Source organism: Akebia trifoliata, chromosome 12, assembly GCF_017979445.1.
Source record: "Akebia trifoliata isolate Shusen 1 chromosome 12, ASM1797944v1, whole genome shotgun sequence".
Classification (NCBI taxonomy): Eukaryota; Viridiplantae; Streptophyta; class Magnoliopsida; order Ranunculales; family Lardizabalaceae; genus Akebia; species Akebia trifoliata.
The window spans coordinates 11,692,737-11,764,825 of NC_141386.1; the positions used below are offsets into that span (position 1 = coordinate 11,692,737).

General features: G+C 35.2%; 1 pseudogene; it reads left to right on the top strand.

Annotated features, from left to right (window-relative positions):
- The first annotated feature begins 1,669 nt into the window (after window positions 1–1,669).
- LOC147388895 (protein RER1A pseudogene) lies at window positions 1,670–21,535 on the top strand (annotated as a pseudogene).
- The last annotated feature ends 50,554 nt before the right edge of the window (window positions 21,536–72,089 follow it).

Sequence of the window (72,089 nt, forward strand, 5' to 3'; positions counted from 1 at the left end):
GGGATTCTCTTGGGAGTGGACGTAGGCACAGTTGCTGAACCACTATAATTGCATGTCTTATGTTTCTCTCTAATTTCCTTATCTTCATGCAAATATGAACGTATATCATGATTGATTATTGCATGCATAAATCTTTTGTTCCATGGATGATTTGGTGAATGCTTCAATAGAACGAATTCATTAAAAATTCAGCCACACTTAAGTGTTCACATTTAGAAAAAATTTTAATTAGTCCTATTCACCCCCCTCTAGGTCTATACATTGTCAAAGCCTGTAATTTCATAATGTGAATTGATTTATCAAATCAACTCTCGCAATTCCTTCAACTCATTTGATTACCTCCAAGCTTCTTGTATTATGGTTACTAATCGTATCTGCTTATATTCTTTCTATGTATTATCATTTATGCTCCAATTGGATTTTGCTAGACTTTGTTTATTTAAGTTTCAATTTTATTTATTTGATTATTCATTTATTTAAAATATTATATTTTTACAGGTATTTAGGATGATAAAGTTTTACGTCGTTTTTGTTGGAAGTAGACCTGGGATTTACACAGCGTGGGAAGAATGTTACAAGTATACAAATGGATATAGGGGTAATTATTTTAAAGCGTTTGCGACATTTGAAGAAGCCGAGAGACATTTTTTGGCTTACAATCAACTTCACTATGGAAACCCAACACAATTACCTGAAGAAAGTCAAGGGCAAAAGAAGAAGTCACAAATTCTTGAAGAAAGTCAAGGGCCAACAAAAGATCGTATAACTGCAAATGTCCGTTGTTTTATGTAATTTTTCTTTTTACTGTATTTATGGTTGTGTTAATGATGTATAAGTTTATCGAATAGAAGTTCATCTGATGTATAAATTTAGACTTGTAGATTTTTGAGCGACTACTTAATTTATTTTTGTGATATTTTTATTTCTCATATTATTTATTTGTAGCGTTTGGACTTGATGGCAGGTGATTGATAACATGACTATGATAAAATTTATCTCGTGGCTGAATTCCAATGGGATAACAAACTTGTTGATCTACTAAATTTTTTGCTGAACAATATGCTCCATATGAAGCAAGGCACGTCGTTGGTTTGTCCTTCATTGATTAATTAACACTTAAGTAGTGATAAAAAACTAATTGGTTACTTTTATTCCTTTTCACTTTCTGACCCTAAAGCAATTGAACACAACACCTCCTTTTATAAGGATTGAAAGTACCAAATTTTGAAAGTACTTCACTATATTTATAGAGAGATTTTGTAAGCTTCTAATTTTATATATTATAAACGAATCAATTATATTCCATTCAGATCAAGAAATACTTTTAACTATTTTGCATTTCCATCCAATCACCAAAATGATATAACAAGACATTTTTAAAATTCATGTATTCTCAATGAAGAAAAGATACAGAAAAAAGTAAAATATACAAGCTATCCAACTTTCTTTATCAACATTATTACACGATGGTTTTGGTTATAGTGTTATATTACATTGTATGTTTCCTGACTCCTCATAGGGCGACTGATCATGCTCCATGCACTTGTCTCAAAATCTTTTAAATACATCAACCTTGCCTTTTGGGAAGAGACAGCACCCATCAGGAGTTGACAGAGCCCATAATCCAAATGATTTCCAAAATAAAAATAACAATTCCAGTGCATGCTAAATGGAACTTGTGCTTGCAAGTCTTGCAAGCAAGTCGAGGAAGGCTGTTGTTAGTAGTGTGGATGGGGCACTCTTCAACACCCTCAAATTCCTTATCAAAGTTGTTTTTCCATGTTTGTATAGCTTCAACTAAGGCTCCATTCTGCAATTCACATTAGCAAATCACTGTTGTTAGTAGTGTGGATGGGGCATTTTTTTGAGATGATGATGATAGTATATGTCCTTAGGAAAAATGATTTTTCTTGTATCCAGTACAATAAAGAAACACAATTCACATACAAGAGTGTCATTCATGACCATCATACGTACATGGCAACCACCAAAAGCTTTTTCACACCCAAGTTTCAAAAATATAGAACTTCAATCACATATTGGTTTTGGCCTAGAAATTGAAAGCAATCTAAAGCTACTCAAACTGATCTCTCAAAACCATTAAAGAGGTTGTTTCAAAAGAATAGGATATCCTTATCTGTGGCTTTTTATTCCAACTATGTAATGAAAGAAAGCTGATGATTGACTAAAAAAGAAAAATAGTGATGACCCTGAATGCAGCTTGTAGTTGATATAAGATAAGTAGATAATGTACTGATAATATGCTCAAGATAGATTTTTCTTAAATTTGAACGTCGACACTACATTTTGAGAGAGAGAGAGAGAGCTTAATTTTATTGATGCAATTCAAATGGAAGTATCTTAAAGCAAATGTAGAAGACATATCTAATGCCAAATGAAAATAATGACACAAAAGGTAGCCATCACACATAAAAAGCTGTCATTCATCATTAAGATTCTACCTCACTAAGATGAATTTGATCCATCATCTGAACTGTTTTATGAGCAGAAGAAAAAAAAATGTTGTTTATCAGCACAAATGTATAGAAAATCTGAAATGATTATAAGTCTAAAGAAAAAATCACATACTATGATATTCAAACGCCTGTATAACAAAGTACCAGTGCCAGTGGGACACAATATGTCAGCAGGGATACAAGAAGGATACAGCTTGAATACTTTGTCAAAAGTAACAAAAATTATACATCAATGTCAAATTAATGTTCTAGCCTTATAAGAAGAAAAATAAAAAAGAGTTACTTTATGATAACCAGCAAGGTTTGCACCAACAAATGCCCTCAGTGATAACCACAAACTATCTGTCATAACATCTCTATGAAAATCTCATAACCATTCGTTTCTGCTGCAATCAAAATCAACAAGCCTTAAGTCATATTTAACGAAGTGTAAGCTACATCGTTAGGTGTAAAGCTTAGACCCAAAGCTCACCACAACAATAGAGTTCCAAGAAACATATTTGCTACTTGTAAAAACATGTAGTACATAAGGTATGAGTTGCAATGCACATACTATGGAGATCATTCACATGCACAGTCCTAACTACCATAGAAGTCTACTTGAAATTGAAAAGCAAGACCATTCAAATAACCATCCCTTCAAGTCAACTTCCACCAGTGTAATCATTCAACACAGTTTCTAGGTGGGCTCACAAGCAGGAATACAAGTGGGGAGGAAGTGTAGAATGCCTTGTTAAAAAAAACTTGGTTTTGTTACATCTAGGTAGTATAGTCTTTTAATACATTTATTTTTAGTATAGGTCATAATTCCACATCTAGTATAAGAAAATGTCCAATTGTCTAAAAGAATATAGTAAAGGCACAAAACTTAAGTGCATTACTGAAACCTTACAAAATTCCAAATAGTGGAAGAATTATATATCAAAACATACTTGATCCTTATCTCCTTCAATGTCCATCCATTGGCACTGTTGCAGCCCCTTCAATTTCTTGGTCTAAATCTTGTACTTCTTCGTTAACTGAAAATAATAAATAAAGAAAAAAAATCTTATGTCATATTTCAATAGATATAAATGCATATTATCTTACAAACATTAATTTAATTACCTTCGATACATCCAATCCGCCTTCTGTTTGGATTTTCAGGACAAATTCGCTTGTCATGCCCAAGTTTTTGACATAATGCACACTTCCTTTTTTTTCTGTTGGGCCAACTCGACACTGGTTTTCAATCTACCAACATACTGAACCTTTTCTTTTTTCTTCTCATCCTTCTTCCTACTTTTTGTTTGTGAGACATTTGGATCCAAAAGTAACAAATCCATTTGGTCATTACTGCTTTTCTTATCTCTATTATCAGATGTATCAACTGTAAGTTTCATTTCTCCAATTTTTTTGGATGTTTCATTTAAGTCATCCAAAAAGATTTTGTATCCCTCAATTGAAGTTCCTGCAATACAAGTCAATCTAGTAGCCTGTTGACATAAATAGCTAATTCTCATTGCATTTGACTATTCATTCTCATTGTCCATTGTATGTGAACCCGTGATTCTGAATTTACGATTGACTTCTTGTCTCCATCTTTCGAGAATATAGTGGGATGGTATAATATCAATGTCATGACGAGCAAAAACCTTTAACAAATGTCGACAAAGTATTCCAAGAAATTCAAATTTTTTGCATTCATAGATACCTTCGCATGTTTTCAAATTAAACTCGACTATGAACTCCTCAGGTACATCATATTTACTTTTCACCACATACAATTTATATCCATTCTCGATTTCTCGTTCTTCTTCAATTCTAAATTGAATCACTTTGACCCATTCTTGCTTAAATTTCTCAAATACATTTTTGGTGTATGATTTTGCTGTGTGCTTTAAAAGTAACTCATCCTTATTAACACGTTGAAACTTATGTTCTGAAATAAAATCTTCTTTACTCTTTGTATTACATTCCTTTGCAATGCTTACTCATGCTTAACAATAAATTCGGTGAGATTTGACCTTGAAGTAACGAACCCATCAAAAAAGGCATTAATACTTTCACTACGACTAGTGGTATTCATACCAACAAAAAACGTTTGACGATTATAGACTGGCACCCACGACTCTCTTATTTCAAATAATTATTGAAGCCATTCGTTGTGCTCAAATCTATTTTCCACGATTACTGACTTCCATTACTTTTCAAAGTCCTTAACCGTATATGTCGACCATATACAATTTCTCATTTTACCTTTGAAGTTAGTATCTTGAGAGTATATATGAGATAATTTCTCAGCAAACTTCTTCTCGATATGCCAAATACAAAGACGATGATAGGTGTTAGGAAATACTTTGACAATTACATTCCACATTGCTAAATCTTGATCTATGATTATAGATATTGGATGACGTCCTCCCATTACTTTTAACCAGGTCTCAAACAACCATATGAATGTTACCTTTGTCTCATCTTGTAGAACAACACCCCCAAATTATATTGACTGAAGGTGATGATTTACTCCAGTAAATGGGGCAAACGACATATTATACTTGTTTGTCCGATAAGTTGTGTCAAATGATACCACATCCCCAAAATATTCATATGCCATTCGTGATTGAGAATCAACCCAAAAAAAGTTAACTGCCCTACATTCATCATCGCATTGTATCGCATAAATAAATTATGGATTTTCGGCTTACTTCTTCTTAAAATAGTTCAATATTGATTGTGCATCACCCCATTCTAGCTTCATGTGTCTAACATCTCTCAAATGATTGTAACAATCTCTGTTATCGAAACCGATCGTGTCCCCACCCAAAATTGAAGACACTTTCCCAACTGACATATTTTCTCTATGGAATGCTTCGACTAAATTCTTAGTTACTTTTGGCATGGTTCGGTTTGACCTCATTTTCATTCTCCTAGCTAGTGTAACTACCTTGTGATTATGGTCATCCTTAAAAATTGATACTTTCTATCTAGTGGTCCATCTATCATTTAAAATACACATAGTTGCGTTACAATCACATTTAACAGTGGAACAACTTCTTTTTTTCTCGATTTCATTTTCTTCTTCTACCTTCTTTGGTTGAAATTTACCTTCATGTGAGCAAACGTATGTTATTCTAGTTGGCTCATCTGAATCCCGTCATGACTTAGTAGTGGTTCGAGTTCAAATCTAAAATCCTATCGACGTCCATAATCTTCATAATACTTTTGAGCTTTTTCACTTGAGTCAGACAACATCCCTACATAAGGTGCTTTTATATCTTCAATGTCTTTGTTAGGACTCTGATAATCAATATATTCATCACTATCTACTTCGACCATCGACGATCCCACAATGTCATCAATAGGTATTCCTTCATCTTTGTCAGTACTAATCTTATCCATGATAGATTGCAATAATTGATAAAAAACTAATAAACTTCAAATGATTCAATTTTAACATTTTACTATTTCTTACAATAGTCAGTCGTATATGTTACCTACAAATTCTTCCAATTCACGATCAATTATAACATAAACTATCTTTAGAGAAACCAAGGATCATAAACAACATCACCTATTTTACTACCAAACATTCATTTACTCAATATATCTAACATCCAATTATTTTCTTAAGAATCGATAAAAAATCAAGAAGGCTTAACATTATCTTTCAAGTTAAGTCAAACAAATGAATTCCTTCAGGTCCAATTATTTTCCTAAGAATCGAGAAAAAATCAAGAGAGTGGAATTCATTTGTTTCTTTATCTATGACTTTTATTTTCGATTTTATTGCACTGAAATGTTTATGAATAGAAACTATAAAAGTAACCTTAAGGGTTTAGATTTTTGCCAGACCATTTCGTGATTACATTCTTACCAGATAAGCTAATTGGACAATTTTAAAAAAAAATTCATTTGTTGTTCAATGTGAAAGTTTATGATAGTATGTTCGGTTTGAGGACATAACTCTACACTCTTAGTAGATGAAACAGTCTTGTCTCATCACCATATCAGACGAGTCAACTTGGCTTCTACAATAGACGAGATGAGATACCAGATTTTAAAACCATACATGAACATGAAAGATGGCATCCAAATACAGATCAACAAATAATTTTCTAAGAAAAGAGATCAAATAATTGGTCCATCACCATCACTGGCTTCAGATGAACACAAGGTTCTATCCCTTAGACATAGTTTTCCATATCTTCCATTACAATCTTGATAGAAAAAATATATAAGGCCTCATTTACTATTGATAAAAAAAATGTGTTACAGGTACAACCACTGGACAAGAACTTATTCAACGAAAAAAAAATCCAATTATATTCCTAACAATCGAGAAAAACCCAGTTATATGCCACTCGAACAACTCGTTTAAGTTTAAAAAAAAAAAACCCAAATCATTTAAGTTTCAAGTTCAACAACTACAAAAAATTAAAAATAAAAAAACCAATCGATTTTTGTAAGACTCGAGAGTGAAAGAATTACCCTTTCGATCGAACTTGAGAGATATTGACGACGACGACAACGAGAGAGGGTTGAGAGAGATTGATGGCGACGGCAACGGCGAGAGAACTGGTCGATCATTCTCTCTGACGAAGGTTCCAAAACTTTTGAACAGACAGTCATTCAAATTAGATCTTGAGAGAGAGAGAGAAAGCTATTTAGGTTACAGGGAGCTTTCGAAGAAGAGAAGGTGTTTAGGTTATAGGGAGCCTTCGAAAAGGAGAGGGCTTTGTTTAATGAAAAGGGATTTAAAACAAAAAAAACAAATTTTGAGGGAGCCGGTTGTAATTAAATGCATTTTTCTTTTAAAACCGTAAAAATTCCGTTGAACCGTTGGATGCGTGGAGATCTAACGGTTGGAAAAACTTGGCACGGAACTTGTTAAACTTTAGGGCTGCTGAACCGCTCCCATATATATATATTGACAATAAAAAAATTAATATTTCGGCCCTTAAAGGGCCGAATTTATTTTATATTATAATATTTTAATTTTCAGCCCTCTAAGGACCAAAATTTTGTGCACCAAATTTTTTTAATTTAAAATCAAACTTTCAACTTTTTAAGGGTCAAATTTTTAGTTTTTAATTTAAATTATATTTTTATCTTTTTGACCATTATTTAATCATTTTTTCCCACTATTATTTAGTCGATGAATTATGTATATATATACATATCTCATACTCTTATTCTTTCACAATTCTCACTATTTTGATTTTCTCATAATTCTCATTATTTTATTCTCTCACAGTTACATCGAAGATGTCTTCAAGAGCAATTATTTGTTGATATGGAGATTATGTTAAATGTATCACATATATTGGTAGAAATACACGACTTTTATTAATTTCATAAAAAATTACACATGCAGAATTAAAAACTCTTATTATTTCAATGTATGATATTCAACGACAATTTTCAATAAGGTCAATTATCAATTTAGATAATGAAAAAATTTTAATTAATATTTTTTATCAAATAACTTTGGAATATATATTAAATTATAATCAAAATTCTCAAAGTATAATTATTTTTGTGATACAACATGAAAATTTTGTAACATATTAATCAAATTATGGTCAAGGTGACTTAACTCATTAAATCAATATCAAAATACTGATATAAACCATATTATCGCATACAGTACAACTCAACATAATGCTGTAACACAAAATAGTTCTGATAGGGTTGTAGATGAATTTGTTGATTACAATTTAAGTTCGTCATCCAACGATAATAAAAATATATTCAATATTTATATTAATAAAAATTTTAATTATGTAATTGAATTAAAGAAAAATATAATTTCTTTAGCTATTATAAATAATTTTAAAATAAAATATGTTAATAATAATAATAATAATAATAATAATAAGTTATAATTAAATGCAATGTTCCAAACTGTTATTGGCGTATATATGTAAAAATATTTGTAAATGGTGATTTATTTACTATACATAAATTTAACACAACATTCACATGTATGGGTATTGTAGATACGTGATTCTCGATTACGAATACTACTTCTATTAAGGTTGGAGTTGCCACCATTCATATTTGTAAAAGGGTATGAATGGTCACCCGATGTTCATTTTTAAAAAAAGTGTCATTTTTTGCATTTAGTGACTTTGAATGGATAAAGTACCAATCAACTTGAGAATGGGATAAGCAGCTCGATTGGAGAAAAGAGAAGGTGTTAGGCACCCTTTTCTCCCCATCAAGTGGTGGTAACCTCAACTCAACTCTATCATTTTTGGATAAAAAAATGTAAAATAAAATAAAGTGTCACGTGTCGATAACTTGTACCATAAGTAGGAATTTACTATCAACTTTAGCTTATAAGGATCATCTCATCGAAGGAGATGATCCTAATGGGCATTAGTCTTGGAAATAACACATATTTGAAAAGTGTTGGCTTTGGTTACGGGTCCATTCTTATGAGTCGAGAAAAACCTGAATATTGGCTATCACAAAACGTTGTGAAGGATTAAAATTGTTTGATTTTGAAAGTGGTTACAACCCTATACTTTCAACCGAACTAAAGTCTGATCTACCAGAGATAGGAGATGGAGAACATCACATCTTAGAAGCTTTCTAAAATAAAATAAAAAGAAGGAGAGAGGGAATTAGAAGAGGGTATGGAGAGGGGAGTGAGAGGGGGTGTATTCCTTTGACCCACCTTGAGACCATAACTTGATCTTCTTTTATTTCCTTCTTCTTATTCATCTATGTCTTTTTCTTTGAGTCCTTAGTAAAATATGAGATCTTATATTTTTAGAAGATTAATGTAAGAGAATGAGAGTGAAGTAGAAGACAGCTGAGAGAGGATTTTTTTAGTCTAATGCTTTGTTTGGAAAAGTTGTTTGTACAATTGCTGATGCTGAATTAAGTTGTTGAAGCTGAGAGAAAGTTGTTGTTGCTGTTGCTGAAGCAACTTGTTAAATTGAGTAGATTATTTGGTAACATACTGTCTAATTGTGCTGTTAAGATGTTGAACTGTTTGGTAACCTACTGTCTAGAAATTGCTTGATGAAATTAAAAATAATATTAAAAAATAGATTATTTATCTGATATAAGTAATAATATGTTAACAATAAGTATAAATATAGAATTTAATATTAAAAATAAAAAATAAAAATTCAATTTCATTTTTTATGTACTGACATATTTAATGTCTATCAAATAAATAATAAATAATTAAATAAAATTTTACATCATGTATATATAGCATTATAAATTTGTTGAGTAATCTCATCTCGTACAATATTCATATCAGCAACCAATTCATCATCAACTTCATTTGGTGTCATATTAGATGTGCCTCCTCTATCAATGTCAACATTTTCATCCTCATATTATATAAACCAACTATCAGTAACTGATAGTTGTCGGATGAAATTATATAAGGCCATGCACACACATACAATACGTATCTGAGTCACAAAAGAGTATGAAGCTTTCATTTTCAAAATTGAGAATCGTTTCTTCAATATACCAAAACAACGCTCAATAACGTTTCTACAAGAAGAGTGATAATAATTGGACCACTCCTCCTTCGTTCTTGGCCGATTTCCTCTACAAAAATCATGAATATGATACCATGTATTACGATATAGTGCTAGATATGTTCGCATATTTTGATAACCTACATCAACCATGTAATATTTTCCTAAGACAATTAAAATATTTTTTTCAATAAATTTAAATTACTTTAATAAATTTAAAAAATATCAAAAATAAGAAAATAAAATAACGTTTCATTACCAGTAGGAGGATGTAGGAAATTCAAACTCGGATCGCTAAGTGCAAATTAAAAGACTCATCAATCGTGTGTCGAACCTTTCCATCCAACCAAAACAAAAGTGAACTGCATGTCAAATAAACAAATAACCAATATATTTTGTGTATATTCAGTCTTTTTTCCTGATTGAAATGGTATTTGTTTGTCAAATGGTATAACTGCAGGTATATAAGTCCCATCAATTGCACCCACGCAATCTTATTTCATTTAAAAATAAACATTAAACAATTATTATGTTATTAATTATATTAATTCAAATATTAAATAATTAATTACCTTAAACCATAAAAAATATCGTCGATCTGCTAATATTTTTGGTAGTGTGACGCTCAAGTCAAGTACTTTTATTAAGTCATGGGCAAAACTATATAATGCTTGCAACACGTGATGAAAATATTAGCTTATCGTTCTACTAGAATGTTGGAATCTATCCTGATTATTTCTATTCCTAACTTTATACCCAATTATATATAAAAAAATTACAATTTGTTCTTCAACTCTCACCGTTCTACTATTTTGAAGTAATCCTTTATCTCTCATAAAATAACATAATCTATTGAAGACATACTTATCCATACAAAAATTGTTTTAATAAGGTACTGGATTGTCTGAATTAAGTATTTCTCTGACATATGAATCACTAGAAAGTAGTGAAGTTCGACATGGTTGCTTCATGCGTCGATTCCTTGTACGGTAGTAATGCCACATTAAAATAAAAAAGAAAATTTTCTTCTTTGTGTTATCATCCATCTGTTATTACATATATGCAAATCACATGATTATAAACATATAACAATTCATAATCATCTAATCATATAGAGTTTAAATGAAAAATAAAAAAAAGTTAAACACAAATATTTCTACCAATCATAACGTAAAATTATTAAGTAAAAAATGAATTTAACAATTTAATAAACTAAAATAATATATTCTAACAATTATGATAATAAAAATAAATAAATAAATAATATCACTATTCTATTGTAGCATTTAATAAAAGTTGTAATCATAAATCTACCCTATCATCAGAAGATTGTTTATCACGAAATCCCATAAGCCTCTTCAAACTTCATTTTAACCCATTCTGATGCAGACATGTGATCAATATCCATCAATCCAAAAAAAATCTTCTTGTTAGAAGACTCTTTGAATAATTTATCAACTAAAAACATACATACTAGTCTACACCGATCCATATCATAGAAAGTACTCAACAGATTGATGCATGAGATAATAGAAGTGTCTTTCTTTCCGTTTTACGTCATTCCTTATTTTTTTTAAATCTGCCTTTATACTATCAGCCATCACACAAAGTATTCTATGGACTTCAACATCGTTTATTTTTGCATTTCTTTTCACATTCACACTTGTGGTAAAAGAGGGGTCAAACTCACTCGGTCTCTAAACATCTTCTAGGTATCTCTTCAATAGATTTTTCAACTGGATCAATTGAAGTATTTGGTGTTGACCCTTCATTCACATCATCAATATCTACATTCAAATCATCGAGAGAAACACGACTATCTTGCATGATTGAAGAAGATGTCTCGATTGGGGTCATACAATATTTTTCAGTTGCAACGGTCCTACCAAATATTTGGTCTAGTTCATCTTTGTACTTTAATGCCTTATATCGAAATTAATTGGAATGTTTATTTAACTGATAAAAGATATAAAACATAATCAGAAAAAAAATTAACTAACTCATTTAACTTCAATTATCATATGAAAAAAAAATTACCAAAACATATGACTTCCATTGTTCATCAATTGCTTCAAAGGATCTCGTATTTACATCCCATCATAATCTAGATTTCATCATAAGATTCTTCCATGCTTTCCATATATCCTTCATGTAATCCCAACGATGCTTGTATTGAACTTTAGTGTAAGATTTTTTTGACTTTTCTTCAAAGATAGTTATAAAATAATCATGTCCTTTTGAGGTTATACCCTCTCCTTCTTTACCATACTTTTGAACTATTTTAACATAACATTTCACCCAAATTTTTTGTATTACCGAATCCCAATATGCCTTTACTGATGGTTGACTAGACATTATCTTGATAAAAATTACAAAAGTAAAATTTAAATTTAAAAAAAAAATTAAAAAAAAGTAATATATTAATCTACACACAAATTTGTCTATGCATCAACATGACTAAGTTTTTGTTCAACTTACTTGTAGACATGTCACCAAGCACTCTAATTAAAAAACTACTACAACTCAATAGTATTATTTAAACACCAAGTTCTTTATTTATTACTAAGGTTTGCCTCAAATTACAATCTCAATAGAATAAAATATTATAACACTCATTCAAACAATTTCAATAGGTTTTTACAATTAAAAATAAAAGACTCGTATAAAATCTTAAACCTAAAACAAAAGAATCTGAGAAAAAAAATGAGGGCTTCTATTAGCACCCCAACTTTTACTTATTCTCAACCATTCACCTATTTTCTTTATTTATTACTAAGGTTTGTTTCTAATTACAATCTCAACATAATAAAATATTATAGCAATTATTCAAACGATTTTAATAATTTTTTACAATTAAAAAAAAGGTTCATATAAAATCTTAAACCTACAAAAAGGATTCTAAGAAAAAATAAATTGAGATAATAAAAACATGAGTCTTGTTAACATGCACACGATAACAAAATCCTAAAAACATATATGAACACACTTAGATTTCTTAGGGAATATCTTCACATCTCAATGGTTCGTTAGACACTACAATTTTTCAAGGAAAATTAAAGAACACAAAAGTGTTCACTTTTAAAAATAGAGAGCTTCTATTGCCACACCAACTTTTATTAAGAAAAATACAAGATGGGTGTTAATTCCTTATTGATATCATAGGAATGGTGGTGTTTTTAGTAAAAGTTGTCGAGACAATAGAGTTTTTTTAAAAATAACATTATTATTAGTCTTAAAGGTACTTTGATAATTTCCATTAAACAAATGGTTGAGATGAGTGAATAGTCCTAAGGATTTTCAAAAAATTGTAGATCTAAACTAATTCCTAAAAAATAAGAACTCAACTTTGGAAAATTTTAATTTCTCCACTTGTCTCAATCACACTTTAACAGAAATAATATTGTTTTTCAATACCCAATTTGATTCGATAAATATCTAAACCGTCATGTAAGATCTTTCTCGATTTAACGGTTGTGATGTCAAGAAAAAAAATATGCATAGTACATATCAGCCATGTCTAATCCAACCACTATCACTCTCTCATGTAGAAAAGTTCATTCACTCTCTCATTTAGAAAAGTTCATTTATTTATTTATTTCCATCCAACTACTTACTCTCTCTCATTCAAAAAAGTTTATTTATTTATTTATTTCCAGCCCACTCACTCTCTTTCATTTAGAAAAGTTAAAGTTAATTAATTAATTTATTTCCATCCAACCACTCACTCTCTGTCATTCAGAAAAGTTAAACTCTCATTGATTAAAGAAGTGTCAGATCCCAGAGATCTTGTCTCACTAACAATAATGAGCCAAATTGAAATGCACTTACACAATGAAAGCAATCATACGAAGGAAATGTTGAATAACGAGGTAATTGGAGTCATAGTATTATTGACATCAAATGATGTAAGTGCTCTATTAAATCTTATTTGAAATTATTTTTTAGAGTTTGAAAAGTTTGAGCCTCGTTTATCGGACTCAAGCTTATCGTAGCTATACTTTTCGAGTTGGGATGTAACACCTCGTGTTTTTAACTCGTATCTCGAAGAGATCAGATATTATTTATTCGAGGAATATTCTAAAAAGAAAACTTAGAGTAAAGTGTCCAGATTATGCTATGTTCATTTTTATTGAAAATCGACTACGCCATTAGTTTCAAAACGATCGAAATATATACTATAGCCTATAAGCAAGTTTGAATTCAAGTTCAGATGAAAAAATTTACAAATCCTTGAATTTTGTGTTGAGCGGGACCTAAAATAGAAAATTTTCGTTAGAGGGAGAATCATCAAGATTCGACCACACCATTAGGATCGTAAGAAAAAATTATTCAAAATGGTATAGTCGTTTGTCATTTTTCGAGTCCGAATAGTTAAGTTATGATCGAAACTAGAAATGATGGAAAAATTATAAATATGCCTTCAAATTTTTATAAAAGAAAGCAAACTTTCTTTCATTCTCATTTGTTTCCCTCTTCTTTAAAGAACCCAAATATCAATTTTTTCTCAAACCTAGGATTCTCCTCTCTTCACCTCAAGATTCGTTGAGAAGGAAGGACCGTTGAACCTCGACAAAGAAGACAAAGTTGTCGGCTACGACGATAGCTATAACCTTACCCTACTTGTTAACCCATTTACGTTCCTTTTTCTCACCCTCCATAAAAAATCAGCGAGTAAATTAGGGTATCATCAAACTAGGAGCTTTACCTTGTTAGTAGAGACTCATATTCTAGTGTAGAAGTAAAGGAGAGTGCCGTTGTCGAGGGAGTTGCAAACCCTAGCATACTTTGCATCAAACTCAACCCAAGATCGACTCTTTTACCACCAACCTTGATTATTGTGCGAGTTTATCATGTTCGACGTCCACAAACCAAGTAAGGGACTTCCAATTCCTATTAGTAACTTTAGATTTCTAAAATATGCATTTAGGGATTTTGTTAAAAATGGGTTGTAGTTGTAAATCGTAGAAAGTTTTGGTTTAATTTTTAAATTCATGGTAGAAGTAGTTATTTTGATGTGTTTTATCAAGTTTTAACAACAAACTCGTGAGTGGGTCGAATGATTCGAAGAGTGGAAGAAAAATTCGAAAGAAGGATCAAAAACTCGAAAGTTCAAGTGATGATTTAGTGCTGTCGGTGGGAAGGGTCGGTGCCACTGACAGAATGAGGCTTCTACCACCGATGAAATCAAGAATCGCGAGAAAATTTTATACTGTCGGCAAGAGGCATCGTTCCCACCGACAGAATCCTGGTTTTGCCACTGACAGTCACCGATAGAAACATTTCTCATCAGAATTGACTTCTGTCTTTTGCCTTGACCTCCCCATTGCCTATATTTTATTTCCCACCCTTCATTTCATTAAAAACATATAAGTAAATGTCACTTTAAGTTCTTTAATGAAATTAAGGTTTTACCCCCCATTTCGGAATAATGGGGATGATTTCAAGATCCAATCCTCAAAGGATCAAAATATGAATTTTAGTTTCAAGAACAAAACGTAAGTTTCGACGTTTTTGACAAATTTTCAAAAGTTAATATCTTTCATGTTATTTTGAATTAGACTATAAAAAATTATATGTTGTCGAATCTCGTGCTCAAGAATTTTATTTTTAAAAACCTGTTTTCAATTTCAAGAACTTTAAAAATTTGAGGTTCAGACACTTAGCCAAATTTTCACCAGCTTTTACCATTTTGGCTAGCTTAGGTGCCGTGAAATCACGGGACCTCGTTTTGAATAAACCTTGATGATTTTCGATGGAAAGACCAAAAATGACTTTGAAATATTGAAAATGAATGGTTTGATTTGAAAAGATGAAAAGTGAAAATGTCGAGAGAATGGAAAATGGATGAATCGGTAAAATGTCAGAGTCACACCCGATGGGTGATGTCTGCATCTTACATTGTATGTTGCATGTAGGTTGGTGAAAGGATATCCAGATTATTAATAAAAGGGTTGCATGTTTCTTTACGATTATGTTAGCGCATGCGCTGAGTACTATTATTTATTTTTAGGCCGAGGGGGCCACAGTTGCATGATAAGAACTGGATATCCATTCTCAACCCTGTTCTGTTAATTTCTATTTTATTTTTAAATGAAATATATATATATATGTAGCTATTTTGTGAGCTGTTAAAGGGTCTGTGAATGCCTGAAGGGATAGTGCGTCACATCATCCGGAGGGGTGCACTATCCTGGGATGTACGGTAGGGACCACCAAGCTCATACGTGGTATGAGACGCGTATGAGAGTGGAGTCACAACTGGAATTTAGGTCCATTTCTTTCTTATCTTTACTAGTGAACGTGTATTGTAAAGGTGGTCGTATACGAGTGGAGTGTTATTTTGGGAATCACATGCACGCCTGATAGGCATAGACGAAGATGATTAGTCAGTGATCACTGACAATCTAGTAGTAGTCGAACGTTCTGACACATCAAAAAGAGACCCATTGCTTATGGTCATGTCAAACGGTCCGCCTGAACTGAATAAATGGTCATCAGTGTGGTAAGTGCAGCGACCGACCACAAAATCAAGAACTAAAAGCTAGATTTACGTTATAACATCATGTCCCGACTGAGAGCGTTCCAGTCGTGAATCCCAAAGCTCAAATTCCATTACTCCACCACTTGTATTATGTAACTGTTGTTATATTTCGAATTATAAACTGAAAAACATGTCTATTATTTCAATGTTGTCAACTGTATTTGCATAAAATTGAAAATGTATAATGGGTATGGATGATTGATGCTATGGGTAACTTTTGAACTGTTTAGTTGCTCATCCCTGATTATATGTACCAGTTAATCGTAGTTTCAATTGTAAAACTTGCATGTTTTGAAATAATGCAGTATGATTATTCGATCACGTTAGGTGAGGTTATTAGTAGGAATTGTTCATGGACTTACTGAGTAACGATTGTTACTCACCCATTCCTTCCATTTTTTTTTAGTTGCAGAGCTTGTGCTTGGTGAGGCGAGGGTTGAGCCACCAATCGAGGAGCATCTGGTTGGTTAGATCGACGACCAGTGTCCATTACCCGGTGAGCATTGGGATTACTTCCCTTAGGAGTTTGTTCGTCCTAGGAGGTGTACATAGTGTTTTGGGACGAGTGATAGGGCTATGTTAGAGTGAGGATAAATTTTTGTAATCCTATAAATTTTACCATTTTGCGCCACTCTGATCTCATCTTATGCCGTTCGTAACTCATTCTCTTCCATACCTTGTATGTTTTTGTCACATGTTATATACATGATTTGCTTGGTTATTATTTTATCAGGTCTGAGTTCCGTGGAACGTTAACATAAACAGAAGAGACCATGTCGAAATTTTGAGGTGTCACCTAGTGCCTCGATGTGACCTTGGGATTTGTGTTAGCGTTCGGTGGGGCACTACATGGGATTTGTAGGAACTTATTAAAATCCTACTTGAACTATTATTCTATGGTCCACAAAGTTGGAGTTTCATTTCTCAGACTAGAACTTACTAGAGCCACGTTTATCAGGTTTGGGTTTGTAGGAACTTATTAAAATCCTACTTTAACTCGCATTTTATGATTCAAAAGTTGGAGTCTTGTTTCTCATACTCAAACTTGCCGGAGCCACGTTTCTTGGGCTTGGGTTTGCAGGAACTTATTTAAAACTTACTTTAACTTGCATTCAATGATTCAAAAAGTTGGAGTCTCATTTATCGGACTCGAACTTACTAGAGTCATGCTTGTCGGGTTAAGGTTTGAAAAAACTTATTAAAACCCTACTTTAAATCACATTCTCTGATTCAAAAAGTAGGAGTCTCGTTTTTCGGGCTGAACTTACTGAAACCATGCTTCTCGGGCTAAGATTTGTAAGAACTTATTAAAATCCTATTTTAACTCATATTTTATGATTCATCAGTTGAAGTCTCGTTTCTTAGACTAGAACTCATTGAAGCCACGCTTCTTGGGCTTAAGTTAGTTAGAGCCTCAGTATTATCTAGCTTAAAGATTGAGAGATTGGGCATTTATTGGCTTATCATGCATCTGGATTCATAATAGCATTGGGCTTTATTAGACTTTTAGACTTTTAAGTAAGATTTTCTTTTTTGATTATGTGATTAAGAATAAAAACTTTAAAATCACAATGACTTTCAAAAATGCCCCTAGTTTTGTAGACACCCCATTTTTACACTTGCCTGATTAATCAACTCGTCAACCTGATCGCAACGGTTCCCAATGATGGATGTTTATTCCAATGCTTTATTTTGTTACCAGATATGTTTCAGAAATCCGGATGAGGTATCTCAAACTGACAAAACCTTATAAACCACGCTACGCTAGGAAAATACGACCCCAGAAACATAGAAATTATCATCTTGCAGACCAAAAAAAAGCTTCACGATAAAAATCACTAAAAATGATCAAATTATCAAAATACCCCTAACATCAAAACAACCCTAAAGCCTACGTTACGATTAAGAAAACTCATTCAAAAACATAAAATTACAAATCGAAACCAAATAAATCATTTTGCCAATTTTCACAGAATTTGACAAAATTATGAAAATGCCCTTCATAAAGTTCATGATCATTTCATATAAAAACTTCATAAATGACAAAAACCAACATTCCCATTGAATTCCTTATGAAAAACTGATTCCAAAACATCCTGGAACATTGAAAAATGACTTAAAATGTAAAATATCCTCTTCGAGGGGAAAAAGATAATTTCACAATTTTAATAATTAAATTTTTTGAAATTAATAAATAAAACATTAAATAATGTAAAGTGAAACATTAATAAAATTAATTTAAAAATTTGAAGAAAAAAATCATCAATCACGTTTTCAGGCAAAATTGTTGATGGTTGCCAAGATATTTATTTAAGGACCCCTCCATCTGGGCGCCTAAAGAATTAATCATATAATAAAAGAGGGTTTTCCAAAAATTAAAGTCAATCAAGTAAGACTAAGTCAATCTTAAAGTCAATCAAGTAAGGCTAAAGTCAAGATATTAAAAGTCAACCAAGAAAGACTAAAGTCAAAGTATTAAGGTCAATATCATAAGACTAAAATCAAAACCCTAAAGACTAAGTCAATCTCATAAAACTAAAGTCAAAACCCTAATTAAAATCCTAAAAGAAATCCTAATCAAACCCTAATTCTTCTAAAAACAACTTTATAAATAGGAGCCTCCACACCCTATTTTTGTATCAAAGAAAAAATCCTAGAAAAAGTAGGTCAAGAAGCCTCCATAACCTTTCCAAAACCCTAATTTTGAAGTCCCAACTCCTTACCTAACACCCATGTTTCAATTTTAGCTAGAAAAACACCCAGAAGGCCTTCAAAAACACCTCAAAATTCATAACAAATTCAAAGAATCCTGATCCAACAAAGAGATACCTTGCCTCAGAGATTAGAAATCAAATCCGGAGACAGAACGAAGCAAGGAGTACGGTACAAGGAGTATTTTCATCAGATCTGAGGGAATAGGACCTTTGCGTATTGAAGGTAAAATTTCTGTTATTTTTTTATCTAAGTTTTGTCATTAGCAATGTAGTCTTATTTGGGATAAGTAGAGACCGGCTTTGGTCGGGCGGGGTTGGTGCCTAACACCTTCCAACCCCGTAATGTGATCCCCGGATTCAGTTTTTCTGTAGTAGATTAGTTTTTTATCCGTTTAGAGTCAGTATTCGGTTCCTAGACCGTAATAACTAGGTGGCGGCTCCCAAACCTCAAGGGTCAAAAGTGGATTCGCGCACCCCGCAGATCGAGGGTGCTTTCAGTGGCGACTCCACTGGGGACATTGAGGATCAAACTTGGAAAACCCCAAGTATGGGAACATTGCCCATGACCTAGTTTTTATTTTTATTTGATTCTATTTAATTTTTAGTTAGTTTTTCTTTATTGTTCGTTTATCGTTTTTTTTATATATTGGTGGGTCCAATCATTAATTTCGGTTCAATTTTGGGTACTTTAATCTAGCATATTATTATTTTTATATAGTTCAATCGAGAGTCACTTAGGGTGACTTTAAGTAATAATACTAAATTTTAATAGATAATTTTGTTGAGGGTGGAATAATGATCATTGAGGATGGAATAATGAAACGAAAGGGATTTTTTTAAAGTTATTATTCCTTTTGGGGTATGTCGATCCGCTTTTGGATAATAAAAGATATTTTTTTCTTAAAGAAACATGTTTGATAATGTTTTTTTTTTTTTTTTTAAAGAATTTTTTTGTTTTTATTAGTTGTTTGTTTTTCGCTTATTACTTAGGTGTTCAAATTTTTTTTAGTAGGCAAGACATGTGGCCCATTGACAGCATATAGAAAGAATTAAAAAATATATATATATATATATATTTTTTTTTTTTTGAGTTTCTGCCAACAGTAGCTTTTGGTGGTGTGTCCCTAGTTCAAATCAACTTAAACTGTTAAACCCAATGATTTCAATGGGGTGCTGTTAGTAGAAAAGCCTTTTATTTATTTCTTTTTCAGCCCTTTTAAAATAGTTTTTTTTAAAGAATCCATCTTCTTCTCCATTCAACTCTGTCAGTCTCACTAGAAACTTACGAACTCCATTCCTCAAGGGTTCCAAACCCGTATTTTGGTTTGTGAAACTCGAACGATCTAGAGCTTGGTCGTTTAAGTTTGCTTTCACCCTCAAACCATCTTCTTAATCGGTTTTCAGCCATGTTCATCATGTTTTCAACAGAAACCGATCGGCCTGTTCTCTCAATCCAGTCGAACATTCCATTCTAATCGGTTTTAAGGCCATTAATGTTTGAAGAAAATTTCTGATCTCATCTAATTTATAGACGAGAGGAACAAAACCATGGAATCATGAGCCATTGATGGTGGTGTAAACCAAAACCAAGGAGGACTCGATTCCTCATCGAGTTTCATAACTGATTGGACCTATTCTATTACACAGCGATACCAATATCTTCTCGATAAATCAACCCCACACGTTCTGAGACGTTGGATCTCATTTGTAGCCATCGCCATCATCTACATCATTCGTGTCTACTTCATTCAAGGCTTCTACATCATCTTGTACAGTCTCGGGATTTACATCCTCAACCTTTTGATTGCTTTCCTATCTCCTCAGGTTGATCCAGAGATTCAAGAACTTGTTAATGGGACTACACTTCCTACAAGGGGATCTGATGAGTTTCGCCCCTTTGTTCGTCGTCTCCCCGAATTCAAATTCTGGTATTCGATCACAAAAGTGTTCTGTATTGCTTTTGTATGACATTTTTCAGTGTATTTGATGTGCCTGTGTTTTGGCCGATACTCTTCTTTTACTGGATGGTGCTGTTCTTCCTCACAATGAAGAGACAGATATTGCATATGATCAAATACAAATATGTACCCTTCTCCCTAGGCAAACAGCGTTACACCGGAAAGAAAGTTGTGTCCAGGGATGAAATTTCTTCATAGATATTGGAATTTTAGGATCTATGGGGGTCTGGTGGGAGCGAAAGTTTCATTGAAATTTGGTTTCTTCATCATGGGAAAATTTTCAGATTTTCTCTGAGGCAAACTCCCTAGGATTGATTCATAGTAAAGATGTGGCCGGGCTAGATAGGTGGTTGGATGTCCTTTTCTTTCTCTTCTCTTTTTTTTTTCCCTTCATTTTTGTTTTTTTATTCCACATCACATGTTTGAGCAATGCAATGCTGTTTAAAAAAAAACATTTAAAATAAATAAATAAATAATAGGCGAAGGGAAGGACTACTTACAGCTTATACATGACTACTAGGAGATTTTTTGTTGTCACACCAAGACACCATCGAGATTTATTTGGCATGGGAAATATTGGTGGTTTTGTTTTAATTTTTTTTATATAGTTTAAAAAAAAATGTGTTCTTTTAAGTTTTTTTAAAAAAAAATAAAAAAATAATAATAAAAAAAAAAGATTTTTATTGCTTGATAAAAGTCGATTTGTTTTCTAAAATGTTTTTTTTTTTTTTTTTATTTTATTTTCTTTTTCTCTCTTTCTATTTGTTTAAAGATCATCGTAACCTCTCATCACAACGATTGTCACTTCATTCTTAATTCAATATCCTCAGAAATATCAATTTGGCTAGGGTCACCCCAAAATAACCCTTGATTGGACTGTATAAAAAAAAAATATATATATATATATCCAGATTAGATTGCATGTTTGATTCAATAATCGAACCCGATTTCATGATTGCTTATCTAACGTGCCATAATATTGATTGATAGATGTGTTTGACATGACTGTTTTAATCTTAATTGCGATATAATGTGTTTTGTATTCCTTGATTAATATTCACGTGGTATTAATTTTATGATGATTTAATTGGAACCGTGGACCCATGTGTTTGAAAAAGGCCCCGGGCACACCCCACCTATTTTTCACACACCACGTGCACGTTTACTGTTTTGCACACTTACACGTCCCATATAGCCAACGTGGCACTAATGCGTGGCCCGATCTCTTCGAAGATGCGACGTCATTCATGAAAATCACAACTCCAGTCACGTACCTTAGGGTATATCAAATTGGGGCATTAATACCATCTGATTAGGTGATTCTGAGAGGTATATTGATGCACCCAAGCTGGAGCGACCTGAGCTTTTGACCTATTGTGAGCCACACAGTCGCATGTCCCAATTGTCAACGTAGTACTAGTACATGGTCGGTCCCCTCATGGGATGCCAAACAATTTATGAAAGCTAAAACTCTTGACTCGTACCTATAGGTATATAAAAGATAATCTAAGTATATCAATTGCATTTCTTAGTCAAAATCGGTGCCTAAGCGAGATCCTACCCCGCTGTACCCTACTGTATGAGGGTGATAGACTACGTCTATTCTAGACGGGAGGTATTTAAGTGGTCTCTTGCTCAGTATCATGCACCACCTCTCAATTGGGGATCAAACTGGCTATTTTTGGCATCAGAGAGTGAGTTGAGGTTTTAGATTATCACCTATACGGTATATCAAACCAAATCACCACGTACCGTCTGATTGAGTATGCTTGAGAGGTAGATAGGTGTACTTGGGCAAGGGTGGCTAGATAAAAATGCATTGCATATAGTAAGCTTAGAGTCTAGAAACCTTCCTTGTAAGCCACGACTCGAACTTATCGTGGGTGTTCCCGGGTTGCTCTATTTAATCCAACCAAAAGATAAGTAGGTGAACCGGTCCACACCGCTCCAATCAAACCTGCAATATCGATCCAACCCAATTGATGAGACATACTTATCAATATCAAGTTAAACCAATTAGCCCCATTGGTAAATGGATTAACAGATGAACCGGTTGAACTAATTGGCTTAAAAATATTAGATGAAGTGATGCAAGTGGAATATTCAGATCCATTGGGTTGAACCGACCCAAACTCAAATGGGTACATAGTCCCAATCACCTTACATCGGCTAGTTTAATTCAATGGACTGAATATTTCATACTTAACAAGATTAGTAAATCATATTCATGTAATATTTCTTGATCGAAATATTTCATTGATTAGAGATTTTGAATCTAGGGGTTAACTTAACCCATGCTATCAAGAGAAATCTCTATTTACTAAAGGTCTACTCTAGGGTCCGTAACTAGTAATCCACCTTTGATGGGATTTTCAGGGTTATCATTGCACCAAAACTCAAGCATCCACCTCCTAGTTAGAGTCGTAAGTCCAGTCGATTGGAACGAACGTCAGTACTAAGTCAACAGGCAGGCTTAAGAATCTGAGCTCATAGAAATTCGTAAGATCTTGGCAGCCTTTGCCAATGATATCAACAGCATAAGAAGCAAAGTAGAAGTGTTAGAACAGACCTCGAAATCAATGGGCAATCACCTAGATGACCCAAAAGGAAAGAAGGTAGAAGAGAAACGTCCACGTGAAGTCTTCGAACTCGACGGAGACGAAGAGTATGTTGATGAAAATCCAGTGTTAGCCAACAGAATGTCTCAACTGGAGTCAACTCTGAAGAATATAAAAGGTATCGATGAAATCACATCAGGCATTGAAGCTCTAAACCGCATCCCTAGAATTCATTTGCCAGAGAAGTTTGTAATGCCCGAAATGGACAAGTTCAGTGGGGTAGGTTGTGCAAAAACACATCTTAAGGTGTATGTTACTAACATGCGCACTATGGGGCTCAGTGATGAACATATGACATTGCTATTTCAACGAACTCTATCCGGGTCAGCTTTGCGATGGTTGATGTCTCAAGACCCAACTATAGTAGGTACATGAGAAAACATGTCAAAAGCTTTTTGGCATCAGTATAAATATAGTATCGAGATTGAGACTTCAAGAAGGGATTTGGAGGCAACTAAACAAAAAAATGGGGAAACATTTACTGACTTCATAGGTCATTGGAGGGCCAAGGCTCCACAAATGTGGGATAGACCTTCAGAGAAAGAACAAATGGCTATTATCCTAAAAAATCTCTCGCAAGGGTATGCCCGACATCTAGTCTCCCAATACCTTCCTACATTCGAGTCTCTGTTATAAGTTGGTAGTCAATTGGAAGATGCTTTCGCTTCCGGAATCCTTTCCAATCCTTCTGACAACAAGTTCAAAAAGCCTTTCACCAATTCCAAGCCTAGCGTTGATCATGCCTATGTAGCCAGTACGTCTACTACACCCGTCCAAACTACTATCTTGCCTACTAACCAAGTTAATCCTAATCAACCTCGATTATGTAGGAAATTTACCAATCTTGGTATACCGTTGAGCATTGTCTTTTCAAAAACTATTAAGTAAATGGCTCATTGCACCTCTCCAACCTCGACATTTACCAAATCCATTCCCTATTTCTCCCAATCTCAATCTATTTTGTGAGTTTCACCAAAATTCCGATCATCTTACTAATCGTTGCGTCGCTCTTCGTCATAAAGTTCAAGATCTCATTGACGCCAAAAAAGTTACTGTCCCTACCCCTGAGCAGCCAAATGTTACTACAAACCCTCTACCCATTTACCAACCTCCCCAGACTTTGAACATGGTATCCAATACTCAACTCTCGTTTGACCCAATCTTTCTCATCCGATCAGTGAATCATAAACCTCCTAGCTTCCCTCTTACCAGAGTAACGGTCCCTAATGAGGTTTTCACCACCAAATGCAGTCTTGGCCAAGAGAGAAGAAGTAAGTCTGAAGAATGCAAAGAATTTGAAGAAGAAGACTGTAACACCCCGAATTTTAAATTCGTATCTCGAGGAAAAAATAAATAGTGAAATTTTAAGAAAATCTTGAAAGTGGGATTTAGGAGTAAAACTTTAGGATGTTTTTAATCATTTTTAATGGAATCTGACCTCACCATTAGATTCAAAATGATCGAAAAACATAGTTTAGCCTGTAAGCACGCTCAAATGCGAGTCCGAATATAAAAGTTGCAAAATCCTCGATTACCGGGTCGGACCAGGCTAAAACAGTAACTTTTTGTTGGAGTAATAATTTTTTAAAATTCGATCATACCATTGGTTTCATAACGAAAAATTATTCAACATAGACTATTTATTTGTCATTTTTGGAGATCAGGAAGTTGAATTATCGCCAAAAACGAAAACGACATCAAGTTTATGGGTCACGTCAGGCCAAAAATGTAAATTTTTGATGGAGACATAATTTGTAAAAATTGACTATACCATTAGATCCGGAATGAAAAATTAGGCGAAATAGAGTATTCATTTGTCAGTTTTGGAGTCCGGATGATAAAGTTATCGACGATCGAAATAATTGATAAAATACCGAATTTGTCCCACATGTTATTTAAATAATATTTTTAATTTTTTTTATATAACTCATCTTCCCCAACGCGTCCATACGGCCATATAAAACGATTTTTTTTTTTTCTCTTCGACCTTCCACCTCAGATCTCTCACAAACGGTTCGCCGTCGACAATCGACGCAGAAGGGAGAAATGTCCGCAGCTACGTTCTCTACAAAACCCACCCAACCTTTCTTGTTTCACTTTCTATTTCACCCGATATCGTCAAAAATCAGCCGTATTTGGATACGGAAATTTCAAAACTTTGACCTCGGATTTCGTCCGTTTCGGGGTCAAATCGCTTTCTGACGCAGAAGGAGAAACGTCCGTCGTCTCATTCTCTACATAACCCACTTAAATTCCTTCCGTTTTCTCGTCTTTTTCACCCCGTATAATAAAAAATCAGCCGTATTTTTATACGGAGATTTTCGTAACTTCGACCTCGGTTTTCATCGATTTCGGGGTCAAACTGTCTTTCGCCGTAGAAGGGAGAAGAGACAAGCACATCGAGATCTTCAAAACCACCAGGTCGATTTCAAAAATCAGCCGCTTCGAAGTTCGGTCCATCTCGATTTCCGTGCTGATCGCCTCGATTTCCGTGCACGTGCTTTGATCCTTTCGCCTAGAGATAGTAAGGAACTCTGAATTTCTATTAATAATTGTAGATTGTGAAAATTGCATTTAAGATTTTATTGAAAAAATTTGGATGTATTTCCGAAAGGTAGAATTCTTTTGTTATTTCAAAAATTCACGCTAGAAATTGCATGATTGATATGTTTAATTGTATTTTTAACAAATTATACGTGGGTGAGGTATTTTATTGGGTTATTTCTGTAAGTTGGGTCCTGTGCACTGCTCGGACCCCGTTTTAAAATAAGTTTTGTATTTTTTCAAGGTTTGATAAAAAAATAAATTCTTTAGTTGGAAAATGTGATTTAATATTCAATGAACTCATATTGAGTTGATGAATATCATAAAATGGATGTTTTATTAAAGAGATTGAAAATTGTAAAAATCGGAAAGAGGGAAAAAGGGTATGAAACGGTAAAATGTCAGAGTCACACCCGAGGGGTGATGTTGCATTTTACGTTGTTGTGTTGTGTGTAGGTTGGTGAACAGATATCCAGGGATAATATTATTGGTTGCATGTTTATTTCCTTTCTGTTAGCGCGAGGCGCTGTTTACGTTTCCGTTCTGTTATTTATTTTAGGCCGGGTGGCCACACTTGCATGGTAGGAAACTGGATATCCATTCTCAACCTTGTATTGTTAATTTCTCTTTTGTTTTCAAATAAAAATAATATACATATGTAGCTATTTTGTGAGCTGTTAAAGAGTTTGTGAATGCCTGAAGGGATAGTGCGTCATATCATCCGGAGTGGTGTACTATCCTGGGATGTACGGTAGGGACCACCAAACTCATACGTGGTATGGGACGCGTATGAGAGTGGAGTCACAACTGGAATCCGGGTTTATTCCTTTCTATCTTTACCAGTGAACTTGTAATGTAAAGGTGGTCGTATACGAATGGTTTGTATCTTTGGGAATCACATGTACGCCTGATAGGCATAGACGAAGATGATTAGTCAGTGATCACTAACAATCTATAGTAGTCGAACGTTCTAACACATCGAAAAGAGACCCATTGCTTACGGTCACGTCAAACGGCCAGCCTGAGCCGGATAAATGGTCAACCAAACGTGGTAAGGGCAGCGACCGGCCACAAAATCAGGAACTAAAAGCCAGAAAGGAATTGTAACATCATGTCCCGACTGGGAGCGATCCAGTCGTGAATCCCAACTCTCTAATTCCAATACTCCACTATTGTGTATTATGTATTTGCTGCTTTACTTTGATATATAAAATGAAATACATGTTTAATGTTTCCATTTGATCAATTAGATTTGTACATAGAGAAAATGGTATAGTGAGTACTGTTGATTGATGTAATGTCAGTTTTAAAATGTTTAGTTGCTCATCCCTGGCTATATGTACCAGTTAATCGTAGTTTATTATGTAAAACTTTGATTATTTTAAAATGATTCAGTATGCTTATTCGTTCATGCTAGGAGGGGTTATTGGCAGAAATTGTTGCTTCCTTACTGGGTAACCCTTGTTACTCACCCTTTCCTTCTCTATTTTTTTTAGTTTCAGATCTAAAGCTTGGCGAGACAAGTATAGAGCACGAGTGAGAATCATCTGGTGGGTCAAATAGATAGCCAGACTTTGTCACTTGGTAAGTATTGGAGTTATACTCCATTTGTCTAGGAGTATTATAGATTTGTATTGAGCGTTAGGATTCTGTTAGAGTGAGAAAATTTTGTATAATCCCGTAAATTTTCTTCTTCCGCACTCTGATAATTCGTACGTTATTAAACTTATATAGGCTTCCGCTAGTATTATATTTTGTATATGTATGCAGGATTGTATGTCGTTTATCAGGTGCAGGTTGAACGTCTTGGAATGCTAACATAAACAGAGGAGACCATGCCGAAATTTCGAGGTGCTACATAATACCTCGAGATCTGACATGGGGATTTGTGTTAGCGTTTCGGCGGGGCGCCACAAAGACTTAGTTCAATCGCTTGGAAATAGTTTCTCGAGTTCTCAGTCTGTAATCAAGCCCGTTGTGGGTAATTGTCTTTAGTTGTTTATGAGTCTTGAGTCCAGTTCTTTCTATCAATTCAGTAATCAAGTCTGTCTTTTTATTTCTTATTTTGTTCTAGTCAAGTTAGTTTGTCGAGTCTGCAATGGTGTCAGTCGCCCCATCTAAATTTAATTGAATAAAGAAAATTTTTGAATACCTCGAGCGCATTAACGAATTAACTAATAACTGACTTCAAGGAGAAATTCTTCTAATAAGGAACCCCCTCTTAAATGAGAAAATAAATGTCTTGCTTGAGGAAGCAAAGGTCATTGACCTCGGAGCAAAAATAATTCCCAAGAAATTCAGATTGAAACTCACTTATCCCCAGAGGAGCACAAAGAGATGATGAATTTATTCAGAAAATTCAAAAGACTTGCTTACATGGTCCTATGAGGATATGTCGATTAAATTTGGAGTGTTGTTCAACATGAAATATATAACCATCCTGTGAGAACACCACATATACAAACCAGAATAGACTGACATAGTCAGAGGAGGGATTACAAAATGTATCAGTGCTGGAATTTTAAAATCGATGGAATAGTTGAAACGGCCAGTAAAAATCTCAAGACAATCATCGTGAAAATGTGTCAATCACACATCATACTGGGATTGGCTAGAGAAGTTACCATTCGCATTATGGAAATATTACACTTCAATACAGTCTTCCACTAGAGTCACTCTAGTATGATATGGAAGCAATCTTACCGGTTAAAAGGGAAAATCCTGTATCTCAAGGTCTTGATGGAAGTTAATTGTTAGAAACAGATTGGGTCTGTCAATGGAGAGGAGTCACTCGCATGTTTGACAAGAAAGTCAAAGTTCATCACTTATAAGTCAAGGATCTAAGCATCAGACAACCAAATTTTTTTTTTGAGCACTCTTCCTCGATCATAGAAAGTTTGAACCCAATTGGAGAGATTCAATCATTAAGGAAATACTATCTGAAAAAACTGTTAGACTTCAAGATCATGATGGAATCGAATTACCAGAGTCAATCAACCTTGACCAGATATAACGGTACTACATTTAAGGAGGTCATCTTTGGCCGAATCAACTTTTCTGCTACCCAGTTCAATATCTCCTTTCTCAGCCCTTTGCAGTTTTTTAAAAAAAATGATGCATTTTTCTTTCTCAGCCCGATCACCTAACCTAGGGGAGGGAAAAATTCGAACTACGGGGTACGTAGGCAACCTGAGAAGTTACTTCAGGCCCGACCACATCAAAATAAAAAAATAGATTCCCCAACAAAGAAAAAATCTAAAAAAAAATAAATAAATGAAATAAAATTAAAAAGAAAAAGAAATATTGCAAAATGGGAAAGAAAATTCAAGGAAAAAGAAAATAATTAAAAAGAAAATGCCACACAGGCATTTGGGTTTTTGAGCCTCAAGATTCCTTTCTTTTTATACCTAGTCCTAAGCCTACCCATAAAAGTCCACCTAAGTATTTTGCGAAAAAGTTAAGGTAGTAAAGCATGATCAGATAGTAACTCCAGAAGTTCAGAAAAAAAAAGTAAAAAGCCTGCTAAGTTGAAAATCCGAAAAGGGCGGCTTAGGCAAAAATTAAGGCAAGCTCGCAAGGTTGAAAATCTGAAAGGATGACCTTGACAACAATCAGAGCAAAGAAAAGAGAAAAAATTGTAAGCTCGCTAGATCGAAAATCTAAAAAGACGATCTAGGCAAAAGCTAGAGCATGCTTGCTAGATTGAAAACCTGAAAAGGTAATCTAGGCAAAACTCAGAGCAACCAATAAAAGAAAATATCCGTTGAGTTGAGAAGCTAAAAAGGCGGTCTGAGCCGAAACATCAGAAATTCGAATGATTAAGTTTTAATACCCAGTTTGAATCAAATATAGACTCAGTGGATACAAGTATCTTGTCTATGATTGATCTGAAGAGTTTTACGTCCCTAAGCGAACCGACGGGGAGAAAGAACAAATTCTATGATGAATTTTAGAAAGAAATATTTTGTTCCAATTTCTTTTAGCCTGACTCAAAATCTTCAATATAAAAAGTCAAAATTAAAAGTTAAACCTTTATTGTGCTTGCGGTAATCAAGGATTTCAAATTTTCATAACAAGGGCACTTCCTTTTCTAAAGAGTACAGTTTCCCTCCTTATACTAGGGGCATTCGTTTTCAAATTATGTTCAATTATTCCCAGTGCAATATTCCTTGTCAAACTAGGGGCATTTTGGTTCTGAGACCTGGTCAATTCCAACCCCAAAGGATAAGGTTAACTCTGAATTAAAAGATTACCCTCTTGATAGCAATTTGTTGAAAACCCCTGAGATTCAAAAGTAAGTTAAAATGTTGACCGGACCTTCATAAAATCCAACTCTTTGTTTTTTTTCAAAAAAAAGAATCAAATGCGGTGTTAATCCCCCGTTGTTTCCCTAAAAAAATTAGTTAATTACTCTTTCACCCCGAGTAGGTAGAGTAGGACTCCCAGAAAATTAGTTCATTACTCTTTCACTCCGAGTAGGTAGAGTAGAATTTCCAAAAAATTAGTTCATTACTCTTTCACTCCGAGTAGGTAGAGTAGAACTTCCCAAAAAATTAGTTCATTACTCTTTCACTCAAAGTGGGTAGAGTAGAACTCCCAAAAAATTAGTTCATTACTCTTTCACTCCGAGTAGGTAGAGTAGAACTTCCCAAAAAAAAAATTAGTTCATTACTCTTTCACCCTGGGCAGGTAGAGTAGGACTCCCAGAAAATTAGTTCATTACTCTTTCACTCCGAGTAGGTAGAGTAGAATTCCCAAAAAATTAGTTCATTACTCTTTCACTCCGAGTAGGTAGAGTAGAACTTCTCAAAAAATTAGTTCATTACTCTTTCATTCTAAGTAGGTAGAGTACAACTCCCAAAAAATTAGTTCATTACTCTTTCACTCCGAGTAGGTAGAGTAGAACTTCCAAAAAAAAAAATTAGTTCATTACTTTTTCACCCTGGGCAGGTAGAGTAGGACTCTCAAAAAGATTAGTTCATTACTCTTTCACTCCGAGTAGGTAGAGTAGAACTTCCCAAAAAAAAAATAGTTCATTACTCTTTTACCCCGAGTAGGTAGAGTAGAACTCCCAAAAAATTAGTTCATTACTCTTTCACCCCAAGTAGGTAGAGTAGAACTTCCCAAAAAATTAGTTCATTACTCTTTCACTCTGAGTAGGTAGAGTATAACTTCCCAAAACAAATTAGTTCATTACTCTTTCACCCTGTGCAGGTAGAGTAGGACTCTCAAAAAGTTTAATTCATTACTCTTTCACTCCGAGTAGGTAAAGTAGAACTTTCAAAAAAAAAATAGTTCATTACTCTTTCACTCCGGGTAGCTAGAGTAGAACTTCCCAAAAACAAATTAATACATTACTCTTTCACTCCGAGTAGGTAGAGTAAGACTCTCAAAAAAATATAAGTTCATTACTCTTTCACCTAGAGTAGGTAGAGTAGGACATTCAACTTTCTCCCAACTTTTGCTCAGATTTGTCTCAAATCTCATTCCAATTTTCTCGAGTTTTGTTTTACTCAGTTTCACACAGTGCACACACTTGCACATTTGTTTCATTAGTCAAGGAGAATTTTCTAAAATTCAAGGATCTGACATTATCAGTGAGAGCTCTCGCTCAAAGACCTGACAACTTTTTAGTTCAAAGAGAGTTTTACCCTCAAGGATCCGAACGTCCTGACGAATTGCTAAATCAGGCTACAAAATGAACTATCACTAGCTTTGGCATTCGGATATCGCACTATCTACCAAAATAGATTCGCTATTTAGTTTGCTTCAACCCTCTGTTAAAGAGAGGCATTTGTAGACACCCCATTTTTGCACTTGCCAGATTAATCAACTCGTCAACCCGATCGCAACGGTTCCCAATGATGGATGTTTATTCCAATGCTTTATTTTCTTACCAGATATGTTTCAGAAATTTGGATGAGGTATCTCGAACTAACAAAACCTTATAAACCACGCTACGCTAGGAAAATACAACCCCAGAAACATAGAAATTATCATCTTGCAGACCAAAAAGAAGCTTCACGATAAAAATCACTAAAAATGACCAATTATCAAAATACCCCTAACATCGAAAAAACCCTAGAGCCAACGTTACGATTAGGAAAACTCATTAAAACACCTAAAACAACAAATCAAAATCAAATAAATCATTTCGCCAATTTTCACAAAATTTGACAAAATTACGAAAATGCCCCTCATAAAGTTCACGACCATTTCATATAAAAAACTTCATCAATGACAAAAATCAACATTCCCATTGAATTCCTTATGAAAAACGGATTCCAAAATATCCTGGAATATTAAAAAATGACTTAAAATGTAAAAAATCCTCTCCGAGGGCAAAATGATAATTTCACAATTTTAATAATTAAAAATTTCGAAATTAATAAATAAAACATTAAATAATGTGAAGTGAAATATTAATAAAATTAATTTAAAATTTTGAACCAAACAATCATCAATCAGGCTTTCAAGCAAAATTGTTGATGGTTGTTAGGATATTTATTCAAGGACCCCTCCATCTAGGGGCCTAAAGAATTAAAGATATAATAAAAGGGGGTTCTCCAAAAATTAAAGTCAATCAAATAAGACTAAAGTCAATCAAGTAAGGCTAAAGTCAATATATTAAAAGTCAACCAAGAAAGACTAAAGTCAAAGTATTAAAGTCATCTCATAAGACTAAAGTCAAAACCCTAATCTAAACTAATCAAGTCAATCTCATAAGACTAAAGTCAAAATCCTAAATCAAAATCCTAATCTAAATTAATCAAGTCAATCTCATAAGACTAAGGTCAAAATCCTAAAGACCAAGTCAATCTCATAAGACTAAAGTCAAAACCCTAATAAAAACCCTAAAAGAAACCCTAATCAAACCCTAATTCTTCTAAAAAAACTTTATAAATAGGAGCTTCCACACCCTATTTTTGTATCAAAGAAAAAACCCTAGAAAAAGTAGGTCAAGAAGCCTCCACAACCTTCCCAAAACCCTAATTTTGAAGCCCCAACTCCTTACCTAACACCCATGCTTCAATTTTAGCTTGAAAAACACCCAGAAGGCCTTCAAAAACACCTCAAAATCCATAACAAATTCGAAGAATCCAGATCCAAGAAAGCGATACCTTGTCTCGGAGATCAGAAATCAGATTCGGAGATAGAACGAAGAAATGAGTATGGTACAAGGAGCATTTTCATCAGATCTGAGGGAATAAGACCTTTGCGTATCGAAGGTAAAATTTCTGTTATTTTTTTATCTAGGTTTTGTCATTAGCAATGTAGTCTTATTTGGGATAAGTAGAGACCGGTATTAGTAAGGCGGGGTTGGTGCCTAACACCTTTCAACCTCGTGATGTGATTCCTGGATTCAATTTTTCTGTAGTAGATTAATTTTTTATCCGTTTAGAGTCAGTATTCAGTTCCTAGAACGTAATAACTAGGTGGCGACTCCCAAACCTCAAGGGTCAAAAGTAGATCCGCGCACCCCACGGATCGAGGGCGCTTTTAAGTTTCAAAGTTGGCTTCTAACTGGAACTTAACTATGAAATTGATGGAATAGATTGCTCTTGAAAAGTGTGGATGAGAAACTATGGACTCTGATAAACGCTAAATAAAAGAATCGACATTCTATTTAATTTTCAAGACTCTTACGATTATCATATGTGCAATAAAGAATTTGTTCATTTTCTTCTAAATTTCTTTTGAGAAATACTTGAGCTAAACTTAAAATCTTGATAATTATTGAAATATAATATCTTTTTCTTCAAAGTGGTCGATGGTTCTGTATTTTCCTTTAACGAATACTTGGACAAGTAAACATACTCTTAAAAATCTGAAATACTTCAGATGACTTTTGAGTTTCATCAATTTTAACATTATTTTCATAGGATGTGAACTCTTGGCTGAAAAACGAATGTTGTGACTTAAAATAATTTTTTACATTCCTTATTTTCTCCATAAATTTCCTTCTGAAATTTTCTTTTCAGTGAGATCTTTCCTTTTTTATTTTTGGTGCCCTAAATTTTGTCTAAGTCACCTTTTTAGGTTTTCAACTTAGTGAGTTTTACTTTTCTTTTTCTGAGTATGCCTTGATTTTTACCTAGGTCTCCTTTTTAAGGTTTTAACCGAGTAGGTTTTTCCTTTTTAATTTATGGTTATGCCCTAACTTTTGCCTAAGTCGTATTTTTAGGTTTTCAACTTAGTGGGTTTTTCTTTTTTCTTGATAATCTCGAATATTCAACTCGACAACTTCTTAGTTTTTTACACCTTAACCGAGTCAATTAGCATTTGTTAGAACTTAATAGGTAGGCTTAAGACATGGTTTAGAAAGAAAAGGTATAAGGCTCAACTTCCTAAAATGTTCCTAGTCTGATATTCACATTTTTCTGTCAATTCTTTTGATTCTATTTTTTCTTTAATGTCCCTAGTTTGACATTCTTTTCTTTTGTCAATTCTTTTGACTCTTTTTTTTTTCTAATACCCCTAGTTTGGCATTACTTTTTTTTAACCTTCAATTAAGGATTTTCTTTTTGGATGAACTTTCCTTAAGAGAATACACTTTTTTTGCATGATCGGGCCTGAAATAACTTCTCAAGTTGCCTATGTGCCCAAAATTTTATTCTCTTTTGAGATTAGGTCAAAACGTAATTCATGAAAAGTCTTCCCTCTCGAGGTTGGTTGGTGTAGTTTAGAAAGAAGAGGCTATTGATTTTTTAAAGGCTATGGGGGACTAAAGAAGGTTCTCTTTTTCTTGGTAATATAGGAAAATTGTTCGACCAAAGATTGCCTCCTTTGGTGAAATGCTACTTGATTTGGTCAAGGTTCTGAGAACTCGATGTCTTGACTACTCTATCAAGTAGGATTTTCTTTTGATAATGAGTAGCCTTCAATCGTCTTCTATGAAATTATATATAATAGAATTCTTTGTATTTGACTGTTCAACTTTTCCAGAACTTTGAGAAAATCTTTTATTCTTTTGCAAATTCGAGCTCTCCTATCTTAAGTGAAAAGATGGTGGATCCTTCTTGTGGGTCTTAGTACTTTTGTCGATGATTTCAATTATATTATTCTTGATTATCTTTGACTTTGAAGTTTACCCTCGACTCTATGTCTTGATGTATTTTGATATAATCTGTTCTGATGAAAGGCAATGTAGTGCTCATACTCAACATATCTTCATAAGATCATGCGAGAACATTGTTGAATTTCTTAAGTAAGTTTATTATTCTCTCATATTCCCTTAATGATAATGTAGTACCAATTTGTATTTCTTGAGTGTGCTCTTTAATTCTAATATTTTTAAAATTTAACTACTAAGTGGTGAGACTATCGTTGTTCTTCTCACCGGAGTTAATAATAATCTTAGTTTTACCTTACTTGTGGGGCAAGTAGGGGATCGAACCCAAGAGAAAGGAGGAATAGAGCTAAGCTAAGAAGATAAAATTCAAATTAACTAAAAGGAATTAAAACTATTTTTCTTTGTATTTTTGAACTTATAAGAAGATGTAAATTTGCTAGAAAATAAACTAAAGTAAATGAAATTAAAAGCAAGTAAACTTATGAATTAAAACACCATTGGAGGTGGATCTACCTAAAACATGTTAATGAGCAATTTCTAGTCTCTAGCCTTTTTATAACTCAATCATAAGGGCTTGGTGTTAGCTCCTTAGATCAGAAAGTTTTGCAATTAAAATGAAATAAAGGAACAAAAACAAAGTAGAATTTCTTGAGAACTTCTTACTACAAATTATCTAATTTAAGCATACTTTATCTTGATCTAATCTAAGCATAAAGTATCTATATTAAGAATAAAATGTACAAGAAACTTAAAGAGAATTCATAAGCATTTTAAATAAAAGAAAGGCATAAAATTAGAAATAACACAAGAACTTGCTCTAGGCTTTTCCACTCTCCAATGGAGGGGAACTTAGCCTAATGTCATTGCAAGAGAGGGAAGACAAGAGATGAAAGAACTTTTCTTCATTTCATGGAGAAAATTACAACTTCTTCTTCTTCTACTTCTTACAAGACTAGTTAACCAAAAGAAAATAACTAGAAAATGAAAATACAAAAAATAAGAGAATAGGCAAAGAGCCTTAGATTAAAAGAGTCTTGGATAAGAGAACCAAGATGGGATCCTTTCTCTAGAAATGAAGGCTCTATTTATAGAGAAAAATGTGTGTAGAAGAGTCTAAAAGTAGCCTCCACTTTTCTTTGCACAAAAAGACAAAAGAGGAGAATATGAGTTAAGGATTAGGGCATTCCAAAGTGTTAGGGCATTCCAAAGTGGGCCCAAATGCTTTTGCCTTGAGATTTTGATTCCAAATTGTTGATTTTCTGCACAAGAAACACACGTAATTAGATTTATCTAGTAAATGAATTTATTTATATATATTAAGCCTAATTAACATGCAACGTGGTGGTTTGAGGCTTATCATGATTATTATCTTAATATAGAGAAATAGGTACAAAAATCAAGATAAATATCCAGAAAATGTGCGTATAATTGAGTGTTTGGAGACACTCATCACACCCCCAAACTTACCTTTTTCTAGTCCCTAGAAAATAAAACTGCCACTTTCGCAGGCACCTCGACTGCATTTAGCGAATGCAGCAAGCCCTTGAACCGCTAGGTTACCCCTAGTGGACGAGTTTGACTCGTGAGGGTTTGCAGAAAATATACCCACAAAATTTGAAAATAACTTTGAAGTAAAATAGTCAAAATCAAAACTTATATTGAAAAGCACAAGTCTTTTTTTTTTGGTTTTGTCAATCAATTAGAAGTACTGCTTGGTATAGAGTCCCAACCCTTATTTCTCTACGACAAAATTTAGACTTAAATTGACCTTTAAGCGATAGTGATTCTAACTTAGAAATTTAAGAGATTTGATTTCCCAAAATGAGTTTCAACCTTCTAACTACTCAAGAATAACTGGAGTAACTTAGGGTTTAATTCTAAACTTAGCATCCTGTCTGGGGTAGTGAGAAGTGTGGATATTCACTTTAATACCTTTAAGGGGCTTTATCTGTGATATTCCAGTATACTCACATTTTTACACTTGATGGCTTTCACCCTACTAAAACTTTACATAAACTTTTGGATCTTTGACTTTTTATTTTATTTTATATTACTTCTTCACTATTTTTCTAAGAAAAGTAGGCAGCCCTTTTCACGGTACCCAGTCTAATTCAATGGTTGCTGTACAAGGTGTATACAATCCAGTTCTGTTTTTCTTCTAATCAACCAACCAATTGAACAAGGAAGTCAAAGTTCATCAAACCTAGTTTTTCCTTAAACTTTAGGTAGAAAGAAGGTAACAAGCTCTTTTAATACAATCTAGACTCTTGATACCTTATTAGAAGTGACTATAAACAAAAGATAACTTTGCTCTAATTTTTGCCTAAGAGAAACATAAATGGGGACTCCAGATCATAGCTTCCAATAAAGACTGATTAAATATTTTCACTAAGTGCTTAAAAGAATAAGCTAAGACTTTGAGAAAAATACAACAAAGTTGCTGTAGACACCCCATTTTTGCATCCGCCTGATTAATCAACTCGTCAACCCGATCGCAAGGATTCCCAATGATGGATGTGTATTCCGTTGCTTTATTTTGTTACCAGATTTGTTTCAGAAATCCAGATGAGGTATCTCAAATTGACAAAACCTTAGAAACCACGCTACGCTAGGAAAGTACGACCCCAGAAACATAGAAATCATCATCTTGCAGACCAAAAAGAAGCTTCACGATAAAAATCACTAAAAATTACCAAATTACCAAAATACCCCTAACCTCAAAACAACCTTAGAGCCTACGTTACGCTTAGGAAAACCCATTCGAACACATAAAATGACAAATTGGAACCAAATAAATCATTTCACCAATTTTAACAGAATTTGACAAAATTACGAAAATGCCCCTCATAAAGTTCACAATCATTTCATACAAAAAACTTCATAAATGACACAAAATAATATTTCCATTGAATTCCTTACGAAAAATCGATTCTAAAACATCCTAGAACATTAAAAACCGACTTAAAATGTGAAAAGTCCTCTTCGGGGGCAAAACGGTAATTTCACAATTTTCATGATAAAAAATTCCGAAATTAATAAAAAAACAATAAATTATTAAATTTAAACATTAATGAAATTAATTTAAAATTTTGAACCTAAAAAATCGATTAATCGGACTCTCAAGCAAAATTGTTGAGGGTTCGTGGGATATTTCTTTAAGGACCCCTCCATTTGGGAGTCCAAAGAATTAAAGAAATAATGGAAGGGGGTTCTCCAAAATTAAAAGTAAATCAAGCAAGACTAAAGTCAAGGTATTAAAGTCAATCAAGTGAGACTGAAGTCAAAATTAAAGTCAATTAAGTAAGACTAAAGTCAAGATATTAAAAGTCAATCAATTAAGACTAAAGTCAAAACATTAAAAGTCAATCAAATAAGACCAAAAGTCATAATAGAATTATAATTGATTAATAACTCTATCTAATAGAGTTCTAACTTAAAAATAATTCTACCTAAAACAATTTGAATTAAAACACAATTCTACTTAAAACAATTCTAATTAAACACAATTCTACCTAAAACAAGTCAAACTAAAACACAACTCTAATTAAAAGATTTCTAATTAAACACTAACTCTATCCAAATCAACCCCTAAAAACATCTATAAATAGAGGTGCTCACACCCTATTTTCGTATCAATTATAAACCCTAGGAGAAGTAGGTCTAGAAGCTCCCCTAGCCCCCCATAAACCCTAGTTTTGGAGCCCCAACTCCTTAGCTAACATCCCCCTTCAATTTTAGTCTAGAAAACACCCAAAAGCCTTCTAAAAACATCCCCAAATCCGCAACGAAATTGAAGAGTTCAGATTCAAAAACAAGGAGATACCTTGCCTCGGAGATCCGAAGTCAAATCCGGAAGCAGAACGAAGTAAGGGAGAACGGTACAAGGAGTTCTTTTTGTCAGATCTGAGGGAACCAAGTCCTTGCCATCGGAAAGGTAAACCTTTTATTTTTATTTATTTTCTTATCTAGGTTTTAGCAATGTAATTTACTTGGGAATTTAGTAGAGACCGGCTTTGGCCGGGCGGGGTTGGTGCCTAACACCTTCCAACCCCGTAACTTGATCCCCGAATTCAGTTTTTTTGGTTTTAGATTAGTTTTTATCCGTTTAGAGTCATTGATCGGTTCCTAGACCGTAATAACTAGGTGGCGACTCCCAAATCAAGGGTCAAAAGCGGATCCGCGCACCCCGCGGATCGAGGGCACTTTCAGTGGCGACTCCGCTGGGGACATTGAGGATCAAACTTGAAAAACCCAAGTATGGGGACATTGCCAATGACCTAGTTTTGTTTGTTTTGCTTATTTTATTTAATTTTTAGTTAGTTTCATGTTATTGTTTCTTTATTATTTTTATTCTTGTTGGTAGTCATTGATTGTTTGATTCTACTTGGAGCACTTTGATTTAACATATCATCTCTATGGTTTAATCAAGGGCCATTCGGAATGATCCGAAATAATACGAGATTTCGAAGGAATACTTTTATTGAGGATGAGATTTTTGGACCATGATTTTTTTTACATATATAAGTATATTTCGATTGAAAATTTGGGTGTGTGCTTGATTTAACATTTGACCGTTTTCCTTAAAAAAAAAAAAAAAAAAAAAAAAAAGATTTTTTTTTTTATTAGTTATTTGTTTTTTCGCTTATTAGGTAGGTATTCGGTTTTATTTTAGTTTATTAGGCAAGACATGCTGTCCATTGACAGCATATAGAGTTTCAAAAAAAAAAAAAAAAATTTTCAATTTCTGTCAACAGCAACTTGTGATGGGTGTGGCTTTAGTATAAGTCGTTTTGAACTATTTAAAATCCAATGATTTTCAATGGGGTGCCGATAGTGAAGTTCTTTGGTTTTGTTTTTTTTTCAATATTTTAAGAGAACCGAATATATCTCTTCGTCCCCATTTAGTTCTGTCGTTCTCAACAGACCGAAGAACTCTGCTCTTCGAGAATTCCAAAACCGATTGTTGTTTCCGTGAATCTCGAACGGACGATCGAGTTTGCTGTCACCCTTCACCACTTGATCGAATGAGAACGATGGATTGAAGATCAGGCAGGGAATACGATCTACTGTGTGAGATGAGATGCTCGATGGAAATCAGAGATCACTCAATGTTGATCTTCCCCATGCGTTTTGTTTCAGTCGAACATCGTTTTCCAAGTAGTTGTGGAGTTTTCTCCGATCATTCTTTTCATTACCAAGCGGTTTTGATTCCGATTTCGAACGCGAGTTTTTGACTCCGATTTCCACATAATCGCCATTAGAGAAGCTCATGAAGAGATCGTTCTCATCACAGCGCTGAAATGGCGAGCAATTCGTCGAAAAATCCCACGTTACAGGCTGATCTCGACGCTGTCTGCTGTTGATCTCGACGCTGGTCTGCTGTTGATCTCGACGCTGGCCTGCTGTTATAGGCTGATCTCGACGATTAGCCTTCTGATCTCGACGACTAGCCTGTTGATCTCGACGAATAAGCTGCCGTTAAGGGTTGATCTCGACGATTAATCTACTGATCTCGACGACTAACCTGCTGTCATAGGTTGATCTCGACGACAAGCTGCTGTTGATCTCGACATGTGTTGGATGAATTCGATCATTGGCAGCGGCATATAATTTGTTTCCCAAAATTATTTTGGTTTTTTTTTAAGATCAATTTGTTTTCTAAAAAGAGAGGAAATTAATTTGTTTCTAAAAAAGAAAAAAATCAAAATAAAAAAATTGGAAGGAAGTTAAAAAAAAAAACAGCAAAATCATCTTTTTGAATATTGTTAAACAGCAACACATGTTCAAGTTTTTCTGAATTTCTTTTGGGTTAGACTCGGTTTTAAAAGAAAAATAATGATAAAAAAATAAAAATAAAACCATCCTCTTTATTTCATTGATCATTATTATACACTTAATTCAAAACCCTTAGAAATTTCGAATTATTTCGGGTCGCCCCAAAACACCCTTGATTGGACTATGAAATTTATCAAAATATTGCGATGATCGGGACTATAAACTACCATGATTGGTATATGAAGGTGATGTGCATGCTTATTTCCATGGTTCGAACCATATTATTAATTCATGATAATTGCCTATTTAATGTGCCATAATATCATTGGGAATGCATGTTTGATGTTGGTCACAATGTTGATCATGATTAGATGTTTATGTGATTGGAATGATGCTTAGATCCATATAATTCATGTTATAATGATTGGTTTGATTGGGCCATGGGCCCATTTGTTTAAAAAAGGCCCCGGGCACACCCCACCCTTGCTTTGCATACACCACATGCACGTTTACTGCTTTACTCACTTACATGTCCCATTTAGCCAACGTGGCACTAGTGCGTGGCCCGGTCTCTTCGGAGATGCGACGTCATTCATGAAACCCACAACTCCAGTCACGTACCTTAGGGTATATCGAACTGGGGCATCAATGCCGTCTGATCAGGTGATTCTGAGAGACATATTGATGCACCCATGCTGGGGTGACCTGAGCCTTTGTCCTATTGTAAGCCACACAGTCACATGTCCCGATTGCCAACGTAGTACTAGTACGTGGTCGGTCCCCTCGTGGGATGCCAAACCATTTATGAAAGCTACAACTCTTGACTCGTACCCGTAGGTATAAAAGGTAATCTAAGTATATCAATTGCACTTCTTGGTCAAAACCGGTGCCTAAGTAAGATCTTGCCCCGCTGTACCCTACTGTACGAGGGGGATAGACTACGTCTATTCTAGACGAGAGGTATTTAAGTGGGCCCTTGCTCAGCATTGTGCGCCACCTCTCAACTGGAGATCAAACTGGCCCTTTTTGGCTTCAGAGAAGTGAATTGAGGTTTTAGATTATCACCTATACGGTATATCAAACCAAGTCACCACGTATCGAAAGGTATATAGGTGTGCTTTGGCAAGGGTGGCCAGATAAAAATGCATTGCATGTAGTAAGCCTAGAGTCTAGAAACCTTCCCCATAGGTCACGACTCGAACTTATCGTGGGTGTTCCCGGGTTGTTTATTGAATGAATGCCTGTTGTTGGATGAATGTATGTGAGTGATGTGAATGATGAGATCAAAGTGTATGATTGTCCTCAAGGATCAAAGAAATTTTATTTTTGAAAATTAAAACGGGTGCACCGACCCAGTAAAGAATCCATTCTTTTACAATGATGACCCATTCCATCCAGACCCAACAATCATGATGGACCGGGCCAGTTAAATCAAAATGGAAATCGAATTTTCAAAGAAGAGAAAGAAAATATTTTTCAAAAAAGATTATTTTCCAAAAGAAGTTTCTTTAGAAGAAACATTTTCTAGAAAATATATTTTCCAGAAAATATTTTCCATAAGAATGAAATTTTCCAAAAGAAAATGAATTAATCTTTTACATGGACCATTGGAAGAGTACTAAAATCCTCTTTTGTGTCAAACCAGGATGTTAGCCGCCGGCGATAACCCAATCGATCAGTTAGTCAAAACAACCGTCATAGGGATGCACCCTGTAGAGAAGATCAATTTTGGGAGATTCATGTTGAGGAGTGCTCTTTACTTCCATGAGTTTGAGATAGACTGGAACCTCTTACATGCTATGACTAAACGATGGAACCCCTACCTTCACATATTCCACATTGGGCGTATACACTTGTGCCCTACTCACGAGGATTTTTGTGGTATTATGGGGATATCCACTTCAGGACCTCTAGTCCGGCCCTCATTGAAGACTGGATATTCTGGTGCCCTCGCCACAGGATTGAATATTTCCAAAGAAGAAGCCAAGGCCCTAATCCATAACGGGAGACTGGATTTAGTACCTTTACTGGGCCCGTACCACTCCCGCAGTCATCCTATCAATGTAAAACCCGAAGCCTGGCGAGCCACTAGAGACTATCGATTATGCTTAGGAATCCTAGCCCAATACATACTGACCTCTAATAGTGATGGCCAAACTATCCCTGAGTCCTTCATAGATTTAGCCTCTCAACTCTCGAGGAAAGCCAACCCAGTGCCCCTCATCTTAGCTGAAACCTTCTCAGGTCTAGATGCCATAAAAAATGGTGAGCGGGAAAGCTTCAAAGGAAGTCCTCACTTACTCTATATGTGGCTTTGTGATCGTCTTAAGATTGTAGATGTTCCCTCAAACCTCGAATATGGGCCAGAACACTTCTCCAAGAGAAACCTGTTAGTGCGTCACAACTCAGTCAAAGCCTGGAGTAAATGGTTAGACTCTCGCTTAGCTCGTCATATCGGTTTTAGGTGCCCTTGGTGGATGACTGATCCCCCTGTTCTAGGAACCAAAAGATCCTACTATGTCCGTCTGATGGGTTTAGAAGAAACATCTTTTTACCATCCTAATTTGATCCTAGAACAGTATGATGTACCCATAGAGTTATCCTTATCTCAACCCAAAGCTTTCTTTTCCCCCGAGCCTTTGACTGAAAAGTTAGTACACCTCATCGAGAAAGCATGGAACAAGCGCACCTTAGGGTATCCGGACGGACCAGCAGAATTCAGAGAGCCAGTTGTTAGAACCAAGAGGGTCAAGCCTGACAGCAATCCTGATGACCATCAAGACAAAACCAAGCGTCCATGTAAAAATAGTTCAAATCAAATTTGTTGAAAGATGTTTTAATAAGAACATATTGTCAATCATTTTCAATAAAATTATCTTTCTTTTTTGAATAAATATCTCCTTTTCAAATACTCATTGTGTGAATGGATTGGTGCACAAACCTCAATAAAATGATTCTTAAAAATGTTATCAAGGGGGTGACACTGAAATTGGTTAAATTCACCTTCAAAGAGGTTTAAGGGTTATCATTGTATCTAAGCTCAATCGTCCATCGTCTAGCTAGGGTTGTAAATCCGGTCAGTTAGAGTAAACGTCAATATCAAATCAACAGTCAGAAATGACCTCAAAATTTTTCAACATCGTCCAGTTGTTCTTCGAAGATCGTAGTGCTTCAATCCTACCGATTATAAGCAATATCTCAGTCCTCAATCCTAATCAAGCCCGTTTTGGGTAGTCTTGAGTTTTCATGGGTCATTTGGGTTAACTTGAGTCTTTTTTCCTAACAAGGTCATGTCCTCATTAGATTGAGTCTACTCTTTCTAATTGAGTCAAGTTAATTCGTCGAGTCTATAGAGGTGTTTATCATCCCTTCTGAATTTGATTGGATAAAGGAAATTTTTGAATACCTCGAGCGCATTAACGAATTAACAAATAATCTAGCTTCAAGGATATATTTCTCTCCTGAGCAAGAAGATAAGAGTCAGACTCAAGAAAGTAAAGGTCATTGACCTCGGAACAAAAAAATAATTCCTAAAGAGATTCAAATAGAAGCCATCTTATCCTTAGAGGAACACGAGGGGATAATGAATTTACTCAGAAATTTCAAAAGACTTGTTCATGTGATCATATGAGGGTATGTTAGGTACAAGCTTGGGTGTTGTTCACCACGGAATAGATACTCGTCTATATCGATGGAATCAAAGAAGATGTTATAAAATGTGTCAGCACTATCCTTACTACATCTTGAGTTTCAAATCACATATTATCAGTCGATATGGGGGTACCTTTTGAACTAATCTCTGATAATGGGTCGTACTTCAAAGCATAAATCATTACTCTATGTTTAAAGTTGAAGATCCGGAAGCACAAATCATCCCCCTACCGTTCTCAGATCAATGGAAAGGTTGAAGCAGTCAGTAAGAGTCTCAAGACTATCATCAGGAAAATGTGACAATCACATCGAGATTGGTCAGAAAAATTATCATTCACGCTATGGACATATCGAACTTCAATTCGATTCTCTAGTGGAGCTACTCCCTACTTTCTAGTGTATGATATGGAAGCAGTCTTACCAGTTGAAATGGAATTCTGCCTCTCAGGGTCTTGTTGGAAAATCATTTGTTAGAAACAGATTGGGTTCGTCAGCAGTATGAAGAATTAAATTTGATCGAAGAAAACGAGTTAAAGCCCTGTACCACGTGCAAGCTTATCTAAGAAGAGTCACCCGTGCATTTGACAAAAAGTTTAAAGCTCATCATTTACAAGTCAAAGATTTAACTATCAGACGTCAAAGAAAATTGAACACTCCTCCTCGATTATAGGAGAAAGTCTAAATTGGAAAAATTCATTCATTAAGGAAATACTATCTGGAAAAGTCGTCAGACTTCAAGATCATGATAGAAGTGAACTACCAGAGTCAACTAGCCTTGATCGGATCAAATGGTACTACATTTAAGGAGGCCATCTTTGGCCGAATCAATTTTCCTGCTACCCAGTTCATTATCTCCTTTCTTAGTCCTTTGCAGCCTTTTCAAAAAAAAAATGATGCCTTTTTCTTTCTCAGCCCGATCACCTAACCTAGGGGAGGGAAGTTCGAACTACGTTTTGGTCTGATCCCAAAATTTTGGGGTACGTAGGCAACCTGAGAAGTCACTTCAGGCCCGACCACATCAAAATAAAAAAAAAATCTATTTCCCCACACAAAAAATCAAAAAATCAAAGAAAATTCAAAAGAAAAAGAAATTCAAAGTGGGAAAGAAAATTTAAAGAAAAAGAAATAACTTAAAAGGACATGCCACACAAGGGGCATTTGGGTTTTCGAGCCTCAAAATCCTTTTCTTTTTTATACCCAGTCCTAAGCCTACCTATAAAAGTCCTCCTAAGTACCGTGCGAAAAGTCAAGGAAGATATCAAAGCATGATCAGGCAGCAACTCCAGAAGTTCAGAGACAAAATAAAAAGATAAAAAATGATGAAGCCTGCTAAGTTGAAAACCCGAAAAGGGCGACTTAGGCAAAAATTAAGGCAAGCTCGCAAGGTTGAAAATCTGAAAGGACAACTTTGGCAACAATCAGAGCCAAGAAGAAAAAAAAGCTCGCTAGATCGAAAACCTGAAAAGGCGATCTAGGCAAAAGCTAGAGCAAGCTCGCTAGATTGAAAACCTGAAAAGGCAATCTAGGCAAAAGTTAGAGCAACAAAGAAAAATATGAAAAGATCCCAAGCTGAGAGCGGTCCGAGCTGAAACATTAGAAGTCCGAATAACCAAGTTCAATACTTAGCTTAAGCCAGGCATAGACTCAGAAGCCACAAGTATCTTGTCTATGATCGATCTGAAAATGTTTACTTCCCCAAGTGAACCAAGGGAGATAAAGGTGAATTCTATGATGAGTCTCGAAAGGAAATAATTTTGTACTCTTGAGCCTAACTCAAGACCTTTAATAAAATTAATCAAAATTAAAAAGTTGAGTCTTTATTGCGCTTGTGGTAATCAATTATTTCAAACCTTCATACAAGGGGCATTTTCTTTCTTTTGTTAGTGTAACTTTTCCCCCTTATACTAGGGGCATTTTTTTTATGATGTGTTCAATTATCTTCAATGTCACATATATTGTCAAACTAGAGGCATTTTGTCTTCGAGCAATGTTAATCCTATAAAAATAATAGGAACCCCAAACTTAAGGTTACCCTCTTGATAACAGTTCTTTTTCGAAAAACTTTTTGAGGTTCAAAAGAAATAAAAACTCATGTTTTAAATTCAAAAACTTTTTGATACATCCTTGAGGTTCAAACAAAAGCATTTTGGATCTCACATAGGAGATATGGCATTCTTTCATTCTCCAGATTCTTTTCAGATCCAATCATTCTTGGAATCGATCATTTCTCTTCCAGATTCATTATCTTCCAGATTTATTCGTTCTCCGGTTCGTTCCAATCAATTTTTTCCAAATTCATTCATTCCTCTGTCAGTTTTGCTTAGATGCCGCCAAGGGTTAACTTGGATTTTGTTCAGATGCCGCCAAGGGTTATCTTGGATTTTACTCAATTTCCGCCAAGGGTTATCTTGGATTTTGCTCAGTCTCCACCAAGGGTTATCTTGGATTCCGCCAAGGGTTATCTTGGATCTTGCTCAGTCTCCGCCAAGGGTTATCTTGGATTTTGCTCAGTTGCCGCCAAGGGTTATCTTGGATTTTGCTCAGTCTCCACCAAGGGTTATCTTGGATTCCGCCAAGGGTTATCTTGGATTTTGCTCAGTCTCCGCCAAGGGTTATCTTGGATTTTGCTCAGTTACCGCCAAGGGTTATCTTGGATTTTGCTCAGTCTCCGCCAAGGGTTATCTTGGATTTTGCTCAGTCTCCGCCAAGGGTTATCTTGGATTTTGCTCAGTTGCCGCCAAGGGTTATCTTGGATTTTGCTCAGTTTCCGCCAAGGGTTATCTTGGATTATGCTCAGATACCGCCGAGGGTTTTCTCGGAACTATGCTCAGATACCGCCGAGGGTTTTCTCGGAACTATGCTCAGATACCGCCGAGGGTTTTCTCGGAATTATGCTCAGATACCGCTAGGGGTTTTCTCGGAATTATGCTCAGATACCGCCGAGGGTTTTCTCGGAATTATGCTCAGATACCGCCGAGGGTTTTCTCGGAATTATGCTCAGATACCGCCGAGGGTTTTCTCGGAACTATGCTCAGATACCGCCGAGGGTTTTCTCGGAACTATGCTCAGATACCGCCGAGGGTTTTCTCGGAATTATGCTCAGATACCGCCGAGGGTTTTCTCGGAACTATGCTCAGATACCGCCGAGGGTTTTCTCGGAATTATGCTCAGATACCGCCGAGGGTTTTCTCGGAATTATGCTCAGATACAGCCGGGGGTTTTCTCGGAATTATGCTCAGATACCGCCGAGGGTTTTCTCGGAATTATGCTCAGATACCGCCGAGGGTTTTCTTGGAATTATGCTCAGATACCGCCGAGGGTTTTCTCGGAACTATGCTCAGATACCGCCGAGGGTTTTCTCGGAACTATGCTCAGATACCGCCGAGGGTTTTCTCGGAATTATGCTCAGATACCGCCGAGGGTTTTCTCGGAACTATGCTCAGATACCGCCGAGGGTTTTCTCAGAATTATGCTCAGATACCGCCGAGGGTTTTCTCGGAACTATGCTCAGATACCGCCGAGGGTTTTCTCAGAACTATGCTCAGGAACTATGTTCAGATTATATTCAAATTATGCTCAGTTTATATTCAAATTATGCTCAGTTTATACTCAGATTATGCTAAATTTATGCTCAGGTTTTACTCAGTTTCACACAGTGCACACACTTGCACATTTGCATTTTTTAGTCAGGGAGAATTCTCTAAAATTCAAGGATCTGACACCGTCAGTGAGAGTTTGCGCTCAAGGACCTGACAACCTTTTAATTCGGGGAGAGCTTTACCCTCAAGGATCCGAACACCTTGACGAATTGCTAAATCAGGCTGCAAAAAGAACTGTCACTAGCTTTGGCATTCGGATATCGCACTATCTACCAAAATAGATTTGCTATCCAGTTTGCTTCAACCCTCTGCCAAAGAGGGGCATCTGTAGACACCCCATTTTTGCATCCGCCTGATTAATCAACTCGTCAACCCGATCGCAAGGATTCCCAATGATGGATGTGTATTCCGTTGCTTTATTTTGTTACCAGATTTGTTTCAGAAATCCAGATGAGGTATCTCAAATTGACAAAACCTTAGAAACCACGCTACGCTAGGAAAGTACGACCCCAGAAACATAGAAATCATCATCTTGCAGACCAAAAAGAAGCTTCACGATAAAAATCACTAAAAATTACCAAATTACCAAAATACCCCTAACCTCAAAACAACCTTAGAGCCTACGTTACGCTTAGGAAAACCCATTCGAACACATAAAATGACAAATTGGAACCAAATAAATCATTTCACCAATTTTAACAGAATTTGACAAAATTACGAAAATGCCCCTCATAAAGTTCACAATCATTTCATACAAAAAACTTCATAAATGACACAAAATAATATTTCCATTGAATTCCTTACGAAAAATCGATTCTAAAACATCCTAGAACATTAAAAACCGACTTAAAATGTGAAAAGTCCTCTTCGGGGGCAAAACGGTAATTTCACAATTTTCATGATAAAAAATTCCGAAATTAATAAAAAAACAATAAATTATTAAATTTAAACATTAATGAAATTAATTTAAAATTTTGAACCTAAAAAATCGATTAATCGGACTCTCAAGCAAAATTGTTGAGGGTTCGTGGGATATTTCTTTAAGGACCCCTCCATTTGGGAGTCCAAAGAATTAAAGAAATAATGGAAGGGGGTTCTCCAAAATTAAAAGTAAATCAAGCAAGACTAAAGTCAAGGTATTAAAGTCAATCAAGTGAGACTGAAGTCAAAATTAAAGTCAATTAAGTAAGACTAAAGTCAAGATATTAAAAGTCAATCAATTAAGACTAAAGTCAAAACATTAAAAGTCAATCAAATAAGACCAAAAGTCATAATAGAATTATAATTGATTAATAACTCTATCTAATAGAGTTCTAACTTAAAAATAATTCTACCTAAAACAATTTGAATTAAAACACAATTCTACTTAAAACAATTCTAATTAAAACACAATTCTACCTAAAACAAGTCAAACTAAAACACAACTCTAATTAAAAGATTTCTAATTAAACACTAACTCTATCCAAATCAACCCCTAAAAACATCTATAAATAGAGGTGCTCACACCCTATTTTCGTATCAAATCATAAACCCTAGGAGAAGTAGGTCTAGAAGCTCCCCTAGCCCCCCATAAACCCTAGTTTTGGAGCCCCAACTCCTTAGCTAACATCCCCCCTTCAATTTTAGTCTAGAAAACACCCAAAAGCCTTCTAAAAACATCCCCAAATCCGCAACGAAATTGAAGAGTTCAGATTCAAAAACAAGGAGATACCTTGCCTCGGAGATACGAAGTCAAATCCGGAAGCAGAACGAAGTAAGGGAGAACGGTACAAGGAGTTCTTTTTGTCAGATCTGAGGGAACCAAGTCCTTGCCATCGGAAGGTAAACCTTTTATTTTTATTTATTTTCTTATCTAGGTTTTAGCAATGTAATTTACTTGGGAATTTAGTAGAGACCGGCTTTGGCCGGGCGGGGTTGGTGCCTAACACCTTCCAACCCCGTAACTTGATCCCCGAATTCAGTTTTTTTGGTTTTAGATTAGTTTTTATCCGTTTAGAGTCATTGATCGGTTCCTAGACCGTAATAACTAGGTGGCGACTCCCAAACCTCAAGGGTCAAAAGCGGATCCGCGCACCCCGCGGATCGAGGGCACTTTCAGTTGCCAACCAAATATTTTTCAATTTTTTTTTCTTTATATAAAAGAAGAAAATAATATGTGGAAATCCAACCCATACACCCCCAAACTTAAACATTATATTGTCCTCAATATTTCAAAATATACATGCAAAGGTAAAATTGAAATTGACAAAATGAAATGAAGTGGGTTAGATAGCACCTGAGAAAGACCTTATAGTCCTGTTGATATTTAACACAATGTCCCTTGAAGTGCATGGATTGCCTCCCAGAAGCGCTAAGTTTAACGTCTTTAGCTAGACGAAAACATAGTTAATTTTGATAGACAGGATCATCGAGAAAAAGAACTTCCTCCTGCGGAACATACTCGAGAAACGGTTTGAGACGTTGGCCATTCACTTTGAAAGTGGATCCGTCCTTAGGATTAAGGACTTCAACAGCACCATGGGGGTAAACTGTTTGGATAATATATGGGCTAGTCCATCGAGACTTAAGTTTTCCAGGAAAAAGGTGGAGTCTATTATCATACAACAAAACTTTTTGATTAGGAATGAAATTCCTCCTAAGAATGTGCCTATCGTGAAAGAATTTGGTACGCTCTTTGTACCTTTTGGCACAATCATACGAGTCATTTCTAATCTCTTCTAACTCGTCTAGTTGTAACTTTCGCTTCTCACCGGCTTTATCAAAATCAAAGTTGAGGCGTTTGATCGCCCAATATGCACGATGTTCTAGTTCTACAGGGAGATGGCAGGCCTTGCCAAAAACTAACCGGTAGGGAGACATCCCTATGGGTGTCTTGAATGCAGTCCTATAGGCCCAGAGTGAATCACTCAATCTCAAAGACCAATCTTTCCTTGAAGGATTGACTGTTTTTTCTAAGATAGTCTTTATTTCCCTGTTAGAAATCTCCACTTGTCCACTTGTTTGTGGGTGGTAAGGTGTGGCAACCTTATGCGTTATGAGGTATTTCTTCATCAACGCAACAAAGATCTTGTTGCAAAAATGCGAGCCACCATCACTTATGATAGCTCGCGGAGTACCAAATCTTGAAAAAATCGTCTCCTTGATGAATTTTATCACAACCTTGTGATCGTTAGTTCTACATGCCACAACTTCGACCCATTTTGACACATAGTCAACGGCAACTAGGATGTATTGATAACCCTGGGAGATAGGAAAAGGTCCCATGAAGTCTATACCCCACACGTCAAAAATTTCGATGATCAGTATAGGATTTTGAGGCATTTCATTTCTCTTAGAGATTTTTCCTAATCTTTGACATCTATCACAAGATTTGCTAAACTCGTAGGCATCACGAAAAATACTAGGCCAGAAAAAACCGCATTGTAAGATTTTCATGGCGGTCTTCTTACCACTGAAGTGCCCTCCGCAGGCATGATTATGGCAAAACTCTAGGATACTGACTTGCTCATAGGTTGAAATACAACGTCTAATGATTTGATCGGGATAATACTTAAATAAGTATGGTTCATCCCAGAAATACCATTTTGTTTTTGACAGAAGACGAAGTTTCTCTTGACTAGTCATTTTGACTGGGAATTGACCTGTAACTAGGTAGTTGACAATGTCCGCATACCATGGAGCCTTGGCTTGAGAGATTTGCATAAGTTGCTCATCGGGAAAGGATTCAGAGATGGGTAAGGATTCCTCGGATGGCTTGTTAACTATCCTAGATAAATGATCAGCTACGACATTTTCTGCCCCTTTTTTGTCTCGGATCTCGAGATCAAACTCTTGTAGAAGTAGAATCCAACGGATTAATCTTGCTTTAGCATCTTTCTTTGATAGAAGGTACTTCAATGCTGCATGGTCTGTGTAGATCACAACTTTAGATCCTATAAGGTAGGGGCGGAATTTTTCAACGGCATAGACCACTGCTAGCATTTCCTTCTCCGTTGTAGAGTAGTTAAGCTGAGCATCGTTAAGGGTTTTACTAGCATATTGGATAACATGAGGTTGTTTTTCAATTCGCTGACCCAAAACAGCGCCTATTGCATAATCTGAAGCGTCGCACATAACTTCGAATGGAATGCTTCAGTTTGGAGGTTGAATAATGGGTGCCGAAGTTAATTCGGACTTGAGCTTGTTGAACTCAGAAAGACATGACTCTGAAAAGTCGAAAGGAACATCCTTTCCCAATAGCTCACATAAAGGCTTCGAGATTTTCCCGAAATCTTTAATGAATCTACGATAAAAACCCGCATGGCCTAGGAATGACCTAATTTCTTTGACCGTTCTAGGAGGTGGTAATTTTTCAATTAGACCTACCTTTGCCTTATCTACCTCAATCCCTTTAGATGAAACAATGTGCCCTAACACAATCCCCGATGTTACCATGAAATGGCATTTTTCCCAATTGAGGACTAGATTGACCTCTTTGCAACGTTGAAGGACCAAAGTCAAGTGGTTGAGACATTCCTCAAAACTTGGTCCGAAAATTGAAAAATCGTCCATGAACACTTCGAGATATCTTTCTAGCATGTCGGAAAATATACTCATCATGCACCGTTGAAAAGTAGCTGGTGCATTGCATAATCCAAAAGGCATGCGACGATACGCGAAAGTTCCAAAGGGACAGGTGAACGTTGTTTTCTCTTGATCGATTGGAGCAACAGGTATCTGGTTGTACCCGGAATAACCATCTAAGAAGCAAAAGTAAGAATGTCCTGCCAGACGCTCTAACATTTGATCAATGAAAGGTAAGGGAAAATGATCCTTAGGAGTCATCGAGTTGAGTTTCCTATAGTCAATACACACTCTCCATCCATTTTGGACTCGAGTGGGGATTAATTCATTGTCTTGGTTCACTACCACAGTGATACCAGATTTCTTAGGAACTATTTGTATAGGACTCACCCAACGACTGTCAGAGATAGGATAGATAATACCCGTATCTAGCAATTTCATCACTTCCATCCAAACCACGTCTTTCATGACAGGATTTAGTCGTCTCTGGGGTTCTAAGGAAGGTTTAGCAAAATCCTCTAAACGAATGTGGTGCATCACCACAGATGGACTAATTCCCTTGATGTCAGCTATGCTCCAACCAATAGCTTCTTGATGTTCCCTTAATACTCCTAACAACTTTTCCTCTTGGACTTCATTGAGGTGAGAGGAAATGATCACAGGCAAGGTTTGATTCTTGCCAAGAAATGCATATCTCAAGGTCTCTGGAAGAGACTTGAGTTCAAATTTTGGAGGCTCGACATGAGAAGGAACAAGATTGGATGTGCGTACAGGAAGACTTTCAGCTTTTGCGTGCCATCGCACAGAATCTAAGAGTGGAACGGATTCAAGCAAAGCATTGACTTCGCTTATAGACTCTTCTACGTCCAAGTCAAGGCCAAAGTGAGCCAAACATTTCATTAGGGGATCAAAGTACCCTAATTCTTGATACGTTTGATTGACTAGCGTATCTATCATGTTTACTTCCTCCATACCATCATCTACATCAATTCATTGAAAATTGTGGAAGACGTTTAGTTTCACTTTCATATCCCCAAATGCTAAAGTCATAATTCCGTTTCTACAACGAATGACTGCGTCAGACGTGGCTAAGAATGGACGTCCTAAGATGATAGGAATATGACTGTTCGAATTGATGACTGGCTCTGTGTCTAAGACAACAAAGTCAACAGGAAAATAGAAATCTTTGACTTTAACTATCACGTCCTCAACTATACCCTTTTGAATTTTTATGGACCTATCAGCTAGACTCAACGTGATATCTGTGGGTTTCAAAACCCCCAAACCTAATTGTTTATAAACCGAGTATGGTAAAAGGTTCACACTGGCCCCTAAGTCTAAGAGACATTTTTCGACCACTTGATTTCCAATATGAATAGAAATTGTCGGACATCCAGGATCCTTAAATTTTGGTGCAATCGTTTGTTGGATGAGTGACGAAGCTTGGGCTGCCATAATAGCTTCCCGAGGGAATGGTGTTTTCCTTTTAGCTGTGGTCAAATCCTTTAAGAATTTCGCATAAGAAGGTATCTGCTTAATGGCATCTAGGAATGGGATATTGATATGCACATTTTGGAAGACTTCTAAGACACCCTCAAACTGCTTACCCTTTTTAGAATCTCTAAGGCGATGGGAAAATGGAGCTTTTGGAATTGGCAAAATGATAGGAGGATTTTCCAAATCTTTCTTCTTCTCTGTTGGAGACTCTATGGCTTCTTTTTGAACTTTGTCCTTTTCTAAGACCTTTTCTCCCGTGTCAATAGGTTGGACCTTGTTGTCCACCTTCTTTCCCGAATGCAAGGTGTGGATAGCTTGGACTGAGTCTTGTGGAGCTCCAGAATGGCTTCCTACTTCGTATTGACCTTTTGATCCGTTTGGAATCAAAGGTTGACCTCTAGGGTTAGGGATAGTTTGACTAGGAAATTGACCTTTCTCTCTCCCACTCAAGGAAAGAGCTAACTGCCCCAACTGAACTTCCATCTTAGCTATGGATTGCGCAGTGACCTGGTTAATCTGAGTTTGATTTTGATGGGTTTGCTGTTGAGTTTGGATGAACTGCTGTTGCTGCCTCATCAACTCGGCAATCATAGATTCTAAAGACGACTGTTGTTGGGCAGGCTACTGGTAATTGGTCATGGGATCTGGTATGATGGCTCTGCAATCGGTAGATTGTTGGGGTTGATAAGGGACTTGAGGAACAATAGCTTGGTTTGTGGAAGAACCAGATTACCTAGGAAAACTCCTATTGTAACCTGACGGACCACTAGATTGAATAGGTTCATTCTGTCTGTATGAGAAATTAGGATGGAACCTATTATCTGGGTGATATGTTTGGCTAAAAGAGTTTGAAGTTGGCTTCCTAAAAGTACTATAGCCATTAATCGCATTTGCTTGTTCAGCTTTGATTTGAGGCAAGGTGGGACAACACTCGACCAAATGGTCGTTGCCGTCGCATATGACACACAAAGAACTCGGTTACAGTCACTTGCGAAATTGTACGAGGGTCTAGGTGAGGTTTGGATGCTGAGATGGCAAAGGCATCTAACTTCTTCGTGAGATTATTCATCCCACTTACTAGACTACACATGACATTTTTGAGATCAGGGTCTGCCTTCATCTCATACATGCCTGTCTTCCTAACCGGATCGTCTCTATCAAATTCTTCTTGGTTAGTGCTCTAATTTTGAGCACTCTCAGCTAACTCTACGAGGAAATCATATGCTTGGTTGGGAGTCTGGTTCATGAACTGACCCTTATGCATTGACTCAACTAAGGTACGTTGATTCATTGTTAATCCTCTATAAAAACTTTGCACCAACTGTGCTTTGTCAATGCCATGGTGTGGGCATTTGACCAATAAATCATTGAATCTTTCCCAAGTTTGGGAAAATTCATCATCAGGACGGGCTCTAAAATTTCTAATAAGTCCTTCATTTTCTCAGTTTTGGCCACGGGGTAGAATTTGGCCATAAATTTCTTGGATAGAACATCCCAGGTAGATATGGAATTGGGTGTTAGGGAGTTCAACCACGCAGCTGCGTGGTCTTCCAAGGATAACGGAACAGAATAAGCTTGATACTCTCCTCATCTAGATTCTGATTTCTAAAAGTTTGACATATAGTCAAGAATCGATTAAGATGGGTGTAAGGTTGTTCACGCTCTAAACCGTGGAACTTAGGGAGCATATTGATGGTGCAGCCCTAATTTCAAACTGAGGTGCATTGTTCAATGGTAAAACAATGCATGTGGGAGGAGAATGCGGAAGCTGGAGCGAAGAGCTCATTGAGAGTTCGCTCTCGATCACCCATCATAACTACTGATGGTGTCTTGCGTATCCTACTGATGGTACGTTCGATCTCAGGATCAAATGGTTCTAACACGTTATTTTGTGAACGTCTACCAAGCATACAAATCACACAATCGATCAAACAATCACGAAAAGAAAAGACTGGACCTAGATAGGTTGCCTAAAGCTAGACAGCTCCTAACTGGGTAGAAATAGCGCAACTAGCCTTCCAACTCGGTTCTATGAAATCAAGTTTGAATCATTCGGATCTCCAGATCGGAGGAGGCGCATAGCATAAGCAAGAGCACGCTTAAAACCTTCCTTTCTTGAATAGACTGAGTCTATCCCTCAAAGGGCAAGATCTTACTAGATACAAAAATGACCAAGAAGCGCAATTGGCACAACTTGAAGCGAATTTCTCTCTGAGCTCGTGGGCCCTATAGTCAAGTCTTAATTTTAATTGATTTTAATTAATTTGATTGGATTACTAGTGAATTGATTATCCTAATTAGAGCAAGGAATTGGTAATGACTTCCAATCCTTATCTTATCATGCCATCCCTAGGAGAGGGGTGCTCTTTACTACCTAATTAACTATTCCAAGTGTGTGCAAATTGGAAAAATAACATACAAAGGCAAGGAGTAACCCACTAGCAAAGAGAGGCGTGGGTGTTTCGGGATTACCTCTCGTGCTAGACGAGGTGAAGACGATTTGAGTCGACTTAGGCCACCAACTCCAATTTTGGTGTGCGAACCTAAGGAGCCGTGACAGTATTGTCCACCCGTCGTCCTTCCTTAGTCTATTACAATCCAAGCCTTCTTGGATAATTAATAAAAATTACAAGAAATCCTATACAGAGTTTCTAAAACAGAAAAATAAACCTAACTAATGATTAAAGGAAATTGAAAGAAAAAGAAAAAAGAAAAAAAAATGTTCACCTACAAGAAGCAAAACAGAAATGTTAGCAGAAATGATAGTAAATGGACTTAAAAATAGAATCTGACTTACCGCTATCTTGCTGACTTTGTCACATTTTATAGAAAATTTTGTTCTACCCCCAAATCGATATACACTAATAGATAATCGGAGATCGGAGTAGAAAGTTACAGTCAGTTTAAGTTCTACTGTCAAGGGTGAAAAAGAAAACGAGAATGACTTTTTTTTTTTTTTTTCAATGTTTTTTTCTTCTTTCTTCTCTCTTAAAATCTCAAGAACACTTGAACTTATAGAAAGAAACCAAAAGAAAAAAGAAAAAAAAATAAAAATGAAAAAAAAAATAAATTTTAAATCAAAACTTACTACTACTACCTTTACCTTTCCCCAGCAGCGGCGCCAAAATTCTGATGAGACTATCGTTGTTCTTCTCACCGGAGTTAATAATAATCTTAGTTTTACCTTACTTGTGGGGCAAGTAGGGGATCGAACCCAAGAGAAAGGAGGAATAGAGCTAAGCTAAGAAGATAAAATTCAAATTAACTAAAAGGAATTAAAACTGTTTTTCTTTGTATTTTTGAACTTATAAGAAGATGTAAATTTGCTAGAAAATAAACTAAAGTAAATGAAATTAAAAGCAAGTAAACTTATGAATTAAAACACCATTGGAGGTGGATCTACCTAAAACATGTTAATGAGCAATTTCTAGTCTCTAGCCTTTTTATAACTCAATCATAAGGGCTTGGTGTTAGCTCCTTAGATCGGAAAGTTTTGCAATTAAAATGAAATAAAGGAACAAAAACAAAGTAGAATTTCTTGAGAACTTCTTACTACAAATTATCTAATTTAAGCATACTTTATCTTGATCTAATCTAAGCATAAAGTATCTATATTAAGAATAAAATGTGCAAGAAACTTAAAGAGAATTCATAAGCATTTTAAATAAAAGAAAGGCATAAAATTAGAAATAACACAAGAACTTGCTCTAGGCTTTTCCACTCTCCAATGGAGGGGAACTTAGCCTAATGTCATTGCAAGAGAGGGAAGACAAGAGATGAAAGAACTTTTCTTCATTTCATGGAGAAATTACAACTTCTTCTTCTTCTACTTCTTACAAGACTAGTTAACCAAAAGAAAATAACTAGAAAATGAAAATACAAAAAATAAGAGAATAGGCAAAGAGCCTTAGATTAAGGAGTCTTGGATAAGAGAACCAAGATGGGATCCTTTCTCTAGAAATGAAGGCTCTATTTATAGAGAAAAATGTGTGTAGAAGAGTCTAAAAGTAGCCTCCACTTTTCTTTGCACAAAAAGACAAAAGAGGAGAATATGAGTTAAGGATTAGGGCATTCCAAAGTGTTAGGGCATTCCAAAGTGGGCCCAAATGCTTTTGCCTTGAGATTTTGATTCCAAATTGTTGATTTTCTGCACAAGAAACACACGTAATTAGATTTATCTAGTAAATGAATTTATTTATATATAATTAAGCCTAATTAACATGCAACGTGGTGGTTTGAGGCTTATCATGATTATTATCTTAATATAGAGAAATAGGTACAAAAATCAAGATAAATATCCAGAAAATGTGCGTATAATTGAGTGTTTGGAGACACTCATCAGTAAGCTCTAATTAAATAATAACTCTATTTAATAGAGTTCTAACTAAAATACAACTCTACCTAAAACAATTCTAATTAAAACACAACTCTACCAAAAATATTCTAACAAAATACAATTCTAACTAAAGAACTCTAATTAAACACTAACTCTATCTAAATCAACCCTAAAAAAAATCTATAAATGGGGGTGCTCACACCCTATTTTCGTATTAAATCATAAACCCTAAGAGAAGTAGGTCAAAAAGTCCCCCTAGCCTCCCATAAACCCTAGTTTTGAAGCCCCAACTCCTTACCTAACACCCATACTTCAATTTTAGCCTAAAAAACACCTAAAAGCCCTTCAAAAACACCCCAAAATCCATAACAAACTTGAAGAATCCAGATAAAAAAAGAGATACCTTGCCTTGGAGATCAGAAATCAAATCCAGAACAGAATGAAGCAAGGAGTACGATACAAGGATCAGTTTTTGTCGGATCTGAGGAAATAAGGTCTTTGCTATCGGAAATGTATACTTTTTTTTTATTATCTAGGTTTTTTTAGCAATGTAACTTATTTGAAAAATTAGTAGAGACCGGCTTTGGCCGGATGGGGTTGGTGCCTAAAACCTTCCAACCCCGTAATGTGATCCCCGAATTCAGGTTTTTTTTTTTGTTTTAGATTAGTTCTTTATCCGTTTAGAGTTATTGATCGGTTCTTAGACCGTAATAACTAGGTGGCGACTCCCACACCTCAAGGGTCAAAAATAGATCCGCGCACCCCGCGGATCGATGGCGTTTTCAGTGGCGACTCCACTGGGGACATTGAGGATCAGACTTGAAAAACCCCAAGTGTGGGAACATTGCCAGTTTGACCAAGTTTTTTATTTTTATGTTTTTTAGTTCAATTTATGTCGATTCTTTATTTGTTTATTTATCTTTTATTGTTCGATTATCGATTATGCGTTTGGACTTTGAATATTGGATACTTTGGCATATTATTCTTGTGGTTCTATCAAACATTATCTTTGTGGTTTAAACGAGGCTTGTTTAGGGTGATCCTAAATCTTAAAAGTTGGTGTTATTAATAATGGATTAATGATTGTGGAAGTAGAGAGATTGCCATGATCTATTCTTAGACGATTGTTTTTTTATTATTATTGTAGGTGTGTGACCTTTTCTTTTATTTATTTATTTTTTTTTTACAATCAATTTGTTTTGACAAAAAAAAAACTGTGCTGTCCATTGATAGCAAGACTTTTTTTTAAAGAAAAAAAAATTAAAAAAAAAACAAAAAAAAGCCGGCACACTGTTGGCAACAATAATGGTTGAAACGTTGGGAGTGGGGTGCATTAAGTAAAATTTTTAAAAAAAACCCCATTTTAAAATATGTTTCTTTTGTTTTATTCTTCTTAAGTTATAGTCGTCTTCTTCAACCGAATTCCTCTATTGAACTCATCTTCCTCACTGAACCGAATCAGAGACCGATCGGTCTTGGCCATTCAATCCAGTCGATCTTGATCAACTCGATCGGTTTCCTCCACTAGAGAGGTATGAAGCTGCAAATCAATGACCATCTCGAAATCTAATCGGCTTTCCCATGAAAATCGATGTTGTTCTCGGCTGTAGAGTGTAGAGTTTGTGCTGATTTGGGTCGGCAAGAGTTCTTGAGGACATGATCGGATCTTTTAAGATCGAGACATGTAGATCGGTTCTCCTTTTGAAAGGAATTGTTTGTTTTTTGACAGAAATCTTCAAGTCTTTTATTTTGATCAGATAATTTTAAAAAAATCTTCCATTTTTTCGTGAGAGTCTCGGCTTCTGTTGATTTAAAGATGGTTAGATTATTTTAAAACCAAAAAACAAGATCTTGGATCATTGATTTTGTCAGAATCATAATGTATATGGAACATCCGAACATGAACACAGCCCCAATCATAAAAGTGTTCGAGTTTTTGGGTCTCGTTTTTCTTCTGGTTGTTTATTAAACAATTGTTTGGAGAGGAGCAGGAAATTTATAGATTGATCTTGGTGGATCTGTTTTCACGGAATTAGATTCTGAAATTTTGAACTCTTAGAATTTGCAAAGAATCTTGATATTGTTGAAGGTGTTAACGATGGAGAGGATGGCAGAAATATTGCTTGTCGCTATTTCAGCCTCATCAAAATCGATCCGGTTGATTAGGTGATTGGAAATCAACGATTATGATGTATTGTCCAGCAAGGCCTTTATGTTTTCTTGTTCCCATCCTTCGATCAGTTGAACCTTTCCTTCACAGAAATTTTTTCTTGAGTCTCTTATATCAAATATCAGATTTATAAATCATTCGGCATTGGTCTGAATTAAGGATCACTTGAATAGGGAGACTTTGGAGTTCGGATTCTTCTCGTTTGTTTATGTTTTGAAATTTCTAAGGGTAAAAATCATGGGATCATAAGAGAAATCACGATTAAGTAAGTACGTTTTTATGTAATATTTTCTTAACTTAGTTAGTGAAAATCGTGGCTATCTGGTTCATCTCAAGCTATTATTAACACACCAATGCTTATTTGTGATACACCAATCCATATACAAATGATTATTTATTCCCCAAAAAAGAATTGGTGTGTTATAAGTAAACATTGGGTTGTTAGTAGTATCATTTTTTATCCCATTTGTTTTAAAGGACTAATATTTGCAAATTCTTCCTTTGATAGCAAAGCAACACGTTTTTGGGTAATTCTTAATAATTTTGTTTTTTTTTTAGTAATAGTTTTTCAAAAAAATTTTGTGTGAGTTTCTTTTTGTTTTTTTAAAAAAAAAAATCAATTTATATATATATATATAATTGCAATTGGTTTAAGGATGATCATGGTTTTCTATTTCAACAATTATCATCCCCATTCTTAGTACAATATTATTTGGAATCTCAATTTGCTTAGGATCACCCAAAATAACCCTTGATTGAAATACATAAGGAAATAATATTGGATTAAATGCTTGCTTCTAACATGGACATATGCTTGATATGCTTATCTTTAATCATGTGATTTAAATGGTTTTGATCTTGATTAAATATTCATGTGATTGGGATAGTGTTTATTTCAATTAAATAGTCATGCAATTCATGTTATAATGATTGGATTGATTGGGTCCATGGGCCCATTTTATTTGAAAAAGGCCCCGGGCACACCCCACCCTGCTTTGCACACACCACAAGCACGTTTACTGTTTTGCACACTTACACGTCCCAAACAGCAACGTGGCACTAGTTCGTGGCCCGGTCTCCTCGGAGATGCGACGTCATTCATGAAAACCACAACTCCAGTCACGTACTTTAGGGTATATCAAACTGGGGCATCAATACCGTCTGATCAGGTGATTTTGAGAGATATATTGATGCACCCAGGCTGGAGCGACCTGAGCCTTTGACCTATTGTAAGCCACACAGTCACATGTCCTGATTGCCAACGTAGTACTAGTAAGTGGTCGGTCCCCTCGTGGGATGCCAAACCATTTACGAAAGCTACAACTCTTGACTCGTACCCGTAGGTATAAAAGATAATCTAAGTATATCAATTGCATTTTTTTTGTTAAAATCGATGCCTAAGCAAGATCTTGCCCCGCTGTACCCTACTGTACGAGGGGGATAGACTACGTCTATTCTAGACGAGAGGTATTTAAGTGGGCCTTTACTCAGCATTGTGCGCCACCTCTCAACTGGAGATCAAACTGGCTGTTTTTGACTTCAGAGAAGTGAATTGAAGTTTTAGATTATCACCTATACGATATATCAAACCAAGTCACCACGTATCGAGAGGTATATAGGTGTGCTTGGCCAGATGAAAATGCATTACACGTAGTAAGCTTAGAGTCTAGAAACCTTCCCAGTAGGTCACGACTCGAACTTATCGTGGGTGTTCCCGGGTTGTTTATTGAATGGAACCTTGTGAATGATGATTGCATGTGAATGATGAGATGAATGTATATGAATAATGAGATCAGGAATGTGTGTGTTTGTCCTCAAGGATAAATTTTTTGTTGTTTAACCTGATTTGAAATTACAGTATCACTTGGTACATCAACTCAATAAAAAATCCATTTTAAACTTTACCCAGTCCATCTCGATCCAACGATCATTATGGGCCGGGCCATTTAAATCGAAATAGAAATCAAATTTTCAAAGAGAAAAAATGGTTTACGAAGGGAAAGTATTTTTCAGAAAAAGTGTTTTTCAAAAGAAGTGTTCTTTAAAAAAAAATGTTTTTAAGAAAAAGTGTTGTTCTCTAGAAAAAATATTTTCTAAGAAAAAGTGTTTTTCAGAAAATATTTTCCATAAGAATAAGATTTTCCAGGAGAAAATGCTTTCCAAATAAAAACTATTTTTCAGAGAAAATTTTTTTTCCAGAAGAAAATATTTTCCAAAAGAAAAGAAAATGAAGGAGAAATGATTTAGAAAAGATTTATTTTTGCGTGAAAAATTATTGAAATATGTTTGTGAAAATTATTATTCAATAAAAATATTATTTTTCAATAATTATCAAGAGTGCAATAAAATTATTTTCCTTTTATGGAGGAATTGTTTAATGGATTGGTATACATAATTCAATAAAATCTCAGGGTTCATTTAAAATATTATCAAGGGGGTTATACTGGAATTGGTAATCCACATTTGATGGGGTTACTAGGTTATCATTGTATCTAAACTCAATCATCTATCGTCTAGCTAGGGTTGTAAATCCGATCAGTTAGAGTAAACGTCAATATCAACTCAACAGTCAGAAATGACCTCAAAATTTCTCAACATCGTCCAGTTGTTCTTTGAATATCACAGTACCTCAGTCATGCCGGCTGTAAGCAATGTCTCAGTCCACAGTCCTAATCAAGCCCGTTGTGGGTAGTCTTGAGTTTTCATGAGTTATTTAGGTTAGTTCGAGTCCCTTTTTTTTAGCAAGGTCATGTCTTCTTTTCGAGTCGACTCTTTTTTCTATTGAGTCGAGTTAGTTTGTCGAGTCATAGAAGTATTTGTCGCCCCATCTGATTTTGATTGGATAAAGAAAATTTTTGAATACCTTGAGCGCATTAACGAATTAACTAATAATCTAGCTTCAAGGATATATTTTTCTCCTGAACAAGAAGATAAGAGTTGGACTCACGAAAGCAAAGGTCATTGACCTCAGAACAGAAATTAATTCCTAAAGAGATTCAAATAGAAACCATTCTATCCCTAAAGGAACACAAGGGGATAATGAATTTTCTCAGAAATTTCAAAAGACTTGTTCGCATGGGCCTTTGAGGATATGTTAGGTGCAAGCTTGGGTTTTGTCTGACATAGATTAGATATTGACTTGATAAAATGAGATCAAGGAAGATGTTACAAAATGCATCAGTGCTAGACTTCTGAACATGGTATAGCTCCTAGAATAAATTACATTCTCAGACTAATGAAATGGTTGAAACAAAATTGATATCTGATCTATGTTCAAAGTTCAAGATTTGGCATCATTTCCCTATCGTCCTCAGATTAATAGAGCGGTTGAAGCAAGCAACTAATAAAAGTCTCAAAATAACCATTGTGAAAATGTGTCAATCGCACCAGGATTAGTTAGAGAAGCTACCATTCATACTATGAGGGTACAGAAACAGTCTTACCAGTTGAAAGGGAATCCTGTATCTCAAGGTCTTGATGGAAAGTCAATTACTAGAAATAGACTAGACTCGTCATTGGGTACGAAGAGCTAAACTTGATTGAAGAAAAACAACTTAAGGTGCAAACTTATCAAAGAAGAATCGCTCGCAAGTTTGACAAGAAGGTTAAAGTTCAAGTCAATGATTTAACCATCAGACTTCAAAGAAAACTAAGTACTCCTCCTCGACCATAGGAGGAAGTTTGAACTTAATTGGAGAAATTCATCTATCAGCAAGAAAACACTACTTTGGAAAACCATCAGATTTAATACTTAAAGAGAATCGGGCACCTATCTTTGACCCAGAGGGAAATTCAAACCAAATTAGGGAGGTCCGTACATCATCAAGGAAATACTACCAAGAAAAGCTGTCAAGCTTCAAGATCATGATGGAATTGAGTTATCAGAACCAACCAACCTTGACCAAATCAAACGGTACTGCATTTAAGGAGGCCATTTTTGGCCGAATCAATTTTCCTACTATCCAGTTCATTATCTCCCTTCTCAACCCCTTTGCAGCTTGTTCAAAAAAAAGAAAAATTATGCCTTTTACTTCTTAGCCTAATTACCTAACCCAGGGGAGGGAAAAATTTGAATTACGTTTTGGTCTGATCCCAAAATTCTGGGGTACGTAGGCAACCTGAGAAGTTACTTCAGGCCCGACCACATCAAAATTAAAAAAAATCTATTTCCCCACACAATAAAAAATCAAGAAAAAAATTCAAAAAAAAAGAAAAATATCTTCAAATGGGGAAGAAAATTTAACGAAAAAGAAAATAAAGTAAAAGAAATGCCACACAAGGGGCATTTGGGTTTTTGAGCCTCAAAATTCCTTTCTTTTTTATACCCAATCCTAAGCTTACCTATAAAAGTCCTCCTAAGTACCGTGCGAAAAGTCAAGGAAGATAGCAAAGCATGATCAGACAGTAACTCTAGAAGTTCAGAAGAGAAGAAAAAGATAAAAAAAATGATGAAGCCTGCTAAGTTGAAAACCCAAAAAGGACGACTTAGGCAAAAATTAAGGCAAGCTCGCAAGGTTGAAAATCTGAAAGGACAACTTTGGCAACAATCAGAGCCAAGAAAAAAAAAGAAAAGCTCGCTAGATCGAAAACCTGAAAAGGCGATCTAGGCAAAAGCTAGAGCAAGCTCGATAGATTGAAAACCTGAAAAGGCGATCTAGGCAAAAGTTAGAGCAATAAAGAAAAATAGAAGAAAATCCCAAGCTGAGAACGGTCTGAGCTGAAACATCAGAAGTCCGAATAATCAAGTTCAATACATAGCTTAAACCAGACATAGACTCAGAAGCCACAAGTATCTTGTCTACGGTCGATCTGAATATTCTTACTTCCCCAAGTCAACAAAGGGAGATAAGGGTGAATTTTATGATGAGTCTTGAAAGGAAATAATTTTGTTCTCTTGAGCCTGACTCAAAACTTTCAATAAAATTAATCAAAATTAAAAGTTGGATCTTTATTGCGCTTATGGTAATCAAATATTTCAAACATTCGTACAAGGGGCATTTTCTTTCTTCTTTAATGTAACTTTTCCCCCTTATACTAGGGGCATTTTTTTTTATTTTTTGCATGATGTGTTCAATTATTTTCAAGGCCATGTTCATTGTCAAACTAGGGGCATTTTGTTTTTGAGCAATGTTCATCCTAAAAGATAATGAGAACCCCAAACTTAAGGTTACCCTCTTGATAACAGTGTTTCGAAAAACTCTTGAGGTTCAAAAGAAATAAAAACTCAGGTTTTAAATTCATAAAACTTTTGAATAAATTCTTGAGGTTCAAACAAAAGCATTTTGAATTTCACATAGGAGATATGGCATTCTTTCGTTCCCCAGATTCTTTTCCAGATCCAATCATTCTTGAAATTGATCATTTCTCTTCCAGATTCATTATCTTCCAGATTTATTCGTTCTCCGATTAGCCTTCTTCAAATTCATTCATTCTTTTCCAAATTCCTTCATTTCTTTGACAGTTTTTCTCAGATACCGCCAAGGGTTATCTTGGATTTGCTCAGTTGCCGCCAAGGGTTATCTTGGATTTTGCACAGTTGCCGCCAAGGGTTATCTTGGATTTTGCTCAGATGTTGTCAAGGGTTATCTTGGATTTTGCTCAGATGCCGCCAAGGGTTATCTTGGATTTTGCTTAGTTGCCGCCAAGGGTTATCTTGGATTTTGCTCAGATGCCACCAAGGGTTATCTTGGATTTTGCTCAGTTGCCGCCAAGGGTAATCTTGGATTTTTCTCAGTTACCGCCAAGGGTTATCTTGGATTTTGCTCAATTGCCGCTAAGGGTTATCTTGGATTTTGCTCAGTTACCGCCAAGGGTTATCTTGGATTTTGCTCAGTTGCTGCCAAGGGTTATCTTGGATTTTGCTCAGTCGCCGCCAAGGATTATCTTGGATTTTGCTCAGATGCCGCCAAGGGTTATCTTGGATTTTGCTCAATTGCCACCGAGGGTTTTCTGAGAATTATGCTCAGTTGCCACCGAGGGTTTTCTCGGAATTATGCTCAGTTTATGCTCAGCCTATGCTCAAATTATGCTCAGTTTATGCTCGATTTGTATTTAATTTTAAGAGTTGGGTAGCTAATTTACAAATAGAAAAATTCCAAGTTGATTTTCAACCAACTTGCTACTGTCAACCAATTTACAAACAGAAAAATTTCATGTGAGTAACATCCACATCAACCAATTTACAAACAGAAACACAAAATACAACAAATTTAAATTGTTGTTGTTAGTTCTCTTTGAACCACTCACTATGTCAATTCTAAAAATTCATCCAGGCCAGACCAAAAATGCACTAAGTTGACTTACAAAATTAATCCAGAGACATACTTAAAAAAAATCATCATTTCAACTTATTAACATAAATAAAGATGAAAATTTTAACCTGACTCGATTGAATCCAGAGATATAAAATTCAGTTTACTTTTCAGAAAAAAAAAATCACAGATCAGAGGAAGGTCGTATTTGATTGTACCTATCGTTAGATTTTAGTGTTTGGTGTTTGAATCTTGCAGTAGATTGTGAGAGAGATCGGAAAGAGATTGCAGTTGGTGTTTGAAGCTTGTGAGAGATTGAAAATGGATTGAATCAGATATGTGATTTTGGTGTTACTGCCGTAGAGATCAATCGAGAGAGAAGAGAGTTAGAGATCGATTGAGAAAGAAATGAGTTTCGTTAGGTTGGGTAAGGGTTGCTTTGTGTGAGATCGAGAGGGAGAGAATAAAAAGAGGTGTGATGGTATCGTCGATGGCGTTGATTGGAGATGCCTGTCGTCGTCAATTTATCGTCAATGGCATTGATCGAAGATGCGTGTCGTCGTCAATGGCGATCAAGAGGTGTCTGTGGGGTTTTGGTCTTACGAAAAACAGTTGCGTATTGTCGAGAAGAAAATAGAGAGATGAAAAATAGATGTGTGAACGGATGTGCGAGGTTTTTTTCGAGAAGAAGAGATAAAGAAGAGAAGAACATATATGTGATCTATCGAGAAAAAAAACAAGCTGTTATGTAGTTCTGTCCAAAAGAAGGGAAAAAGAGAAGTAGAGAAGAGATTGGGGGCATTACGATGTTTTCAACTGAACCGTTTTTCGATGTTGGATTCTTCCGCAAACGCAAATTGAAAAAGCGTCTTTTACCAGCTTTTCACATCTATGTTTAAAAACACAAATTTTGTTGTCAAACAGTAATTTGAGACGCAGACGCAGATTCAAAACTCAAAAACGCAAAAAAGCTTTAACAAACACCCACTTAGAAGACGTGGATTTTCACTATGTTATTCTTGTGAATGCCACATGGACTTCCAATTACAAAACATTATGAGAACAACTGTTACTTACTAAACTACCACCAACTTCTCTTTGGTTATAAGGATAACAAAAATACTCCCTCCATAAATAGTGCAATATTAAATCACTTAAACCAGTTGATTGAGCAGAGTCAACACCTGTTTAGAAACTGCAAGCGATGTAAAATATCCATATCCATATTATAACTGAACTCCCAAAATTAGATTTTTAATCACGTTTGATCCCTTCCAATAAATATATGACTAAATGAAACATTCCACGACACTTGGAATACAAGCTACTATTATATAACCCAATTTGAGGTTCTAGAGTGTTTTAGTTATTATCATAATAAACTCTTTCTAATGGAAATTGTTTTATAAAACTTTTTTTTAAATACTTGAAAAGATATAATTTTGGGATATTTACAAAAAAATAATCAATTTTTTATGAATTTATGATTCTGGCTCACTGTTCATTTTAATTACCAAAACGTGAATCGTAATGAATTCAGAGGTTTTAAAGTAACTATTTCATAGGTTAAAAGTGACAAATTGGAAATTTTCACTTCAAATCTGCGAAATAGTGACTTTAAAACTTCGAATTCGTTATCGTTCACATTTTGATAATTAAAATGAACATTGAGCCTGAATCGCAAAATTTTCAAATTCAACTAAAGAAATGGTAATTTTACCCTGTAATTTTCTATTAGAAAGCACGAGTAAAATTACCTGATCAGGATTTTATAGTTGGACAAAAAACCTTACCTCAATCTTGAACATTCTCCAATTTATTTAATGGGTATGGACTCCAAATTGGAATCTTACTATCACTTAAGTAGTGCAATAATAACCAATATATTATTGTATCATGGACCATAAATATGAATCCATTTTAGTGCAATCAACCATACCAAAAAGTTACTTGGTAATTTGTAAGATCCCATGTCAAAATATTTTCTCATTGGAATTTCTTTGGTGGGAGCATAAGATGCATCCAAAGGGAACCCATATTATTCCCTTTATCTTTACTATTATAATTATAATTATAATGAGAGAAGGCTGAGTTGAAAAATCAATAGTTCCAAAATTGGAATTCTAAAAATGCCCCCAACTTAACATATAAAGTCAATATATTTAGGGGTATTTAGTCAAAGTAAATAATATTGAGTTGAAAAGTCAAAGTGGTAATTACTCCCATTTCCTACATCAGATGAGCATAACCATCTTGTGCAAGCACTTGGCGAGGGTAAAAAGAAGAAGAAAATCACATAGCCAAGAAGAGAAACATGTAAAAGGTCAAACAACCTATCATAGGGTGAGAAAGCTAACCACAATGGTTTCAGAAATCTTATACTCACATAAACACGGTAAATTGGATTCCAATAAAAAAAAAATATAACTTTAATCATTGTGTTATAATTTCTTCCTCTTGGCAGTTGTGATGAGGTATTGGTCGACCAAAAGCTGCCCACCTTGGGACCCATAGAATGGACTTCAAAAAATTGTCCTGGAATTATAAATTGCCCAAAAACACTACAATTAACTGGATCTAAAATTGGTCCCCTTGAAATGGTTAGCAGCCACTGCATTGAAAGCATCATTCAAAAAGCCAAGTCTGTTATAATTTATTTGAATGTCACTCCACAAAATGTAAAAATATTATGCTCTAAGAAAATGCTTGAAAACAAGATCAAAGATACATGGGCAATGTGGAAAATGGATGTAAACATTGTCCCTATAAATACATGACATGCAAATACAGTCACCAAAATCCAATGTATCGTGTTAGGACAAATAAAATCTTAAAGTATGCCTATTCAAAAAAAATATAATTTTTTTTGGGCAAAGCATCAAGAAAATAATACTACTTATGAAAAAAAACTAATCATACTTCCACAGAGGGAATGCTTATTATTTTTGCAATTATGAGGTGAAGAGTCCAAATGAACAGAAACTTAAAAGGGTGTTTATTCATTTGTAAATCCATTGTCTTGTAGTTGATCAACAATCTAGGATGCATAAAAAATGGCCAAATATGTTCATATTGGGAATTGGATAATCTAGGGTCTAAGAGGTCAGAGGAAGGAGTACACTTATAAGAACTGTTTAGGTTATGAGTTAGTTTTTTTTTTTTTTTTTAAAGAAACTGGCAACACAACTTAGAAACTATGGGACTTTTTTGGTGTTCACATGTGAAGGGTATATATAAGAGGCTTTCATTGGATAAACCTAAACTATTTATCATTTGATTTTACTTACAAACATTTCTTGCAAATAGTGGACAATTTAGATGCGTTGGAAGATTCCCACATCCACAATAACAACCATTTTGAATTTGAAACTGTCCAAAAACAATCCTTTTACATGATTATTCTCTATACACTTGCTCCATCAGTTTAATTCCCAACTCACCATCCTTTTTAAATTGAATTTGAATTTAGAATCCAACGTGTAAGTTGGCAATGAAAAAAAGTTGGAACAAAGAAAAAAAAAATAGACATCCAATCCATTTTGTATTTCCAACTAACAAAAATAAGGCTTGTGTAGGATTTTACTATCTATGTCGAAAAATCTTTGATCCTTACTAATAACCTTGGATCTTTAGTCACCCTCTCAAATAACGGTGGACGGTTGCAGATCACAGTCCAACTTGAAATGAATGCAAGGAAGGCACATCGGCAGTATGTGAATTTATTAAACATAAGAGTAGTCTTTACTTTCCAGATGTCCACGAATAGGTATGCGCAAGAAACAATATTCTAATATTAATCAATGATGGTGAGATGCGATTTTGTCAATGGAGGTATTTATTAATTTTAATAAGGAGGTCTTGTTAGTTAGGTTAATTTTTTAGCATATTTTGACATATGTTCTATACCACTTCTAAAGATTTGAGCATCAACCACCGTAAGTCATACATGGCAAGATATTTAGTCCCTTTAAAAAAAACAATTAGTGCGATATGAACAATACAGTTTGAAACATGCCATTTAACTAATAACATCTTAGAAGTAAAAACACAGGCCTTCACAAATCAAACCAAACAAACAAAAAAACTCAAGGAATCTGATAAGATTCCTTTAATGGACATGAACTGCATTTCCTTCAACAAACTAAGCAGCAAAACAAATCATAGAAATTGTGCGGTCTTTTTGACCAATTTCCTTGAACATGAACCAATTGAATCCATTGAAAATCAGTCGATGAAATTGACCAATATTCAGAAACATTTTTTTTCTGATTAAATATTGTATCAGTAATCTCTCTGAGGATATTGATTGGTCCAAATCCAGATAACAATGAGGAACTCACATCCAGGTCATTAAATTTGTAAACCTTTCCGTGACATTACAAGCAAACAATCTCACCATTAGCCATAAATGTGACGATTTTGCCCACCCTTAAATACTTCGTAAGACAGGTGAAACCAATCAGAAAAGAATAAAAAGAATATGAAATACTATTTTTTTTTATTTCATTTTTGTAAAAACTTCAAACTACGTCCTCTACTGTCTTATCATGAGGTCTGCAAGATTAAACATAGACAGAATGGCCACACCATTTTTGGTTGAAACAAATTCTCTAGTGTAAGGATGTTAGTGAATTGAATGTATAGAATTCTATTGGAATCCTTCTACCATGGTAACCCCAAATTTTATTTTCGGGTGATCTTCTATACCGTGTTTATTCTTTTTTTAAGATTCGAGCATGAGAACCTAAATAAACTACTTTTACAAGTTTATTTAATAGTTTATAAGTGTATGTATAGCGCGCCATCACCCTTTGAAATAGCCCCTAGTAGTG